The sequence below is a fragment of the Bufo gargarizans genome, chromosome 1 (genome assembly GCF_014858855.1).
Source record: "Bufo gargarizans isolate SCDJY-AF-19 chromosome 1, ASM1485885v1, whole genome shotgun sequence".
Lineage (NCBI taxonomy): Eukaryota > Metazoa > Chordata > Amphibia > Anura > Bufonidae > Bufo > Bufo gargarizans.
Window position 1 is genome coordinate 657,373,991 of NC_058080.1, and position 72,089 is coordinate 657,446,079.

Genomic DNA, 72,089 nt, shown 5'->3' on the forward strand with positions numbered 1-72,089 from the left:
TGTGGAACGCATACGGACACCATCCGTGTTTTGCGTACCGCAAAACACACAATGGTCGTGTGCATGAGGCCTTAGACAGAAGTAGGTTGATGGTTGAACAAACACTCATCTGGTGATCTTTTTGCAGATACGCCCATGCACATTTTAGTCCATATTGATTGTTATAGTTGTCCAACCTGTCCATAAGTGGTCAGTAGAACAAGGCGATGGACAGAAGATCTTTCAGAGAACGTTTTTTCAAATTATCACCTTTCATTCACGAACAATCTTTCTTTGAACAAAAGATCTTGCTTCCGACTAGCGGACGAAAATACTACATAAAAAAAAAAAAAGATAACTGTCATCGATTCATCGGTCAGTTAAAACGATTGTTCATAATTAAAGGGCACCCGCGGCAGAACCTATTTAAGCTGCTACCTTGTCCAAGATGCCAATAGGTCCCAATAAATGCTAAAGTACAGGATTCATCTACACATACTAACATGAGAGAGAGAGAATCACTGAATTCAAGAAGAGTTTGTTTTCTCTAGCTGCAATTTCTTTTGAGCCATTTTGTTTCTTGCAGGTGATTGATGAGCTGGAGGACAGAATGAGTGAAGGAGGCGTCATTGTAGACTATCACGGCTGCGACTTTTTTCCAGAGAGATGGTTCCACATAGTATTCGTTCTGAGAACAGACAATTCCTTATTATATGAAAGACTGGAGAGCAGGTAAATGCTACGGTGATAGAGATAAGAAAGGGGTATTCTCATCTTAAACTTTTATGGAATAATATAGGACTCTCACCTTTTAGCAGAATGTGGCGGTCTAGTTCCCTGATTCTCGGCAGCTGCAGTCCCTTTTCTTCTGCAAAGTGATGAGGATCTCACAAAATCCCAAACTTCCATTCTCTCCCCAAATACACGTCGGGGAAACGAGGATCAAACAAGAACGGGTGTTATGGCTTGCCCTAACAGAAGGCTCCATTTACACGCCCGCAACGTGTTTTGTGGATCCGCAAAACACGGACAGTGGCAATGTGCGTTCCGCATTTTGCAGACCGCACATTGCCGGCACTATAGAATATGCCTATTCTTGTCCGCAATTGCGGACAAGAATAGGACATGTTCTATTTTTTCCGGAAACTGAATTGCGGATCGTGCTGCCCCATAGGAATGAATAGGTCTGCAATTCTATTCCGCAAAATGCGGACGTGTGAATGGACCCTTAGTGGCACTGGAGCAGCCATTGATTCCCATGGGAGAGTCTGACCATAGCTGGTGAAACTATCACAGGCGAATATCTAGTTTATGGTTAAAAAAAAAAAGTGGAGATAGTTGCTCAAACAGTCTGATAAGTACCGATGTGGTGCTCACCCCTCGACACACCCCAAGTTGCAGAAGAAATATACAAGTAAAAAATAGGGAGGCACTCTACTACCTGTAACTAGTTGGACAAAAACACTTGTGCAAGTGTTTGTATAAATATATAACATTTATTATTTACAAATATATAGTATAAATTGTAACCCCCTAATTCCACGCACAACCGGCTCCGGCCTAACACGAAAACAACCACTAGTTTACAATTGGATTTACATGTTTCCGTTCTTTGAAGATCTGACTTGTCAGCTCGTTATTATGTAAGGTGATTTTTGGATGGGGTGGAACCATTCCTTTACACCATGGATATAGGGAGAGGCCATTGATACCTATACTAACAACAAAGGCTCCAGTTTACACAAGGAGGTCACATCTTTTGGCATCAAATTCATTTTAATTGTTTTTATTTAGGGGATACAAGCAGAAAAAGCTACAAGACAACGTCCAATGTGAGATTTTCCAGACTATATATGAAGAGGCTGTGGAGTCTTATCGAAAGGAAATCGTCCACCAGCTGCCCAGTAACACACCAGACGACCTGGAGCAAAACATGGAACAGATTTCCCAGTGGATTCAGCAATGGATGAAGGATAACAACTGAATAGTGACAGTGGACTGCCTTTCACGTTATTAGGTGTGATTGCTGTGCTGATGCGGGTTTCTACATTCACTGCTATTGCAAACACATGATTCAATGTACATACTGTAAATGGTTAGAATTTATGCCAAATATCCAAAGATTTGGGTTTGGAGGAATAGACTGAACCCCCTACTGTAGACGTGTATAATATTCCCCTTTCTTATTCCGTTCCCCTTTTCTACACCATTTGATGTAAGTAGCGCCCCCTGTTGTCTGTCTTTTGTGACACAAAGAAATATTTAACCTATAATATTTTTTGCAAAGAGAAACATAAAACTTTTCTTTATGTGGACAAATGGTGGCAAAAGTGCATCGGTCATGAGTCTGGCACTTTACAGGACATTTGTACCCAGACGTAAAAATGAGCATACCCTCAAGACTTCATGATTTCAGGTCAAAAGTCACATGGGAAACCGGGCGGAAAATCTGCCATGTAATACAGTCCCAGCTAGGTAGATAAGATTTCCAAAATCTCATGTACAAGATGCGGAAACTGACCCAAGGTGCGGATTTTGCAATCTGCAGTGTGTACATTGTTTAGGTGGATTTTCAGTGCAGAGTTCACCTTTCGCAATGCATAGGGTGGGATCTGAAGCAAATCCGCCTGCAACACATGGAGGTTTCGGTACGAAAACCGCATGGAAAATTCACATAAACTACACTGCCATGTGCATGTACCCACAAACAGTTAATGCGTTTTCTGTGCTGTGTAATGGAAGACCCATTAATATGAGCTCTGGTATAGTTGTACAGCTGGTGCCATGTAAAAGAAGCCCTGGCTTTAGCGATTCATGGTTATTTGTTAGAGCCATTTGGTACCTTGTAGTGCCCTCAAAATGAAGCCTCTTGTAGAGACCCTGTTTGGTAATTGGCCATCTTGGGATACAGGTGTGCTTTACATACTGCACACACTACCGCTGTAGCACTTGGAATCTGTGCGTCCAAGACTCTTATCACGTAATGATGGGTCTGGAAAATGGTGCTGCGGTGTATGCAACGAGAACCTGCAGGTAATATGCCTGACAACTCGACGGAAATCCACTCTATCAGATCTTGTAATATTGATGGTTAGAGGCCTATACAGTGCCAGGAATACTGTGCGAGTCGATGGTGGAATAAATCGGTGATATTCTCATTACTGCATTTGATTTTTGGTTCGATAAACCCCAGATTACACACACAATGAAACTACATTGAAAGTTGACAAACTTTTTTTTTAATACACTGCATTACCTACATGGTTTTGATTTTGAATTAGGCCTTGTTTAGATGGACTTAATGTAGGAACTAGTGATGCGTGAAGCGAGCTTTGGGTGCTTCATCAAAGTTGCTTTGTTTAAAACTTCGGATTAATACTGTACAGAGATCCGTCTCCGTACAGTATTAGAATGTATGGGCTCCGATGAGCCGAAGTTAGTGATTTACAAAGACCCACGATTTTTACAGTGGAAAACCACTTTAAAACTTGGAACCGAACTCTGCTGTTTTAATCCGAACTAAGTTTTGAACAAAGCGACTTCGGATGTGGCATTCAAAGCTCACTTCGCTCCTCACTAGTGGGCATATATTAGCATCCATATTATAGACCCAATTCCTGGTCTCACTGTGGGTCTGATGATCCAAACTAAAATAGGGGTCTATTAATGCTGTAATTACTAGGGATCGACAGATTATCGGCCGATATTCAGGATTTTGAACACTATCGGTATCAGCATTTATTTGGCCGATATTCCGATAGCGTATTGGGAACACAGATCGCGCTGCTGACAGCGCTCTCCGTGTTCCCTCAGCAGCACAGGGGAGAAGGAAGCAGTGTCTCCTCCCCCTGTGCTGCTGCCGCCGCCAATGAGAGGGCAGGGGACAAGAGGAGGGAGGAGCTATGGCCACTGCGCCACCAATGAAGCTTAATCTCTCATTTATTCATATACAGGAGGCGGGAGCTGGCTGCGCAGTATCACATAGCCGGCTCCCGTCCTCTATGAGCAGTAGCTGCGATCTGCGGTAGTTAACTCCTCAGGTGCCGCGGATCGCAGCTACTGGTCATAGAGGTCGGGAGCCGGCTATGTGATCCTGCAGCTCCCGCCTCCTGTATATGAATAAGTTAGAGATTAAGCTTCATTGGTGGCGCAGTGCGCCCCCCCCCTCCCCCCCAGTATTAGACATTGGCGGCGCAGTGCGCCCCCTCCCTCCCCCCCCCCAGTATTAAGCATTGGTGGCGCAGTGCGCCTCCCCCCCAAGCATTAAGCATTGGTGGTGCAGTGCGCCCCCCCTCCCCCCCAGTATTAACCAGTGGTGGCGCATAGGGCCCCCCCACCCCAGTCGCAGTGCGCCCCCCCACAGGATCCCCTCTCCCCTGCTCCTCCGATCGGAGCCCCAGCAGTGTAATCCTGGGGCTCCGATCGGTTACCATGGCAGCCAGGAGGCTATTGAAGCCCTGGCTGCCATGATAAGCTCCATGCTGCTGTGTGCACAAAGCACAGAGCAGCAGGGACAGTGTGAGCTCCTATTCACCCTGATAGAGCTCTATCAGGGTGAATAGGACAAGGGTTCTAGTCCCTAAGGGGGGCTAAAAGTTAGTTAGAAAAAAAAAAAGTTAGAAAAAAAAAAAACACCAAAATATTAAATATAAATGAAAAAGAAAGATTTACAAAAAAAAAAAATGCACATTAACCACTTAAGGACCACAGGTTTATACCCCCCTAGTGACCAGGCCCTTTTTTACAAATCGGCACTCCACAACTTTAGCGGTTTATTGCTCGGTCATGCAACTTACCACCCAAATGAATTTTACCTCCTTTTCTTCTCACTAATAGAGCTTTCATTTGGTGGTATTTCATTGCTGCTGACATTTTTACTTTTTTTGTTATTAATCAAAATTTAACGATTTTTTTGCAAAAAAATGACATTTTTCACTTTCAGTTGTAAAATTTTGCAAAAAAAACGACATCATATATAAATTTTTCGCTAAATTTATTGTTCTACATGTCTTTGATTAAAAAAAAATGTTTGGGTAAAAAAAAAAGTTATAGCGTTTACAAACTATGGTACAAAAATGTGAATTTCCGCTTTTTGAAGCAGCTCTGACTTTCTGAGCACCCGTCATGTTTCCTGAGGTTCTACAATGCCCAAACAGTAGAAAAAACCCACAAATGACCCCATTTCGGAAAGTAGACACCCTGAGGTATTAGCTGATGGGCATAGTGAGTTCATAGAACTTTTTATTTTTTGTCACAAGTTAGCGGAAAATGATTTATTATTATTATTTTATTTTTTTCTTACAAAGTCTCATATTCCACTAACTTGTGACAAAAAATAAAAACTTCCATGAACTCACTATGCCCATCACGAAATACCTTGGGGTGTCTTCTTTCCAAAATGGGATCACTTGTGGCGTAGTTATACTGCCCTGGCAATTTAGGGGCCCAAATGTGTGGTTAGTAGTTTGAAATCAAAATGTGTAAAAAATGGCCTGTGAAATCCGAAAGGTGCTCTTTGGAATATGTACCCCTTTGCCCACCTAGGCGGCAAAAAAGTGACACACATCTGGTATCGCCGTACTCAGGAGAAGTTGGGGAATGTGTTTTGGGGTGTCATTTTACATATACCCATGCTCGGTGAGAGAAATATCTTGGCAAAAGACAACTTTTCCCATTTTTTTTATACACAGTTGGCATTTGACCAAGATATTTATATCACCCAGCATGGGTATATGTAAAATGACACCCCAAAACACATTGCCCAACTTCTCATGAGTACGGCGATACCAGATGTGTGACACTTTTTTGATGCCAAGGTGGGCAAAGGGGCACATATTCCAAAGAGCACCTTTAGGATTTCACCGGCCATTTTTTACAGATTTTGATTTCAAACTACTTCGCACACATTAGGGCCCCTAAATTGCCAGGGCAGTACAACTACCCCACAAGTGACCCCATTTTGGAAAGAAGACACCCCAAGGTATTCCGTGAGGGGCATGGCGAGTTCCTGGAATTTTTTATTTTTTGTCACAAGTTAGTGGAATATGAGACTTTGTAAGGAAGAAAATAAATAAAATAAAAAATCATCATTTTCCGCTAACTTGTGACAAAAAATAAAAAATTCTAGGAACTCGCCATGCCCCTCACGGAATACCTTGGGGTGTCTTCTTTCCAAAATGGGGTCACTTGTGGGGTAGTTATACTGCCCTGGCATTCTAGGGGCCCTAATGTGTGGTAAGTAGTTTGAAATCAAAATGTGTAAAAAAGGACCTGTGAAATCTGAAAGGTGCTCTTTGGAATGTGTGCCCCTTTGCCCACCTAGGCGGCAAAAAAGTGACACATCTGGTATCGCCGTACTCAGGAGAAGTTGGGGAATGTGTTTTGGGGTGTCATTTTACATATACCCATGCTGGGTGAGAGAAATATCTCTGCAAAAGACAACTTTTCCCATTTTTTTATACAAAGTTGGCATTTGACCAAGATATTTATCTCACCCAGCATGGGTATATGTAAAATGACACCCCAAAACACATTCCCCAACTTCTCCTGAGTACGGCGATACCACATGTGTGACACTTTTTTGCAGCCTAGATGCGCAAAGCGGCCCAAATTCCCTTTAGGAGGGCATTTTTAGACATTTGGATCCCAGACTTCTTCTCACGCTTTCGGGCCCCTAACATGCCAGGGCAGTATAAATACCCCACATGTAACCCCATTTTGGAAAGAAGACACCCTAAGGTATTCCGTGAGGGGCATGGCGAGTTCCTAGAATTTTTTTTTTTTTGGCACAAGTTAGCGGAAATTGATTTTTTTTTTTGTATTTTCTCACAAAGTCTCCCTTTCTGCTAACTTGGGACAAAAGTTTCAATCTTTCATGGACTCAATATGCCCCTCATGGAATACCTTGGGGTGTCTTCGTTCCGGAATGGGGTCACATGTGGGGTACTTATACTGCCCTGGCATTTTAGGGGCCCTACAGCGTCAGAAGAAGTCTGGAATATAAATGTCTAAAAAAATTTACGCATTTGGATTCCGTGAGGGGTATGGTGAGTTCATGTGAGATTTTATTTTTTGACACAAGTTAGTGGAATATGAGACTTTGTAAGAAAAAACAAAAACAAACAAAAAATTTCCGCTAACTTGTGCCCAAAAAAATGTCTAAATGGAGCCTTACAGGGGGTGATCAATGACAGGGGGGTGATCAGGGAATCTATATGGGGTGATCACCCCCCTGTCATTGATCACACCCCTGTCATTGATCACCCCCCTGTAAGGCTCCATTCAGACGTCCGTATGATTTTTTACGGATCCACGGATACATGGATCGGATCCGCAAAACACATGCGGACGTCTGAATGGAGCCTTACAGGGGGGTGATCAATGACAGAGGGGTGATCACCCATATAGACTCCCTGATCACCTTCGTCATTGATCACCCCCCCCCCGTAAGGCTCCATTCAGACGTCCGTATGATTTTTTACGGATCCACGGATACATGGATCGGATCCGCAAAACACATGCGGACGTCTGAATGGAGCCTTACAGGGGGGTGATCAATGACTGGAGGTGATCAGGGAGTCTATATGGGTGATCACCCCTCTGTCATTGATCACCCCCCTGTAAGGCTCCATTCAGACGTCCGCATGTGTTTTGCGGATCCGATCCATGTATCCGTGGATCTGTAAAAAATCATACGGACGTCTGAATGGAGCCTTACAGGGGGGTGATCAATGACAGGGGGTGATCAGGGAGTGTATATGGGGTGATCACCCCCCTGTAAGGCTCCATTCAGACGTCCGTATGTGTTTTGCGGATCCGATCCATGTATCCGTAAAAATCATACGGACGTCTGAATGGAGCCTTACAGGGGGTGATCAATGACGGAGGTGATCAGGGAGTCTATATGGGTGATCACTCCTCTGTCATTAATCACCCCCCTGTAAGGCTCCATTCAGACGTCCGCATGTGTTTTGCGGATCCGATCCATGTATCCGTGGATCCGTAAAAATCATACGGACCTCTGAATGGAGCCTTACAGGGGGGTGATCAATGACAGGGAAGTGATCAGGAAGTCTATATGCGTGATCACCCCTTTGTCATTGATCACCCCCCTGTAAGGCTCCATTCAGACGTCCGTATGCGTTTTGCAGATCCGATCCATGTATCCGTGGATCCGTAAAAATCATACGGACCTCTGAATGGAGCCTTACAGGGGGGTGATCAATGACAGGGGGGTGATCAGGGAGTCTATATGGGCTGATCAGTGGTTTATAAAGGGTTAATAAGTGACCGGGGGGGGGTGTAGTGTAGTGTAGTGTAGTGTAGTGTAGTGTAGTGTAGTGTTGTGTTGCTACTACTACTACTACTACTTTAGTGAGCTGCCTGTGTCCTCTGGTGGTCGATCCTAACAAAAGGGACCACCAGAGGAGCAGGTATATTAGATGCTGTTATCAAAACAGCGTCTAATATACCTGTTAGGGGTTAAAAAAAAAAATCACATCTCCAGCCTGCCAGCGAGCGATCGCCGCTGGCAGGCTGGAGATCCACTTGCTTACCTTCCGTTCCTGTGAAAGGAAATCTCGGCTCACGCGAGATGACACCTATTGGCGTTAGCGTAGCCTGGGAGAGCCGCCGCAATGACGCCTTTCAGCGTTAGCGTGGCGGCAAGCGGTTAACAATAAACATTAATTTTCAGCAGATTTGTGGGAATTTTTTTTTTTTTTTTCAAAAATGAAAATTCCCAGAATATCGGTATAAATTATCGGCTATCGGCCAGAAAGTTCACAAATTATCGGTATCTGCCCTAAAAAAAATCAATATCGGTCGATCCCTAGTAATTACAACTCATTAGACCAGTGGTAGGGCCGGGCTATGCAGTTGAAATACTAAAACAGCTGCCTCTGCAGTTCAGCAGGCTCCGGAGCTGAAATCTACCAGTGTTCCTTGGTACAATATATATGCAAAACTTGTTTGGAGGATTTGAATTCTGGAAATTTATGGAATGTGTCATCAGAAAATTTAAATCACATTTTTATGTTAAACATATTTTTTGACTTTATGGTGATTTTTGTTTTAATTTTTCCTGTCACTATATAAAAAAAAAAAAAAAATTGTGCAGTTTTTGCACTGGCCACGAAGCCTAATAATTTGTCAAGACTTCCTGTTATGTACAGGTAACTTTTTAGCAGCCGTTTCATTATCACAGGCAGAATTAAAATTGCAGCTATTACCCATAGATAACACAGGATCCATTATTCACACAATAGGTGATATCACAGCTTATCTACTCCCCCTGACCTCTGCACAGGTCACAGAGCATGCCTAGAAAACTCTCCCATAGAAGTCAATGAGGTCCTCTCCTGACAATTGAGTCTATGGCCCATGTAGCTGTTCTCTAAGCGTTTTTTTCGGACTATAAGACACCCTTTTTTCTGCCAAAAGTGGGGAGGAGGAAATGTCTGTGCATCTTATCGTGCAAATATACCACATGATCTTGTGTACATCACATGCCGCGCTGCACGGCATACGGACAGCAGCCTGCGATGTACAGGACTGTGTACTAACCTAGGTATCCTCTAGTCCCCAGCGCACCTGAGCTATGATAGTTTCCTGCGCAGGAAAAGCTTGTGGGCAGTTGTACTGCTACTGGAGAGAGAGGTGGGCAGGCTTTCCTTCCACATAACATGCTTTCCCCCCATAAGTGTGTCAGCATCAGATCCATCCCCATAACAGTCCGTCAGCAGCAGATTCCCCCATCATAATAGTGCATCATCCACCGATTTTTCTTAGCTACAGTGTCCCTATAACTATGAAGGACATTTTGTGGCAGAAAAATACTGTAGTCTCTTGCTGCATACATTGTTGAAATATTATTAAGTATTTTATTATAGTATTTTAGTACACCTTATTTTCCACCTCTAAAACATAGGTGCGTCTTATAGTATGAAAAAATACTGTATTTTTTAGGCCTAGTGGCCAGTGTGAAAACTGCATAAATTTAACATAAATTATTTTTATTTTTTTTAAAAGGTTATTTTCTGATGACGCATTCCCTTTAAAGGGGTTTTCACATAAAAATGACTGCAGCATGGTCACTGAAACAGAAGATCCATACTTACCTGCTCTTTGCTGCCTCTGCTTTCTCCATCTTCTGGTCTCGGTGCTGTTCACATCTGGCTGGCTATGGTCATGTGCACTGCTCCAGCCAATGACTTGCTTCAATGGTGATGTGGCCACAAACAGCACAACCCCAAATGCCCATAGCAGCTGAATGTAAACAATGTGGGTATCGGTAACTGGAATATCCCTTTTAAGTTTTAGTTTTCTGGATGGAGCCAATAAAAAAAAATATGGAAAATGTAGGCATCCATGAATTGTCCCTTTAACATTATCTATAAAGGTATGGCACAGTTACTCATAAAAAAAATATATATATATATATATATATATATATATATATACACAGTATAGCAAGACATAACATATTTGTTAAGGTTGGAAAAAAACAAAAGTCAATCAAGTCCAACCTGTAAGCCTGCTATATTGATCCAGGGAAATACACACAAAAAAAAAACTTTGAGGGAAAAAAAAAAAATCCTTCCAGACTCCAGAACAAATCCTTGGATCAACGTCCATCTTCCTTTTAAGGAGGGGTTGAGCCAAAGGGAAAGGGTGTGTACAAAAAGGTTTCTATACATTGTCATAAGCCTCAATGTTATTTTGAATTAAAAAGTCATCTAAACCTTTTATGAAGCCATCTACTGTATTTGCTGTGACCAGCTCGTGCGGCTGTTCCAGAGATTCACAGCCTTTACTGTAAAGAATGCTTGTCGCCTCTTATGGCTAAATCTTTTTTTTCTTCAGACATAGGGAGTGGCTCCTTGTTTTTAGTTTAACACAGTATAGATTCTCTGGATATTTCTAGTATAGTCCGTTTATATATTTGTAGAGTTTAATCAAGTCCCTCTTAGATGTCTTTTTTCAAGGCTACTGGAAAAGGATGAGATCTGCCCACCCTTGTCGGTGGGTGCTCGTAGAGGACGTACGCCAATCTATCCTTTTCAGAAAATGCTTTTAATACATAACGTTTCGTTTTACATCATTTTGTTCTATCCAGAGAAAGTGTCAATGTAACAGGCCATAAAAGTCTCACCCATGGGATCTAGATCACTAAGGACCGTAGTCCAGACTTTCGAACCTGAAATAAAGAGAATGATGTGTCAGATTTATCCTAGAAACAAAATAACAATAATTATTGTTACAGGAGAAATGTTGTTACAGGAGAAATCACATTATTCATTAAGTCCATTAAATATTACAGAAGAAATCGCATTCCCTGTTGGTAATAATGTGTCTAGACAATGTTTTCAGAAGGACTCACGTTGTCTTAATAACAATGTCCGATTACCGCCCCTCCGTGGGGTAGGAACTTGTTCCAAGACTTGGAATCGTAAAGAAGAAATCTGACGGTTACGTTCTTTAAAGTGGGCGGGAATTGGTAGCAGTAATTGATTTGTTCTAATGGTGGATTTGTGTTTGGAAATCCTATCTCTTATACGTTGGGTGGTTTTGCCAATGTAAATAAGTCCGCAGGGGCATTTAATGAGATAGACAACATGGGTAGTGTCACATGTGAAATATCTCTTGATGGAATAATTAGTACCTGAGTGTGGATGTGCAATTGTATTGCCCTTGATTACGCTGGAAAATTGGGCAAAATGGAGGCAGGGAAAAGTGCCAAATTAAGAAAGTTTAGAAACCTTAGGCTAAAAAAATTCAGTTCTTTTAATCTTTGCTCATAGGTAACATCTTCCAGTTCCTTTATGAGTTTAGTTGCTCTCTGTAGTTTTTTTTTTTACTCCAGGGCATCCTTTTTATGAACTGGTGCCCAGAACTGAACCAGGTATTCCAGTTGAGGCCGCACCAATGCTTTGTATAGTGGCAAAATTACATCCCTGTCCCGTGAGTCCATGACTCTTTTTTTTGTTTTTAAACTCTTAACAGAATAGAAAAGTACATAAACATATACATTCCAGTATATATATCGTAGTACAATAAGAATTAAAAATACATACACTTGTCAAAGAACTTCAGATATGTCACTAATTCCATACATTCAGTCACCCATTGCACCGTTGCCATCGCCTCTTCCGTTGGGTATTCTCACATCCTAAGGCCTCTTTCACACGGGTGCCACGTTTTGGCTCCGGAGGTGTCCCGGGTGCAATGCGGCAAACCCGCGTGAGTAGGTACCCAATTGCAGTCAGTTTTGACTGCGATTGCGTTCCGTTTTTATTGCGCGGGTGCAATGTGTTTTGCACGCGCTTGATAAAAAACTGAATGTGGTACCCAGACCCGAACTTCTTCATTGAAGTTCAGGTTTGGGTTAAAGGTTGTGTAGATTGTATTATTTTCCCTTATAACGTGGTTATAAGGGAAAATAATAGCATTCTTAATACAGAATGCATAGTACAATAGGGCTGGAAGGGTTAAAAAAAAGATTAAATCACCTTAATCCACTTGTTCGCGCAGCCCGGCTTCTCTTCTGTCTTCTTCTTTGAGGAATAGGACCTTTGATGACATCACTGTGCTCATCACATGGTCCATCACATGATCTTTTAGCATGGTGATGGATCATGTGATGAGCATAGTGACGTCATCACAGGTCCTTTTCCTGTGCACAGCAAAGACAGAAGAGAAGCCGAGCTGCGCAAACAAGTGGATTAAGGTGAGTTAAAAAAAAAAAAAATGTAACCCCTCCAGCCCTATTTTACTATGCATTCTGTATTAGGAATGCTATTATTTTCCCTTATAACCATGTTATAAGGGAAAATAATAATGATCGGGTCTCCATCCCGATCGTCTCCTAGCAACCGTGTGTGAAAATCGCACCGCATTAGCACTTGCTTGCGGATGCTTGCGATTTTCACGCAGCCCCATTCACTTCTATGGGGCCTGAGTTGCATATAAATCGCACAAAGAGGAGCATGCTGCGATTTTCACGCAACACACAAGTGATGCGTAAAAATCACTGTTCGTTTGCACAGCCCCATAGAAATTAATGGGTCCGGATTCAGCGCGGGTGCAATGCATTCACCTCACGCATTGTACCCGCGCGGAAGTCTCGTCCGTGTGAAAGGGGCCTAAGTGTCTTTCAATATTACCATTAGGCCTCATGCACACGACTGTTGTTTCATTCAGTGTCCGTTGTTCAGTTTTTCGTGATTTTCTGCGGCCCCGTTAACTTTCAATGGGTCCGTTGAAAACTCGGCTAATGCACCGTTTGTCATCCGCGTCCGTGATACGTGGTTCCAGTCCGTCAAAAAAATATAACCTGTCCTATTTTTTTTCACGGAAAACGGTTCGCGGACCCATTCAAGTCAATAGGTCCGTGAAAAAACGCGGAGGCACACAAGATTGTCATACGTGTCCATGTCCGTTTTTTTTCCTATCATTTGCATGGCAAACTTGACTTAGGCTTTTTTTTTTACTTTCCTTCATGTCTGGTGATCCTCCAAAAATAAAGAAAGACACACGGAAACAGAAATGGATCACGGAACCCCATTTTGCGGAACGGAACACAACAACGGTCGTGTGCATGAGGCCTTAAACCGATTGAACCATGGATCCTTGAGCTGTTGATCTAGCTTGTCGCAGTCTCGAGGACGAGTACTGTGTATGTGGGTATTCACACCACCGACCCTATACCTTATCAAATTTTTGTGGTTTATTGCGGTGTTTAAACACTAGTACTATATACGGTAGAATCTTATTTATTTGTTGTTCCACATGGATACATTCGGTGTATTGGGATTGTACCATCTCAGAGCAATACATATACGGGCCATGAATAGAGACTCCTTTAACCACTTACCGCTAAGCTAACGCCGAAAGGCGTCATCTCCGCGGCGCTCCCAGGCTACGCTAACGCCGATTGGCGTCATCTCGCGTGAGCCGAGATTTCCTGTGAACGCGCGCACACAGGCGCGCGCGCTCACAGGAACGGAAGGTAAGCGAGTGGATCTCCAGCCTGCCAGCGGCGATCGCTCGCTGGCAGGCTGGAGATCCGAATTTTTTAACCCCTAACAGGTATATTAGACGCTGTTTTCATAACAGCGTCTAATATACCTCCTACCTGGTCCTCTGGTGGTCCCTTTTGTTAGGATCGACCACCAGAGGACTCAGGTAGGTCAGTACAGTCGCACCAAACACCACACTACACTACACTACACCCCCCGTCACTTATTAACCCCTGATCACCCATGATCACCCCATATAAACTCCCTGATCACCCCCCTGTCATTGATCACCGCCCTGTCATTGATCACCCCCCTGTCAGGCTCCGTTCAGACGTCCGTATGATTTTTACGGATCCACGGATACATGGATCGGATCCGCAAAAAGCATACGGACGTCTGAATGGAGCCTTACAGGGGGGTGATCAATGACAGGCGGGTGATCACCCATATACACTCCCTGATCACCCCCCTGTCATTGATAACCCCCCCTGTAAGGCTCCATTCAGACGTCAGCATGCGTTTTGTGGATCCGATCCATGTATCCATGGATCCGTAAAAAATCATGCGGATGTCTGAATGGAGCCTTACAGGGGGGGTGATCAGTGACAGGGGGGTGATCACCCTGATTACCCTGATCACCCCTGTCATTGATAACCCCCCTGTAAGGCTCCATTCAGACGTCCGCATGCGTTTTGTGGATCCGATCCATGTATCCATGGATCCGTAAAAAATCATGCGGATGTCTGAATGGAGCCTTACAGGGGGGGTGATCAGTGACAGGGGGGTGATCACCCTGATTACCCTGATCACCCCTGTCATTGATAACCCCCCTGTAAGGCTCCATTCAGACGTCCGCATGCGTTTTGTGGATCCGATCCATGTATCCATGGATCCGTAAAAAATCATACGGACGTCTGAATGGAGCCTTACAGGGGGGTGATCAATGACAGGCGGGTGATCACCCATATACACTCCCTGATCACCCCCTGTCATTGATCACTCCCCTGTAAGGCTCCATTCAGACGTCCGCATGATTTTTACGGATCCATGGATACATGGATCGGATCCGCAAAATACATGCGGACGTCTGAATGGAGCCTTACAGGGGGTGATCAATGACAGGCGGGTGATCACCCATATACACTCCCTGATCACCCCCCTGTCATTGATAACCCCCCTGTAAGGCTCCATTCAGACGTCAGCATGCGTTTTGTGGATCCGATCCATGGATCCGTAAAAAATCATGCGGATGTCTGAATGGAGCCTTACAGGGGGGTGATTACCCTGATCACCCCCTGTCATTGATAACCCCCCCTGTAAGGCTCCATTCAGACGTCCGCATGCGTTTTGTGGATCCGATCCATGTATCCATGGATCCGTAAAAAATCATGCGGATGTCTGAATGGAGCCTTACAGGGGGGGTGATCAGTGACAGGGGGGTGATTACCCTGATCACCCCTGTCATTGATAACCCCCCTGTAAGGCTCCATTCAGACGTCCGCATGCGTTTTGTGGATCCGATCCATGTATCCATGGATCCGTAAAAAATCATGCGGATGTCTGAATGGAGCCTTACAGGGGGGGTGATCAGTGACAGGGGGGTGATCACCCTGATTACCCTGATCACCCCCTGTCATTGATAACCCCCCTGTAAGGCTCCATTCAGACGTCCGCATGCGTTTTGTGGATCCGATACATGTATCCATGGATCCGTAAAAAATCATGCGGATGTCTGAATGGAGCCTTACAGGGGGGGTGATCAGTGACAGGGGGGTGATTACCCTGATCACCCCCTGTCATTGATAACCCCCCTGTAAGGCTCCATTCAGACGTCCGCATGCGTTTTGTGGATCCGATACATGTATCCATGGATCCGTAAAAAATCATGCGGATGTCTGAATGGAGCCTTACAGGGGGGGTGATCAGTGACAGGGGGGTGATCACCCTGATTACCCTGATCACCCCCTGTCATTGATAACCCCCCTGTAAGGCTCCATTCAGACGTCCGCATGCGTTCTGTGGATCCGATACATGTATCCATGGATCCGTAAAAAATCATGCGGATGTCTGAATGGAGCCTTACAGGGGGGGTGATCAGTGACAGGGGGGTGATCACCCTGATTACCCTGATCACCCCCTGTCATTGATAACCCCCCTGTAAGGCTCCATTCAGACGTCCGCATGCGTTCTGTGGATCCGATACATGTATCCATGGATCCGTAAAAAATCATGCGGATGTCTGAATGGAGCCTTACAGGGGGGGTGATCAGTGACAGGGGGGTGATCACCCTGATTACCCTGATCACCCCCTGTCATTGATAACCCCTCTGTAAGGCTCCATTCAGACGTCCGCATGCGTTCTGTGGATCCGATACATGTATCCATGGATCCGTAAAAAATCATGCGGATGTCTGAATGGAGCCTTACAGGGGGGGTGATCAATGACAGGGGGGTGATCAGGGAGTCTATATGGGTGATCACCCCCCTGTCATTGATCACCCCCCTGTCATTGATCACCCCCCCCCCCCCCCCCCCCGGGAAAGAAGACACCCCAAGGTATTCCGTGAGGGGCACGGCGAGTTCCTAGAATGTTTTATTTTTTGTCACAAGTTAGCGGAAAATGATGATTTTTCTTTTTTTTTTCTTTTTTCCTTACAAAGTCTCATATTCCACTAACTTGCGACAAAAAATAAAAAATTCTAGGAACTCGCCATGCCCCTCACAGGAATACCTTGGGGTGTCTTCTTTCCAAAATGGGGTCACTTGTGGGGTAGTTATACTGCCCTGGCAATTTAGGGGCCCAAATGTGTGAGAAGAACTTTGCAATCAAAATGTGTAAAAAATGCCCTGCAAAATCCGAAAGGTGCACTTTGGAATATGTGCCCCTTTGCCCACCTTGGCAGCAAAAAAGTGTGACACATCTGGTATCGCCGTACTCAGGAGAAGTTGGGGAATGTGTTTTGGGGTGTCATTTTACATATACCCATGCTGGGTGAGAAAAATATCTTGGTCAAATGCCAACTTTGTATAAAAAAATGGGAAAAGTTGTCTTTTGCCAAGATATTTCTCTCACCCAGCATGGGTATATGTAAAATGACACCCCAAAACACATTCCCCAACTTCTCCTGAGTACGGCGATACCAGATGTGTGACACTTTTTTGATGCCAAGGTGGGCAAAGGGGCACATATTCCAAAGTGCACCTTTCGGATTTCACCGGTCATTTTTTTACAGATTTTGATTGCAAAGTTCTTCTCACACATTTGGGCCCCTAAATTGCCAGGGCAGTATAACTACCCCACAAGTGACCCCATTTTGGAAAGAAGACACCCCAAGGTATTCCGTGAGGGGCATGGCAAGTTTTTAGAATTTTTTATTTTTTGTCGCAAGTTAGTGGAATATGAGACTTTGTAAGAAAAAATAAAAAAAATAAAATCATCATCATTTTCCGCTAACTTGTGACAAAAAATAAAAAGTTCTATGAACTCACTATGCCCATCAGCGAATACCTTAGGGTGTCTACTTTCCGAAATGGGGTCATTTGTGGGGGTTTTCTACTGTTTGGGCATTGTAGAACCTCAGGAATCATGACAGGTGCTCAGAAAGTCAGAGCTGTTTCAAAAAGCGGAAATTCACATTTTTGTACCATAGTTTGTAAATGCTATAACTTTTACCCAAACCATTTTTTTTTTTGCCCAAACATTTTTTTTTTATCAAAGACATGTAGAACAATAAGTTTGGCGAAAAATGTATATATGGATGTCGTTTTTTTTGCAAAATTTTACAGCTGAAAGTGAAAAATGTCATTTTTTTGCAAAAAAATCGTTAAATTTCGATTAATAACAAAAAAAGTAAAAATGTCAGCGGCAATGAAATACCACCAAATGAAAGCTCTATTAGTGAGAAGAAAAGGAGGTAAAATTCATTTGGGTGGTAAGTTGCATGACCGAGCAATAAACCGCTAAAGTTGTGGAGTGCCGATTTGTAAAAAAGGGCCTGGTCACTAGGGGGGTATAAACCTGTGGTCCTTAAGTGGTTAAGAATGTTGTCATATAGTGATCCCAATTGTCTTTATTTAATATTCCCAATAGGCAAATTTCAGGGTTACAGGCTACCGAAACCAGCAACAAATGTGATAAAAAGGCTGTCACTTCTTCCCAGAATGTGCCTCCAATTCCCCGCACCATGGGCATGCAGTAGATGATGCTCTACCCATTGTGTACAGCCTAGTTGGTGTTAGATATGCCTGATGTACAATGTATAATTGTATTATTTTATTATTGACTGCTTGCGAAACCTGTAAATGCGATTCTAATAAATCTGCTGTAGAATCCGGGTATCTGTCTTTTCCATTTGTCTAATATCGTAAGGGGTTTGGCGCTGACCTTTGCTTGTACTAGATGTGAATAAATTGCTGTTACCAATCCTCTGGGTCCCTGAGTTTTAACGACTCCTATTAGTGGGTATTTGGAGATTGTGGTACTTACTGTTGGGAATACACTTTGTATGGCTGATTGTAGCTGTAAGTTCTGGGGATTTGATGTTTCTGGGATAGCGCTTCAAATGTCATTAACACTCCCTGGTCATATACATCTCCTAGGGTTTTAACACCCGCCATTTGCCATCTGTCCACCCCAATTACCGCCCGCATTTGTGGTAATGATTGGTTAGCCCACAAGGGTATGTTGGAAACTACCTCTGTAAAATGGGTTAGTGATTTGACTTCCCTCCAGGTTGTTTGTGCCAACTTGTGTATTGGTATCAGTGGTTTCTGGAATCTGGGGGGCATTTCCAGAACTGACCATAGTGTTTTACAGTTTAGGTACAGTTTTAAGAAGTATTCCGACGTGGGTAGTTCTTCGGAAGAATACCAAGTGCTGATGAGCTTCAATTGGCCGTCCAAATAGTATACAGTCATGTGAAAAAATTAGGACACCCTTTGAAAGCATGTGGTTTTTTGTAACATTTTTAATAAAAGGTTATTTCATCTCCGTTTCAACAATACAGAGAGATTAAAGTAATCCAACTAAACAAAGAAAACTGAAGAAAAGTCTTTTCAAGATCTTCTGTAAATGTCATTCTACAAAAATGCCTATTCTAACTGAGGAAAAAGATAGGACACCCTTGCCCCTAATAGCGAGTGTTACCTCCTTTGGCTGAAATAACTGCAGTGAGACGGTTCTTGTAGCCATCTACCAGTCTTCGACATCGGTCTGAGGAAATTTTACCCCACTCCTCAATGCAGAACTTTTTCAGCTGTGAGATGTTTGAGGGGTTTCTTGCACGTACAGCCCTTTTCAAGTCACCCCACAGCATCTCAATGGGATTCAAATCTGGACTTTGACTTGGCCATTCCAGGACTCTCCATTTCTTCTTTTTCAGCCAATCTTTGGTTGATTTACTAGTATGTTTTGGGTCATTGTCATGTTGCATGGTCCAGTTCCGCTTCAGCTTTAATTTTCTAACTGATGGTCTCACATGTTCTTCAAGCACCTTCTGATACACAGTAGAATTCATCGTGGATTCTATGATGGTGAGCTGACCAGGTCCTGCTGCAGCAAAGCAGCCCCAAACCATGACACTTCCACCTCCATGCTTCACAGTTGGTATGAGGTTCTTTTCTTAGAATGCTGTGTTTGGTTTACGCCAAACATGTCCTCTGCTGTTGTGTCCAAATAATTCAATTTTGGACTCATCTGTCCAAAGAACATTATTCCAGAAGTCCTGGTCTTTGTCAACTTTATCTCTGGCAAATGTCAGTCTGGCCTCGATGTTTCTCTTGGAAAGCAAAGGTTTCCTCCTTGCACACCTCCCATGCAAGTTAAACTTGTACAGTCTCTTTCTGATTGTAGAGGCATGTACTTCTACATCAACAGTAGCCAGAGCCTGCTGTAGTTCTCGAGATTACACTTTAGGGTTTTTGGAGACCTCTTTTAGCATCTTGCGGTCTGCTCTTGGGGTGAACTTGCTGGGGCGACCAGTCCTGGGCATGTTGGCAGTTGTTTTGAAAGCCCTCCACTTGTAGACTATCTTCCGGACAGTGGAATGGCTGATTTCAAAATCTTTTGAGATCTTTTTAAATCCCTTCCCAGACTCATAGGCTGCTACAATCTTTTTTCTGAAGTCCTCTGACAGCTCTTTTGCTCTCACCATGGTGCTCACTCTCACTTCAACAGTCAGGAGCACACCAAACTAAATGTCTGAGGTTTAAATAGGGCAAGCCTCATTCAACATGCAGAGTAACGATCTACTAATTATGTGCACCTGGTGTGATATACCTGTGTGAGATCTGAGCCAATTTAAGAGGGAATACATGTGAGGGTGTCCTATCTTTTTCCTCAGTTAGAATAGGCATTTTTGTAGAATGACATTTACAGAAGATCTTGAAAAGACTTTTCTTCAGTTTTCTTTGTTTAGTTGGATTACTTTAATCTCTCTGTATTGTTGAAACGGAGATGAAATAACCTTTTATTAAAAATGTTACAAAAAACCACATGCTTTCAAAGGGTGTCCTAATTTTTTCACATGACTGTATGTAGTGATCTGGTAGTGCCATGTCTCCTTCTGTTTTAGGGTGTTAGTGTATCCATACTTAATTTGGCTCTAGATAAAAACCCTAGTCAAATAGTCTATTTCCCTAAATATCAATTTGGGTATATGTACCTCCGAATGTTGAAATGCATAAAGAGCTTTGGGTAGAATGATCATTTTGATTAGATTGATGCCGCCTGCCACCGAAATAGGTAGAGTCATCCAGTTTTGAAGTTTATTTCGTATATAACCAATTAAGGCTACTTTCACACCTGCGTTCGATCGGATCCGTTCTGAACGGATCCGCTCATATTAATGCAGACGGTGGCTCCGTTCAGAACGGATCCGTCTGCATTATAACTTAGAAAAATGTTCTAAGTGTGAAAGTAGCCTGAGCGGATCCATTCAGACTTTACATTGAAAGTCAATGGGGGACGGATCCAATTGAAGATTGAGCCATATGGTGTCATCTTCAAGCGGATCCGTCCCCATTGACTTACATTGTAAGTCGGAACGGATCCGCTCGCCTCCGCACGGCCAGGTGGACACCCGAACGCAGGTGTGAAAGGAGCCTAAGGTCCATGACTCTTTTAATACAAGACAAAATTCTGTTGGCCTTAGAGGCAGTTGACTGGCATTGCATGCTGTTATTTAGTCTATGATCTACTGCAGGGATGCTCAACCTGCATCCCTCCAGCTGTTGTAAAACTACAACTCCCACCATGCCCTGCTGTAGGCTGTCTGAGAATGATGGGAATTGTAGTTTTTTGCAACAGCTGGAGGGCCGCAGGTTGAGCATGCCTGATCTAACATATACTCAGATCCTTCTCAACCAGTGACTCTCCAGTTTTACTCCCCCTAGAACATATTCTGCATGCAGATTATTAGCCCCAAGTACATCGATCTATATTGAACTTCATTTGCCTAGTTTCTCCAAGTCAGCTTGTAAGCTGAGACTGGACCTTCTTACAATCATTAACCCCTTCACGCATTTGGACGTTACTGTACGTCCAAATTGCAAGTGACTTACCGCATTTGGATGTACAGTGACGTCCAAACTGCTTACCAGGGCTGTGACACTATAAAGCTGGCAAGGGACCAATCCGATTTCTGTGCCCCCTGGAGTAACCTCCCAGTGCCCCAAGATGCCGCCATTTTTCACCTTCCCCCTGCTCTTCTGTACCGGCTGTGATGGCAGCGGCTCAGGAACGGAGCAGCTGCCATCAGCAGAGAGTGTTAGCTGTAAGTTACAGCTAACACACTGCTGCAACGGCAGAAATGTCCTATCTTTTTGCGGAACGGCCAGATCGCGGACCCATTAAAGTGAATAAGTCCGCGTGGATCGTGTGCAAGAGGCCTTTGTGAGAGTAATTGTGCAATGTTGCTTAAGATATAGGTTAATCCATATTAAATGTATGTATATTCTAACAGAAGGATGATTTCAGTCTAATGTAACCTTTATCAAATATTCCACTGAACTCATTTACTAAGACTAAGGTCATCCAAATATAAGTGGAGACAGCAGTCTGTGAGGAGAAGGGGGAGTATGGCCTGTCAGGCTACCCAGAGGAAGAAGGGAGTATTAGGGAGATTTTGTAAAGCTATTGTGCAGCACTTTGTGTTGGACAATCATCAAATGGGTCTTTTGATGATATCCTTGAAATTCCAGGAACCGTGGATATTGATGAGCCAGCATCAAGATGCATCCAAACCAGTTATGGGAACATGACCTTTTAAACTGTCGGATCTTGTCATATTGAAATATTGCCTTGTTATGTAACATTTTTCATTGCCAATATGTATCACGTGTAATTATATAACTTCTATTATCCAATCATGATACCAACATCTGTTGTAACTCCTATAATCAGAAGTGTATAAAATAAAGCACTTGTGGGCGGTCTAACCAGATCTCCTCAGACAAAGCAATCTGCATCTGTCTGTGTATGTCTCGGCCGAAATAATTACTCAATCTCTACCTTGATAGAATCACTCTGACACCTTAGTGTAAGTATAGCACTGACTATTGCAATGCACTGTATAGTGATCAGGCCCACTGGATCTTCAAGATCCAGATGGGTCTTGATAAATAAATAAAAAAGTGAAAAAAAGTAAAAGAATAAAAAAATATTTAAATAAAATAAAAATTGTCTTTTCTCATATCCGTTAATTTATGTCATTTAAAAAAATGAAATAAATAAAAAAAAACTACACATAATTCGTATCGCCGCCCCTGTAACGATCTGATCAATCAAAGTATCATATTACTGCCGTAAAAAATATTTTTTTTAAATGGAATTGCTGTTTTTGTCACCTCATGTCCACAAAAAAATATAACAAGTGATCATAAACACATCTGTACCCCAAAAGAATACCAATAGAAACTACAGCTCGTACCGCAAAAAACAAGCCCCCATACAGCTACATTGGTGAAAAAATTCAAATGTTTTGGACTTTAGTATATGGCAATGCAAAATATCATCTATTTTTAACACAAAAGGGATTTTATGCTGAAAAAGTAGTAAAACATAAAATAAACTATATAAATTTAGTATCGCCATAAATGTATCAACCCACAGAATAAAAAATCATACAATATTTACCACAAGAATTAACCCTATAAAAAAGAAAAATAAGAAACACTGACAGAATTATTATTTTTGCCCACTTCACGTCCACAAAAAATGGTATAAAAAGTGATCAAAAAGATATATGTAAACAAAAAGGATACCAATAATAACTACAGCCCATCTCGCAAAAAAACAAGCCCTCACACAGCTACATTGGTAAGAAAATAAAAATGTTATGGGCCCTAAACTAATTTCAGCAAATTACATGTTAGAAAATCCAGATGACGCTCCTTCCCTTCTGAGTGCTGCCGTGTCCCCAAACAGCGGTTTATGACCACATATAGGATGTTTCCGTATTCTGGAAAAATGCATAACAAATTGTGGGGTGCATTTTCTCCTGTTACCCCCTGTGAAAATGAAAAATGTGGGGCTAAAGCAACTGTATATTGGAAATAAAAGGTAATTTTTCATTTTTACAGCCATGTGTTTCTAAATTTTATGAAGCGCTTGTTGGGTCAAAGCATTCACTTCACCACTAGATTTATTCCTTAAGGAGTGTAGTTTCCAAAATGTGGTCACTTTTTAGGATTTTCTTTCTAGGAGTACCTCAGGGTCTCTTCAAATGTGTCATGGCACCTGAAAACAATACCAGCAAAATCTGCCCTCCGTTAACCATACGGTGCTCCTCTGCACCCTGCCATGCGCCATACTGCAGGTTACAACCACATATGGGGTGTTTCTGTAAACTGCAGAATCAGATTAATAAATATTGAACTTTCTTTAACTGTTTTGAAATTTCCCCTCCAATTTCCTTTAATTCTTGTGGAACACCTAAAGGGTTAATAAGGTTTGTAAAATCCGTTTTGAATACATTGAGGAGTGTGGTTTCTAAAATTGGGCCATTTATAGGTGGTTTCTACTATGTAAGTCCCACAAAGTGACTCCATAACAGAATTTGTCTTTAAAAAAGTGGGTTTTGGAAATTTTCTTAAGTGTTAAAATTTGCTTCGAAACTTCTAAGCCTTCTAACTTCCTGAAAAAATAAAATGATATTTAAAAAATGATGCCAACATAAAGTAGACATATGGGGAATGTAAAGTAATAAATATTTTATGAAGTATCACTATCCGTCTTAAAAGCAGAGAAATTCGAATTTAGAAAATAGCAAATCTTTCAAAATTTTTGGCAAATTTTGGATTTTTTTATGCATAAAGGTAAAATGTATCAACTAAAATTCACCACTAACAAAGTATCATGTGTCATGAGAAAACAATCTCAGAATAGCTTGGATAAGTAAAAGCATTCCAAAGTTACTACCACATAAACTGACACATGTCAGATTTGAAAACTGGGGCTCCGGCATTTGTGTCACGATGGGGAGTGGGAGAAACTCCCCACCGTACGATATCTGAAATTATAGGGTAGCAGCTAGGCCTGGAAACAGTGAAAAGGGAGCAGGTCACCTCCTAAAGCGTCCCTAATCCACGCCCTAACTCCTAACCGTATGAGCGGACCTGGATGGTAGGACAGCTCATACCCAGAAAACCTAGGACCCTAAATCGCCCTGATAATCCCTCACATAGGAGCAGGGGAGAGACGACCTGTTCACCCCAGACGCCGATGAACAGGAGTCTCAACTGGCCTAGTTGCAGAGAAAAGCCAAGTGAAACGGCATGTAAGTATCCAGTGGAGGGAATACCCACTGAATCAAGAACCCCGGAATGCATGGTAACTTACCTGCTGCAGCTGCTGGATGGCACAAAAAAAAAAACATTCCAAAATGAAGTAGAACCCATGCAAATGTACTGCAATCCAAACACCATACCGGACTCAGTACATACTGACACACATAGGAACCAGCACTCTGGGGAACCATAAGACCCCCTTCCAGTGGACACAACAGATAAGGGAAATGCCAAGCAACAAATAGGGTACGACTTGCATACATGCCGGACATATAACACCAACTGACCAGACATGTAACAACAACAACAAGACAAGACACCACACCCTGAACGTAAACCCTCACCATACAACAACAAAGGGAAGGTAGGGGAAAAAGGAGGAGAAATAAGGAAGACATTGCTAGAGACATCAATGTCCCACTAGGTGGCTCAAAAGGACTGGGCAGATGGAACACCCTGGACTGCAGCAGAGCTCCGGCACAAACAACAGCTGAAGTACAACTGACCCCAGCCAGGGAGCCACAGGAGATAAAACCCTAGTGGCCACATCCAGCCAGGAAGTTACCCCCTCAAGCACCAGACAGGGGAGGAACCAGGAGAAGGATAGAGAAGCACATACAAGCCAACATCAATGCGTTGCCCCTGGCAACTGGCATGCACGGCAACGTGTCACACGCACAACACCGAGGCCGTGACAATTTGGTCCAAACTGGCTGTCGCTTGAAGGGGTTAATGAAAAAGTTAAATAATTGCGGACCCAGCACAGAACCTTGGGGTACACCACTTATAACCGGGGAGCATTCAGAGTAGAAATCATTGACTACAACTCTTTGGATATGATCTTGAAGGCAATTTTCAAACCAATTACAAATTATATTTTCTAAACCAATAGATCTCAATTTATCCATTAGTCGTCCGTGTGGGTCAGTATCAAACGCCTTTGCAAAGTCCAAAAACACAATATCCACAGCACTCCGTCTGTCCAGGCTTCTACTCACCTCCTCATAAAAAACAAATCAGGTTAGTTAGACAGCTTCTGTTCCTAGTAGAGCCATGTTGGCTATCACTTATAATATTTACAGTTACATAATCCTGTATGTAGTCCCGTATAAGCCCCTCAATCAGTTTTCCCATGTTAAGCTTACTGGTCTATAATTTCCCGGTGAGGATCTAGTGCCCTTTTAGAAAATGGGCACCACATTCGCCTTGCGCCAGTCCCTTGGTACAATGCTTATCATTAAAGAATCTATAAATATGAACAGAGGCAAAGCAAGTGTCATTACAAACACTCATTGGAAGGTGATTCACTCCACTGGGACATTATGCCAAACCAGTTTACTGTGTACAGGCTGGCAATGTGTGATGAGCTGCTGACATGCATTATGTGTGAGTCTTCAGGCGACACGTGCTGCTTACCGCCGGTCACTGCAGTCCAGCCTTTGCCTAATGTATTTTTATATCTTCAGCTGCCTACCTGCACATGTTTGATATATTAACCTTGAAAATTCGAAACACAGTACAATGGGATGGGAATTTTAAAATCCTAATCTGTGGATAGATGAAAAAGATTATTGTTCGGAAACTCCCTTTAAAGGGGTTATCCCGTGATTAATGTAAAAAATGAAAATTAGACATCATATAGTACATGACAATTAGAGATGAGCGAATTTCATATTTTGAAATTCTTTCACGCTTCGTTTGGTGGTAAAAGCAGAGTTGCGCTATGGATTCCGTTACCACAGACCATAACGCAATTCTATGACGGAATGGCTTTAGAGGCATTCCGTTATTCATTCTGTCATAATAGAAGTCTATGGGCTGCAAAACGGATCCGTCCCGTTTCTGTTATGCAGGAGAGGACTCACCTGCATAATGGAAACGGGACAGATCCGTTTTGCAGCCCATAGACTTCTATTATGACGGAATGAATAACGGTATGCCAATGAAGGCATTTCGTCATAGAATTGTGTTATGGTCCGTGGTAACGGAATCCATAACGCAATTCTGCTTTTACCACCAAACGAAGCGTGAAAGAATTTTAAAATATGAAATTCGCTCATCTCTAGTTTCCACCGACAGAGAGGGTGAGGGCTGACAATCTACATGGTAGGGGAGAAGGACACGGTAGGTGCGGGTGAAGCTGGTCAAGGCGGTATAGAGGCAGCAGGGTCACTGGTTGTAGGCTTGTCTGATAAGGTGGGTTTTGCATATATTGCCATGTAGATATTGCATTCTTAACTCTCTGTCATAGTACAGTACTAAGGTTAATGACCAGTTTTCTTCATCTCACTTTAGTCATAAATATTTCACATAGCAAAACCAGGAGGTCCTGTAGTGTAAACTGTGCCCTGCCAACAAGACCTGCTGCTGAAACCTGCCATGAGCTGTCATAAAGTACACTTACAGACAGAGGGCGCTCGGGAGCAGCCAGCGCCTTACCCAGTATAGAAGGTGAGTCAGGCTCCTGCCGCACTACCTGCAGAGGGGGCGGTGCCGTGCATGACGTCACCCTGGGAGAGGAAGAGAGTCATGTGACCGAGAGAGGAAGCCAGTCCCGGGAGAGAGTGGATGCGCAGGTGGGAGCGCTGCCGGTGGCTTCCTGTGTGTGGATCCCCCATCTCTTCCCGGGAGCTGGGATCACGCCGAGAGACCAGTGTAACTGCTGTAGAGACTGAGGAGGAAGAGACAGTCTCCAGTGAGACATGAGAATAGACTGCAGCTATTGACCAGCGATCACATCACACTAGGTGAGTCTCTCCTGTAGACTGCTCTCTGTCATTCAGTTATTTCTGTCCTGTTTGGTCCGATCTCAACTTTTACATTGATTGCAAAGTTCTATAAAGTAGCAATTAGTTTATAAGGAAATCAAAGTTCAAATAGTACAAAGCTCTGCAGCCTGTGGTCCACCTGAAACTACAGCCCAAAGAGTTGGGGGACACTGGCTGTACACCCCTCTTATTGTATAGACAAGGAAACTACGACCCCCAGCATGCTCTGACAAGGCACTGGCTGCAGACCCCTCCTAATGTACATAAAAGGAAACTACAACACCCAGCATGCACTGACAGCTTCAAGCCACCTGTTGTAGGATGACAAGAGTTGTGGACACTGGCTGCACGCCTGCACCCCCCCTATACTACATACAATGAAACTACAACTCCCAGCATGCTCTCACAGCCACAAGCTGCAGACACCTTTTCATGTGCAAACAGTGAAAAACCAGAACCCCCAGCATGCACGGACAGTCACATGCCATCTGCTGTAGGATGACAAGAGCTGGGGACACTGCACACCCCTCTTCATGTACATATTACAACCTCCAGCATGCTCTGACAAGGCACTGGCTGCACACCCCTCTTAATGTACATACAGTGAAACTACAACCCCCTGCATGCTCTGACATCTGCAGTCCATCTGTTGTGGGATGACAAGAGCTGGGGACACTGGCTGCACAACCCTCTTATAGTACATATAATGAAACTACAACTCCCAGCATGTTCTCACAGCCACAGGCCATCTGTTGTAGGATGACAAGAGCTGGGGACACTGGTTCCACACCCCTCCTATTGTATAGATAATGAAACTACAACCCCCAGCATGCTCCGACAAGGCACTGTCTACAGACCCCTCTTAATGTGCATACAGTGAAACTACAACCCCCAGCATTCTCAGACAGCCCTAAGCCATGATATAGGATGATGAGCTGCTTGTACATCCCCTGATCAGTGTTTGTATAGTACAATGTATGACAAGTGCTGCATACAGTAATAGTCATGTGTTACACTAACCAAGAAATGTTAACTCTTTATACAATTCTATACTGTTCAGTGGCCGTGGACATCCTAATAACTGAAGTGATGTGGCCCATTATGAGCGTGTGTGTATGACGTCTGTATCACTGCTTTAGATTATTAAAATAATTTATACTCTGACAGCCACAAGGGCTGGCACCAGACCCCCGCCCCCCCCCCCCCCATTGTACCTACAATAAAACTACAATTCCCAGCATGTGCTCTTAGCCACAGGTCATCAGTTGACCCCTCCTATAGTACACACGATGAAGCTACAACCTCCAGCATGCTCTGACAGCTAAAATGCAATGGGCACTGGCATCCCTCCTATTGTGTATATATAATGAAACTACAACTCCCAGCATGCTCAGACAGCCACAAACCATCAGTTGTACAATGACAAGAGCTGGGCACACTGGCTGCACACCCCTCCTATAGTACATACAATGAAACTATAACCCCCAGCATGCTGTAACACAAGGTATGGATTAGGGCTGCAGCTAACGATTATTTGAATAATCGATTAGTTGGCGATTAATTTCTACGATTAATCGATTAATCGGGAAAAACGACAAAATTACAAAACAGAGGTTTATATGATCTTACTTGAAAAATTATGTTCAAAGGCCATATTAAAACAAATTGTGGACGACACTTATGGGGGATCTGTGGACGACACTTATGGGGGATCTGTGGACGACACTTATGGGGGATCTGTGGACGACACTTATGGGGGATCTGTGGACGACACTTATGGGGGATCTGTGGACGACACTTATGGGGGATCTGTGGACGACACTTATGGGGGATCTGTGGACGACACTTATGGGGGATCTGTGGACGACACTTATGGGGGATCTGTGGACGACACTTATGGGGGATCTGTGGACGACACTATTATGGGGGATCTGTGGACGACACTATTATGGGGGATCTGTGGACGACACTTATGGGGGATCTGTGGACGACACTTATGGGGGATCTGTGGACGACATTTATGGGGGGATCTGTGGACGACATTTATGGGGGGATCTGTGGACGACACTTATGGGGGGATCTGTGGACGACACTTATGGGGGGATCTGTGGACGACACTTATGGGGGGGGATCTGTGGACGACACTTATGGGGGGATCTGTGGACGACACTTATGGGGGGGATCTGTGGACGACACTTATGGGGGGGATCTGTGGACGACACTTATGGGGGATCTGTGGACGACACTTATGGGGGATCTGTGGACGACACTTATGGGGGATCTGTGGACGACACTTATGGGGGATCTGTGGACGACACTTATGGGGGGATCTGTGGACGACACTTATGGGGGGATCTGTGGACGACACTTATGGGGGGATCTGTGGACGGCGTTTATGGGGGATCTGTGGACGACACTATTATGGGGGATCTGTGGACGGCGTTTATGGGGGATCTGTGGACGGCGTTTATGGGGGATCTGTGGACGGCGTTTATGGGGGATCTGTGGACGGCGTTTATGGGGGATCTGTGGACGGCGTTTATGGGGGATCTGTGGACGACACTTATGGGGGATCTGTGGACGACACTATTATGGGGGATCTGTGGACGACACTATTATGGGGGATCTGTGGACGGCGTAGTTATGGAGAGGGGGATATGTGCACTGTTATGGGCATAACAGTGCACAGATCCCTTTCCTCATAACAGTGCACAGACCCCCCTTCCCATAGCAGTGCCATACACAGACCCCCCCTCCTCCCCATAGCAGTGCCATACACAGATCCTCCCCCCTCCCCATAGCAGTGCTATACACAGACCCCCCTTCCCCCTAACAGCCCCGGCGCTTGCATCTTTATTTTACCTTTTTACAATGACGCTCCCGCTCCTGTAACAGCCAGGCAGAGCGGACGGCGGCGTAACGTCACTCAATCACGTGACGCGCCTGCTCCGCCCACTTCATGAATGAAGGAGGCGGAGCAGGCGCGTCACGTGATTGAGTGACGTTACGCCGCCGTCCGCTCTGCCTGGCTGTTACAGGAGCGGGAGCGTCATTGTAAAAAGGTAAAATAAAGATGCAGCGCCCGCCCGCCCGCCCGCCCGCCCGAATAGCAACGAATCGGCGATTATTCGATAACTGGATTCGTCGACAACGAATCCAGTTATCGAATATAATCGATTACATCGATTAATCGTTGCAGCCCTAGTATGGATGCAGACCCCTCTTAAATAGGACCTTTCATGGGTCCAGACATTATGAAATAAGTAGCAGGTTATATAGAGCAGGGATCTAAGAGTGCTTACTAGGGTGTCTGTCCGGCGCTCTGTTCCCCCGCTGTGCCCCCTGTTGAATTCTCCTGCCTGATATGCTAATGAATATCATCGGTACAGGGAGGCGGAGACTGCCCTGTTTCTCAATGGGAGTCTCCTTCTCCCTGGCTGTAGAGCGGTCCAATCACAGCAGAGAGCGTCACGGGCAAGCAGGAGAGAAAAAAAAAAAAACACCTTCTCCCTGGCAATGCTCTGCGCTTTGACTGGACCGCGCTACAGCCAGGGAGAAGGAGATGCCCATTGGGAAACAGGGCAGTCTCCTCCTCCCTGTACCGATGCTATTCATTAGCATATGTGGCGGGAGAATTCAACAGGGGGCACAGCGGGGGAACAGAACGTCGGACAGACACACTAGTGCTCTTAGGCCCCTTTCACACGGGCGAGTATTCCGCGCAGATGTGATGCGTGAGTTGAACGCATTGCACCCGCACTGAATCCTGACCCATTCATTTCTATGGGGCTGTGCATCTCTTGTGCGTATTTTGTGCGTTTTTCACGTAACACATGCCCCATAGAAATGACTAGGGTTGCGTGAAGATCGCAAGCAAGTGCGGATGCGGTGCGATTTTCACGCACGGTCTCTAGGATACGATCGGGATGGAGACCCGATCATTATTATTTTCCCTTATAACATGGTTATAAGGGAAAATAATAGCATTCTGAATACAGAATGCATAGTAAAATAGCGCTGGAGGGGTTAAAAAATAAAATAAAAAAAATAATTTAACTCACCTTAGTCCACTTGATCGCGCAGCCCGGCTCCTCTTCTGTCTCCTTCTTTGCTGATTGCAGGAACAGGACCTGTGGTGACGTCACTCCGGTCATCACATGGTCCATCACATGATCTTATAGCCATGTTATAAGGGAAAACAATACAATCTACAGAACACCGATCCCAAGCCCGAACTTCTGTGAACATGCGCGATTTTTCTCACGCGCGTGCAAAACGCAGTACAATGTTTTGCACTTGCGCAGAAAAATCGCGCGTGTTCCCGCAACGCCCACGTGAAAGAAGCCTTAGATCCCTGCTCCTTATTTCATAATGTCTAGACCCATGAAAGGTCCTCTGTAACGTACATACAGTAAAACTACAACACCCAGCGTGCTCTGACAGCCACAAGCCATCAGTTGTAGGATGATGAGCCGTAGACCCCTCGATCAGGGTTTGTATAGTACAGTGTATGACAAGTGCTGCATATAGCAATAGCCATGTGTTACACCAACCAAGAAAAGTTAACTCTTTACAGTACGTTAGGCAGTTTAGTGGCCGTGGGTGACGTCTGTATCACTGGGTAATATTCACAGATTATTGAAATATAAAAACCTGATCTATAGAATATGCATTAGCTGATTCCGTTTTTAGGTTTCTTCTAGCTGACTGTACTCGTGAGCACGGCCCGGTGACTGAGCTGTGTGGTGGCCACGCACTTTAGGTAGCTACTGGCCAAAAGCTCCTTAGGCGACAGCTGTCCCTCCCGAGCGGCCGTGTTCTGGAAGGGAATAGGGGAGTTCAGCTGCCCTTACATATAAGATAAACATTGACCGAAATGTGCAATTTTGGCCAATGGTTGTTAGAACTATTCATGATGATGATGAAGACCGATAGGATTCTTTGGGCCACTGTCAGCTGAAAGCTCGTGTACATCGCACCATCTGCTGAATGCGGCTGATCATTTGCCCCTCTGTCAGACACCTCTGGTTTTGGATCGGCATGTTGAAATCCAGCAGCCTGATCCTTATTTCCTCCAAGGTCTGCCATCGGGAGGAAGTCAGCAGCACCCCCTACAAACGTTAGATGGTTGGCGGGAGCGGCCGGCGATTATCTAGTGTGCATGACCACTTTGCAGTACAGAAGAACGCCAGCTATTCTTGGAAAATATGTTCCCCTTTTCAGACTATTTTACAGAATAAGGCTACATGCAAATTGCGGATCCGCAGGACACAGATGCTGCCTGTGTGCGTTACACAATTTGTGGAACAGAATGGGCCACCTATAATAGAAATGCCTATTGTCTGCAAAACGGACAAGAATAGGACATGCTCCATTTCTTATGTCGGGCCGCGGAACAGAACTACAAATGCGGACAGCACACGGTGTGCTGTCCGCATCTTTTGCAGCCCCATTGAAATTGCGGAACGGATGCGGGCTCATTCATACGGTCGTGTGAATGTAGCCTTAACAAGAGTCTATGTAGTCACTGACAGGAAATAGAGATCTTGAAAATAGTAGAGTGATACGCCAAGTAGATTAGAAAGTTACATAAGGTCTCATTATACAGCAAATGGCCCCCTTCTGGACTTTTCACACACTTATAACTCATGGTGATTGGTGGGGACGCAGGAACCCTGCCAATGCAATTAAGCCTGGCTATGACTTATGGCCGGAGATAGCTCCAGTCTCAGATGATAAACCCATTAGATGGTGTGGTCAGTGTTGACTGCAGCATCTAAGGGGCTTATAGGGCTCCCACCATTTGTATTGCCCACATTGGGATTACGGGGTGTTGATTGTTGCTATGGCCTGCCAGTAGTCTCCACGCAAGCCAATTAGATCCTGCAAGAGGCAACCCTTAAAGGGGTTGTGAAAGATTGGAAAGGGGGACTTCACTGGACCTCTAAAGGAAAGATGACATTCCTCAATGTCAACGCCTAGTCTGACATCGCCGCAGCCAATCAATGGCCGCCAAGGATACTACACCCCCTTCTGTCATATGACTATTTGTCATGACGAAGGGGGAGCCGGTCACCAGTGCGGCAGTGTCAAATCAGATGTTGACATCAAGGGAGCCCAGCCGAGCATTGCCGGCCTGGAGGAGAAGGAGCAGGTAAGTGTCACATGAATGATATGGAATACGTCTGGGTTTGTTCAGGGAAAAACTAAAGAAAAGCTCTCAACATCTCCTAGCAAACATCTGTGAAAAACGCTTGCATCCAGATGCCCATTCATTTTTATGGAGCGTGAAAAACACACAGTATAGAACTTGCTGCAATTTTTCCTGAACGCAAAGATGAGAAGGTGCTGACAACCACAGTGCTCCTAATGTGTGCCCCATTAAAGGAACAGTCAAAAATACCTGTCCGTGGTCCTGCCATGCCTGTGCCACTGCCCCATTTCTGCCCATAAGTGGCTTGGTCATCACTGCTGTTTCAGCTCCTCACCATTTTGAAGATATTTATTTGCTGTCAGTGAATGAAAACACTTCTTTACATCCAGAGGCTGCGAAGCAGCAGAGTTCTGCTCTCTGCAGAGGATACAATTACATCCAAGCTAGAATGCAGAATGAAACATTGTTGCAAACTAGAAGAGATCTGTGGCGAACTTGAATACAGGCGGTCTGGCGTTGTGCTGTACAGATGTGTAAGGCTACTTTCACACTGGCGTTTCTGGGTCCGCTTGTGAGATCCGTTTCAGGGCTCTCACAAGCGGCCCAAAACGGATCAGTTCAGCCCCAATGCATTCTGAATGGATAAGGATCCGTTCAGAATGCATCAGTTTGGTCTACGTTCCACTTTTGAGGCGGACACCAAAACGCAGCTTGCAGCGTTTTGGTGTCCGCCTGACGATGCAGAGCCATACGAATTCGTCCTGACTTACAATGTAAGTCAATGGGGACGGATCCGTTTTCACTGATGCAATATGGTGCAATTGAAAACGGATCCATCCCCCATTGACTTTCAATGTAAGTCTGGACGGATCAGTTTTTTTTTTAAGAATAATGCAAACGGATCCGTTCTGAACGGACACAAGCGTTTGCATTATCGGTGCGGATCTGTCTGTGCAGATACAAGACGGATCCACACCACACGCGAGTGTGAAAGTAGCGTTACCCTGTTTGCTTCCTCTGTATGGAAGGGTGGACAGCACGCCTAGTAAACCAGCGGTCGGTGCACGTCTCCTGGGAAAGTGGTAAGCTTCGCCGTACTTGATAGCGTAACCCACATACAAAAGGGGTGGTGACAGCACGTCCTTTTGTTGCAATTTATTCCAGATGCAACATTTCAGCTAAGGAGCCTTTGTCGAGCATGACTTTTGTTTTTTTGGTCAGTGCACTGGAGAGATGGTCACATGTGCACTGCTGCTCCTTTCAACTCTATGGGACTGCTGTAGATTACTTAATATGGTTCTATGCTAACTCTAAAAAGTTCCATAGAGTTGAATATAGTGGCAGCGCACATGCGTGACCACTGCGTCATTCAAATGGGCATCATAGGGCCCAATGTTTGCACCCCCTCGGATCAGACACTGATCTGTGTCCTGTGGATAGAGGGTAAGTGTTTGTCATAAGACAGCCCATTTAAAAGTTGATGTATTGCTAAACCGGCACTCTCCTGGTTGTTCTCAGGTTCAGTGGGGGTCCTAGGTCATGCCATCACTTTATAAGATGACAATACCAATTTAAAAAAAGTTTGGCCTAGAAATAAGGATGATTATCTGTATCACTCTGTCTTTTGTATTTTGTAGACTTGATTCATAATACTTTTTTCTGCTCTTTTAAGCAAACACAAATGTCTGGAGGAGGCTCATCTTCCGCATCACGATCCAAACACCGAGCTCCAAATGGCCGTGCCGTCCAGTATGACCAAGTGCCGGTTGAGTCGCATGAAACAAGAAGTAATCTGCAGGCATTACAGGTCTGTGAGTTGGCTTTGAGTGCAGACCCATTGCCACCTCCTCCCTTGCCACTCAATCCACCATTTGGGCCAGAGTTCTTTCCAAGTGACAGTGAGGAACCAGTCACTTCTCTTGAACTTAGACCTGTACGACGTTTTATTCCACATTCCTGGAAAAATATCTTTAAGAGTAAAAAAGAGACTGGATGGGAAGAGCCCATATCTGAAATCAACTACATTTCTGGCGGAGAGCGTTGTTCACCTCCTTGTTCTCCATCACTTCCTTCTTCTGGAACTCATGAGAAAAGCTCAGTCATGAACGCAAAGGTGGCTGGAAGCTCAAACAGAGACCCATATGCAGAATCTGATGGGAGCTACAACTCGAGGAAAGAAGTTGATGCTGATGACCCATACACCTCTCTCGGTCGCCAGACACAAACTGTTAAAACATATAGTGAGATGGTAGAAGAGTACAACTTACGATACTCTTATATGAAGTCCTGGCCAGGATTGCTGAGAATACTAGGGGTGGTGGAACTCTTACTTGGAGCTGGTGTCTTCGCCTGCGTTACAGCTTATATCCACAAAGACAATGAATGGTACAATATGTTTGGTTATTCTCAGCCATATTCCTACACTTCTAGTCTACAAGGGGGGTACTACTATAGTGGACCCAAGACTCCCTTTGTGCTTGTGGTGGCAGGCTTGGCATGGCTGGTTACTATAATCCTCCTGGTGCTTGGCATGTCCATGTACTACAGGACAATTCTGCTGGATTCTAACTGGTGGCCTTTAACGGAGTTTGGAATTAATATCTGCTTGTTTGTTCTGTATATGGCGGGAGCGATAGTGTATGTGAACGACACCAACAGAGGAGGACTTTGCTACTATTCTCTCTTCAACAACCCCCTACACGCCACATTCTGTCGTGTGGAAGGAGGGCAGACGGCAGCCATGATCTTCTTGTTTGTCACCATGTTAGTCTATCTCATTAGTGCCCTGATTTCTTTGAAACTCTGGCGACATGAGAGTGCTCGGAAGAGAAGGCAATATATTGAGCGTGAGGTACGTGTTTTGTGCTTTTATTGGACTATTTAAGTATGTGTATTACGCTGGTTTCCTTGAGTCCTTGGGATTTTTTGTGTTTATTTTCTTGGGGGACATTTTCTATCTGTTAGAACTGGCAGAAGGCTGCACTAATCCTCATTCTAGCTTTCATCTCTCAAGAGCCAGTGTCACCAGCTCTACTGGTATCAGTGGTCACCACACAGATGATCCTAAATCACTAATGATGGATTGTCCTAATGGATGTATTTTCATCCCCTTTGACAGAATGGCCCACATTTACTAATGTGAGTGTGCCGACATGGTGGAAAGGGACTTGACCTAGTATGCACAATTTTTGGCACAGACTATGTAGGCTTATACCATCTCTAGGATTAGTAAATCTGTCTCAATGCATTTTGTATGTGTGCATTGGTTCTCCTGTCATTTTTTTTTCTAATCAGCACTTAGTAATAACCTGTGAATATCTTTTAAATAGCATTTACCCATCCCTTGCTCCACTGATGCTGCTGTCTGCCCTGCGCTTGCACAGGTTGCGGGCTAGTAGAGCCCGCAACCTGTGCAAGTGCAGCATTGATGGCGGTATTGGCGGCGCAAAGGACTGGTAAGTACTACTAAGTATTACCAAGCACTGATTGGACAAATTGACCAGAGAACTCCTTAAATCTAGCATATACCATCACTTTATTGTCCACAATGGGTGTAAGGTTAGCTTTTGGTCCATACCAATACCTCTTAGGCCAGACACGGATGAGCGAGTTCAGTGCAAGAAACTTTCCTGTTCTGACCTCTGCTCCTCTGAAAGGATCACACAGCAATGTAATGGTTTACGATGCTGTGTGTCCTTGCCAGACCCTGTATCTACTGAATTACACTGACAGCATTATGTCAGTGTAATTCAATAGATTCCAGATGAACTTATGTCTTTCTTTAACCGTATTAACTATGAATGGCGGATGTGTGCTGTCCATGTTCTCCATGGACTGTACACAGATCCATTGATTTTAATGTGTTTGTTCACTTTAGTGGAAAAAGTCTATGGGGGGAATTTATCATGAGGGGAATATTTGAAGTCCGTTTTGCTTGAGTCTGTGTTGGAGCACCTTGTGCCACATTTATCAAATGTCACAGGTTGTTTGATACATTTGGCTTGTCCTTAAACCTAACACTTGTGTCTAGAAAAGCGACTGCAGTTTTCCTACGCCACCCTCCTCCTGGAGGGAGATTGCGACTTTTTTACGACTGACAATGATTAATGTGAAGTGAAACTCGTTAACGTAGCTAACCACACCCACTTTTCCACCCATATTACCAAACTGGAGTGAATGATGCAAAAAGTCGCAAAATTTTGCGTAAGAGATTGCAATTTTGCGACACTTTGACTCCAGAATTCTGGAGTGAAGGTATGATAAGTCAGGGCCTATGAGTCCATGAAAAACCACTGGCAGTCGACAGCATCTGTGTTCTGTCAGTGGTTTTTCACTGACCACTGGTGGGGGATGCTTTGGAAACCAGTTTTCAGCCTAGCAGTGTATGTGGAATATGGATGACTGACACACAAAGAAATCACCAAAAAATGGACACATGGACCCTCCATGGGCTTCTTCACAGATGGAACACTGACTGTCTTGTCACGGATGTCATCACGGACATGGAAATGTGAATAAGGCCTTAGGGTGAAAAACAATTTTACGACTGCTCGTTCCTAATTATTGACCCGTGTAAATGTGCTACTGATCACACGAAGAATGAGCAAACACATCGGGTGAAGGCAGCTGTCATGCGACACAGTAAATCAGCAGATGATTCTGTGTAAACAGGCAATCAATGAGGGGACAGACACGCGATGGCCCCCATACAGAGGAGATGATGGCGGCATATAAATGCAGCTTCGCTTCTACTCACGATTAAGGCAATTATCAGTAACATTTGGTTCATTGCTGATCATTGCTGATAATTGTCTGTGCATTGGCCCCCAGTAACAACTGTGATTTCGTAGTAAAGAGATCACAGAGAGGCACGGAGCATTAACAGTCATGTTACTGCTCCGTGCCTCTGCAGTCTGCAGCGGGTCTTGGCACTCTTTCACGGAGCGGATGCCACGCACGGCATCCGCTCGTGTGAAGCGGCCCTTAAAGGGGTTAGGTTTTTCCCACAACACACTCTACAGCTTCATTATAAGGCCTCGTGCACACGACCGTGGTGTGTTTTGCTTTCCGCAATTTGCGGAACAGCACAGACAGCCTTCAATATAAATGCCTATTCTTGTCCGCAAAGCGCGGACAAGAATAGGACATGTTATATTTTTTTAGCGGGCCGCGGAACGGAGCAAAGGGTGCGGACAGCACACGGAGTGCTGTCGGCATCTTTTGCGGCCCTATTGAAGTGAATGGATCCGCATCCGAGCCGCCAAACAACGGCCGTGTGCATGAGGTCTAAATCAGGCTATGTTTATAGACAAGTCATTGCATAGCATTATTAACATGGAATAACCTTATTTTTATTTTTTTTTATTTTTTTTGGTCAGATGAAGTCCCAAGATTCGCATGATTTTCCACATAAAATTATGGTATGTATATTTCAGCAAAAACATGTCATCCCCAGGCAGAAAAGTTGTGCTGTGTGTGCATACCTTAGTTCATACTTGTTGACTGCATAATATTGTCCTGCATTGGATCTGATTGGTTAATTGATAACTTAAAATAAATGTCCACCTTTTAAGGGCTTGTTCACACGACCATATGTATTTTGCAGTCTGCAAAAAACGGATTTGCAAAAAATATGGATGACGTCTGTGTGCATTTCGTATTTTGCGGAACGGAACAGCTGGCCCCTAATAGAACAGTACTATCTTTGTCCATAATGCAGACAATAATAGGACGACTCAAAATGTTGGGGAACGGAAATACGGACATACGGAATGCTCACGGAGTACATTTCTTATTTTTTTTTTGCGGACCCATTGAAATGAATGGTTCCGCATATGGCCCGCAAAAAAAATGAAATGGAAAAAATATACGGTCGTGTGAATGAGCCCTAACACTGTATTGTCCAACATCCTGATTCAGTTTCTTTCCTTGAGTGTCCATTCGCACATCCGTAGTGTATTGCGGATCCACAATACACCGTGTCGGCACCCCTATAGAAATGTCTATTCTTGTCCGGACAAGAATAGGATATGTTCTATTTTTTTTTATTTTTTTTGGGAGCCACGGATCAGATATGCGGATGCGGACAGCACAATGCATCCTTTTCGTCCCCATTGAGAATAAATGGGTCCGCACCCGTTTTGCAGAATGGATGCGGACCCATTTTACGGACGTGTGAATGGACCCTAAAGCAGCTGGAGGTCTGTTGGGTTGATACAGATTTTCAGATCCCCTGCATAGACGTTTAATCAGATTATGCAATTCTGTCTGCAGCCGCCCGTAGGAGGAGCCTACTGCATACTGTTTTATTGATTTTATTTTTTTGTATCCATGTGTATACAGTAAGCTCCTAGGCTCCCTCTAGTGGTGAATGCAGCCAGAATAATATCTAAGTCTGTGCATCGGATTTAAAGCTGCAAAACAGGGCTCCAAATTTCTTATATTAAGAAATGAAAGGGGTTCTCCACTTTGGACAATCCTCCTTGATAGAAGGGTTCCTTGACAATAAGATGGGATCGCCAGCAATCAGGTGTAATCTGTGGGAAAACTAGTGATTAGTGCCCATTCAAACTGATAATTTTTTATTATGCAATGCAGAACAGGACAGATGTTCGAGAGCAAGTGACTCTGGTAATAACTGCTCTCCACTTTATGATGATCCAGAACAGAAGACACCCCTCTAGTAACTCAGGATTACCTAATGGGGTATATAAAATGGGATTTATGAACTGGACAACCCCTTTCATCAGAGGTAGACATTTAGATAAACTGCAGGGCACCATGTCACATCAATTTTAATAACTATTCTGTTCTTGCTTGATTCATTTTTCTATCACATTATACTCCTTGTTTCCAGGGTGTTACGACCACCCTGCAATTGAGCAGTGGTGGTCGTGCTTCCACACTATAGGAAAAGGCACCGGCCTCTCTGGTGTCTGGGACTGTGGAAGCACGCATAGGCACACATGTGCAGCCCCTCCCATCCTGGCCACCCTGTGTCTGCACTGCGGCGGTGGCCATAACCCCTGGAAACGAGCAGTGTATAATGTGATGGAAAAATGAATCCAGCCAGCAAAGAGGCAATATGGACAATCACAATACATTAGTAAGTGCCTAGTAGTAACATCGTCTACATGGTATATGACATTTTCTGAAGTAACAGAACTGCTTTTTAGAGTAGCAGCAAAGTGGATGAGATTTAAATGATTCTAATATACACAATGCACAAGAAATCCAAAGTGGAAATTGACCTATGCTGCGAATTTTAATCTGAAGCTGTCTATCTCTGCCCAACCTCAACTGTAATGAATTGTACGGACAGCATTATGTCAGTACAAATCATTACACACTGCATTATAAATCATTATAATGCCACACAGTCCGGTCAAAGGAGCAGAGTTCACCATGGGAATTCACGCTTCCACACACGCTCTTCTGAAACTGACCTGTGTCAATTTACGCTGCAGATTTCATCCTTCTCACATTTTTTGGCTGATTTCATCCCATCATTGAAAAGTCTAGCAGCTATCGTTTAATCCAACGAATAATTGAGTAATCTAATAAGAAAAAAACAAATTAAAAGAGTGTTTTCCTTTATAAAAACTCATCAGCACCCCCGCACCATCAGTCCTCAGCACCATCAGGTTCCCCCATGCCATCAACTGCCCCCCCCACCCCCAGGGCCATCAGTCCGCTGTGCCATCAACTCCCATCCCAGGGCCATCAGTCCGCTGTGCCATCAACTCCCATCCCAGGGCCATCAGTCTGCTGGGCCATCAACTCCCATCCCAGGGCCATCAGTCTGCTGGGCCATCAACTCCCATCCCAGGGCCATCAGTCTGCTGGGCCATCAACTCCCATCCCAGGGCCATCAGTCTGCTGGGCCATCAACTCCCATCCCAGGGCCATCAGTCTGCTGGGCCATCAACTCCCATCCCAGGGCCATCAGTCTGCTGGGCCATCAACTCCCATCCCAGGGCCATCAGTCTGCTGGGCCATCAACTCCCATCCCAGGGCCATCAGTCTGCTGGGCCATCAACTCCCATCCCAGGGCCATCAGTCTGCTGGGCCATCAACTCCCATCCCAGGGCCATCAGTCTGCTGGGCCATCAACTCCCATCCCAGGGCCATCAGTCTGCTGGGCCATCAACTCCCATCCCAGGGCCATCAGTCTGCTGGGCCATCAACTCCCATCCCAGGGCCATCAGTCTGCTGGGCCATCAACTCCCATCCCAGGGCCATCAGTCTGCTGGGCCATCAACTCCCATCCCAGGGCCATCAGTCTGCTGGGCCATCAACTCCCATCCCAGGGCCATCAGTCTGCTGGGCCATCGACTCCCATCCCAGGGCCATCAGTCTGCTGGGCCATCGACTCCCATCCCTGGGCCATCGACTCCCATCCCTGGGCCATCGACTCCCATCCCTGGGCCATCGACTCCCATCCCTGGGCCATCGACTCCCATCCCTGGGCCATCGACTCCCATCCCTGGGCCATCGACTCCCATCCCTGGGCCATCGACTCCCATCCCTGGGCCAGCGACTCCCATCCCTGGGCCAGCGACTCCCATCCCTGGGCCAGCGACTCCCATCCCTGGGCCAGCGACTCCCATCCCAGGGCCAGCGACTCCCATCCCAGGGCCAGCGACTCCCATCCCAGGGCCAGCGACTCCCATCAACCTGACGTCACACAGCATCAGGTCATAGTGCACGCTTACGTGCACTACATCCTGACGATGTGTGTATGTCAGGATCCAGTGTAGCGCGGTGCAGGCCGGCTGGAGACCACGGAGCGTGAGTAATGGCAAGCGCTTCACTCACGCTCTGTGGTCACCTGGCACAAACAAATCCTAGAAGCAAAAAATGTAAAGCGATTTTTCTGTGTCAATTTACTTGATTTAATCGAGTAATCGTTGCAGCCTAGTTATGTTTCAAACATTTGTGTCCACCATATTTCTATGTTGGTGAATTCTGTGTAGCCATTTGTACACAGGACTACCAATACTGGAACATGTAGTCATGTAGGAATGTGCACCACAACGGTGCTGGAGGAGATGTGCCTCTATGGAATGTACTAAACCAGCTGCTGCTTGTTTATTGCACACTCTGCATTCTCCACAACCTTGTGATTTCAACCAAAACCTAAACCGGAAATTCAAGCATATGTCATGTTCTTCTGTGTACTAGAAACAATTACACAGAATTTGAAAATATCTGTTTGAGTACAATTAAACCTTCTAGCATGCTTATTTCATGTTAAGGGATCCAGGAAACTAAGATACATGGTGGTATTTGGTGTAGTCCAGTGTCGACCCACTGGAAATCTCCAAATAGAGGTAGTCTTGTGCAAGACCATTTTGACCCATTATTGTGCCAGAGTGGACTTTTATTTTTATTTACTAAAAAAAGCAGACACCCGACTGGAAACCATTGTAGTTAATGGAGTTGGTTAGAATCCGGCACGTTCATTATTTTCATAACTACCAGTGATATGGACGTGGCCTTAGCTGTCCCTATCTGAAATGGACATGGAATAAAAAATGTTGTAATTCTTTGCCCTCTAAATTGTTGCTGAGGTTGCTGCTAAATTGTCTTGCTGGGTCAAAAAAAGAAAAGACAATTTGACCCTGCCAATTTTTCATTAGGTATAGCATTGGTGAAAAGTCTGTTTTCATGCCGCTAATGTGAAAGTAGCCTAAGGTAGCTCTCTGCTGTGGCAAATAGTACCATGGATCTCAGCTTCCTGAATCCCTGTGAGTATGGTAACGGCCTCATGCACACATCCTCATTTTATATCCCTGGGCTATAGGCATCTTTTCTTTTTGTTTTAAAATTGTTTTTATTGTTTTCCAACAAGAAATACGTACGGTAACAAAGAGGTCAGCATTGTTACAACCCTTTGGAGGTATACACATAGCCTGCTCACACATTATAAACATATGATTGTAATTGCAAATGATTACCATATTCAGTCTCATCTAGATGAGATTTTCAAATACAACTCATCTGCTCATCTCAATAAACAGACACATGAGTATCCATTAGAGATCTAGTCGGATTACCTCTAAACACAACAATGTATAAAGGAACAAAAGCAGGGGGGGGGGGAGTAAAAGCAAAAGGGGGAAAGAAGAGAAGTGGGGAGGTGGGGGGTATAGATTAGCATTGCAAATCACAGAATTCCATCGAGGCAGGCGCAGAGTGTAATGTCTTGTACGGACTCCGACTAGGAGCAACCATAAAAGAGTGCTCACAACCAAAGAAAATCCATTCAAAGGGAGGGGTCTCACTTTCGCAGATAGCTCCACCCACTGTAAGGACTCATGTCCCGGAAAAATTTCTAAACGTTTTCCATGGATTCCAAACATGTTCGAACTGCATAGGGGTGCGAGCATCCCAATGTGCAATTTGTTTGAGGCGATAAAGTTGATCACATTTGAGGATCCAATTTTGAATAGTTGGCGGGTTTGGTTGTTTCCATGTTATTGCCAACATAAGTCTAGCTGCCGCTAGCAAAGTGTTACATAGCGAACGTATATGTTTGGGGCACCTGAATTCCTCTAAGACTCCTAAAAGGCAAATCTTCGGGGAAATAGATAATTTCAAGTTACAAATGTCAGATATATGTTTACAAATCTCATGCCAGTAATAAGTTATCTTGGTACATTTCCACCAGATATGTGTGTGCGTACCTATTTCTAGGTTGCAGGCTATAGGCATCTTTTGACCCATTTACACTAATTGACAAAAAAATAAAAAGACCCATAGAGAAATGTTGGATTTCTACAAAACTTGCCAAGTTTTGTCTCAGTATGTAACTGATGACAGGTGTCGTCTGACTTGCCAGAAGAAGTCATAAAAGTGCTTCCCCCCCCCCCCCCCACTGTCGGACAGCCCAGACACCAGTAGACGGGGTTGTTTGATCCACTGACGAGCACAAACAGCTCCCCTTGTTTTGTTGTCCATCATCCAGACACAGGTGTGTAATGAATGTGCCACCTCTGTCTCTTCCTGGACCATTTCCGTGCACTTAACACATGGAAGTTTGGTGTCATTGCACCAGCTACATGTCCTGGCATTGACAGCCAGCTGTTGCCTTTGTTTGCACCTTCGCGTGGTGCCATAAACAAGAAACCACGTTGTTTTTAGTGAGGAATCTGGGTTCTGTTAGGGATCCGACGACAGTCAGGTACGAGTATGAAGGCCTCGGGGTGAGAGCTTCAATCCTGCGTTTGTGGTGGAGCGACACACTGCCCCTACGGCTGGTGTGATGATCTGGGGAGCCATCACATACGACAACACATTTAAATATGAATCTGCATACACATCTTTTAGCTCCAACTATCCACAGTTCAGCCGCTCTTAGAGCTCCTTCGGTGAACAGACGACCTTGGTGCTTTGTCTGTTCATGGTGATGTTGCACGAGCAGAGTGGCTATATGATGCTGTCCAGGAACTATCACAGGATGTTTCTCTGTTAGGCCTACATTGGCTTCCATAAGGCGTCCCCCTACTCTTAAGAGCCCATCTTTGTCAATCACTGGGTCAAGTTTCCTTAAAACACTACCTTTGGGCACGGGACTGACTACACAGTCGATTTCCGTTGCATAGGTTTCACGCTGTACAGCTTGGATGATTACATTTTGTGACCGCTCTAGATCGAGAGCTGTGTAGACATGTTTACAATGATGCCAGCCTCTACAGATATTTTTATCTGCCGATGAGGTTGCTTTGTACGACCGAACAATGTGAGTTAGGCAAGTGATGGCACGGACAAGAGATCTCCAAGTAGAGAACCTACTGAATCTGTGGGATTTCAGGTGGTGGTCCAGAGTCTCCGTATGTAACACAGATACCTGAGGACGTATCTCAACATCAGTATGTGGGTCTACTAGTTCAAACATGGCAGTTTCTGTTGTGTTAGGCGTCAGCTTATACAAAAAGGTGGGGCCTGTAAACCAAATTGTATCCTTGAGACGGTCAGCAGCGACGGATCTAGTTGCTTGGTCCGCAGGGTTGAGATGTGTAGGTACATATTTCCATTGTTCGATAGATTTTCTGATCCTTAGAACTCTGTTGACATAGACATAGAAGCGTCTAGCTTCATTACAGATATATCCCAGTACTATCTTGCTATCTGTATAGAACTCTGAGTCTTTAATCTCTAGGTCCATTTCTACAGCGATTGAGTTCGGCCAACTCCACCTCTAACACAGCGGCACATAGTTCCAGGCGTGGTATTGTGTGTTCCTGGAGTGGCGTTAGTTTTGCTTTACTCATGACGAACCCTACATGGCAATGTCTGCTGATATCTAATGTCTTCAAGTAAGCTATAGCCGCAATTGCTTTGATTTGAAGCATCGCAGAAAACATAAAGTTTTTGAGTCTCAACCTTGGTAGTTGGTACAGATGCATATGGACGAGCTATGTGAAGATCCGATAAGGCTGTAAGGGAATTCTTCCAGGCCATCCACGTGGTTCTTTCCTTCATGGGAAGATCCCAGTTCGATCCTTCTCTGGTGAAGTCTCTTAACATAGCTTTACCTTCGATGAGTATAGGAGCTGCAAATCCTAGTGGGTCATATAAACTGCTTATGGCTGACAGTACTCCTCTGCGAGTAAAGGGTTTTTCTTCTCTGTTAACCTGGTAAGTATCAGCTTTTATGTCTCAGAGTAGGCCAAGGCTCTGTTGCATCGGAGGCGAGTCAAAGCCTAGATCTAGGTTCTTCAAGTCTTCAGAATGGTCCTGAGAAGGAAAGGCTTCCATCAATTTCTGGCTGTTAGAAGCGATCTTGTGTAGCCTCAGGTTAGACGGAGAGAACATCTCCTGGGTTCTTTTAAGGACACTGATTGCAGTCTCATCTGAGGGCATTGATTTCAGACGGTCATCCACATAGAAGTCCTTCTCTACAAAGAGTCTGACATCCGCTCCATACTTTTCTTCTACTTTCTGAGCTGCGCATCTTAATCCATAGATGGCGACTGCAGGAGAATGACTATTGCCGAAGATGTGAACTTTCATACGATACTCTGTAACATCTTTGGAGGGATCGTTGTCCTTGAACCATAGGAATCTCAAGAAATTTCTATGTTCTTTCTTAACTAGGAAGCAATGGAACATCTGTTGGATATCAGCCGTGAATGCAATGGAGTCTCTGCGAAAACGGAGAAGCACTCCTATGAGCTTATTTAGATCCGAGCCTGACAGCAAAACATTGTTCAATGATACGCCTTCATACTTGGCGCTTGAGTCAAACACCACTCTGATCTGACCTGGCTTCTTCGGGTGATACACCCCAAACATGGGCAGGTACCAGCGTTCTTCCGATTCTTGAAGTACAGGTGCTAGCTCTGCATGACCCTTCCGGAATGTTTTTTCCATGAAGGTAAAGAAGTGATCTCTCATCTCAGGTTTGCTTCGTAGGTTGTGCCTAAGAGAGACAAATCGTTTGAAAACTTGCTCTCTATTGTTGGGTAAAGCGTTGTCTTTGAGGCTTAAAGGGTAGAGGTGCAACCCAGCTTCTTGTTTCGTCCTGCACCATTCCCTGCTCCATTATATCTAGGAACAGTCTATCTTCGAATGACATCGCCATACGATTGTCCTCTTTAGTCTAGCGGAAGACTGTGGATCCCAGGTGGTCTTGATTGCCATCCCAGATGAAGTCATCGTAGGCAGGACCTGCAAGGGCACCTGATGATGAAGTGCTTTGAGGCAGTTCCTTAATGAAGAAGTGATTTTTGCATGGTTGGAGAAGAGATGGGCGTCCATTCTCAAGTGTACTGGTAAGCATGCTGTTGACAGTTGTTGGTTTGTATACACCTCCTAAACAGACTTCTCCTACAATGACCCATCGTAGGTCAAGTCTCTGGGCGCATGGAGCGTTGTGAGGTCCATTGATCTGCTGTCTAACTTTGTGGACCTGTAGGATATCCCTCCCGAGGAGTAAGACTATCTGAGCTTCAGGATCAAGGTTCGGAATCAGGTGTCTTATACGCTTCAGGTGAGGCTGATGCGCTGCTACTTCTGGCGTGGGTATTTCGGACCCGTTGTCAGGAATCTGGTTACATTCTAGTATAGTTGGTAAAGGCAGACACACTTGACCATTGCTGGATTCAATTATGTAGCCGCTTGCCCTCCTTCCGGCTGTTTCCACAGTACCAGCACAACTTCTTAGAGAGTAGGGGGCCCCGGGTCCTCTGATGTCGAAGCTATCAAAGAAGGCAGACTTCACTAACGACTTGTTACTTTGATTGTCTAGAATTGCGTACACTTGATTGGCTTTGTCTCGGTCGTCTGCTGGGTAAACCCTCACTAGGGAGATTTTAGAGCAGGATCTGCCTCCTCTGAGGTCTCTGCAAACCTCTGTACATTTAGAAGTAACTGCCAAAGTGTCAGTATTTCTGTCTTTTCGCTTCCCGCTATGCTGTTGGGTTTTGGGTGAAGCCCACGATGATGGCCCAGGGTGTAGAGCTGTGTTATGATCTGTGCTGTCACATTCTGCACACTTTGCACTAACCTCACAGTCCCTGGCGAAGTGTGACGTTGAAGAGCAGCATTTAAAGCAGATGTTGTTCTCCTTGAGGAAGGTCTTGCGGTCTTCCAATGACTTTTCTCTGAAGGTTCTGCACTTAAGTAGGGAATGAGGCTTCCTGTGTAAGGGACACTGTCTGTTCGGGTCCTTGGGTTTGTCTCCTCTTTGATAGGAGCTGAACTCTTTATGGACTGCACCTGTGGAAGAAACGTTAATTTTGTGGACCTCCACCATTGCCCTACGCGGTTTACTGACTGAGGCGGTGGCACATGACATCATGAAATCAAAGCTAGGATCATTTCAGATTTTTGCTTGTTCAGAGACAAAATCTACAAACAAATTAAATGGAGCAAATGGTACATTGTAAGTCTGTTTATACCGAGAACCATGCATGACCCACTTCTCTTGCAGGTTGTATGGGAGCTTCTGAACTTTGGGATTCACACCTCTAGCAGTGTCAAGGAATGTCAATTCCACCAGATCCCCTTCTGCCTTTGCTACACTTAGCTCCATTAATAAGTCACTTAACTCTCTAAGCTTTGAATAGCCTTTGTTCGCTATTTTAGGAAAGTCCTCAATTCTCTTAAATAAGGTGCTTTCTATGACCTCTGCTGCGCCATAAACCTCATCAAGTTTATCCCAGACCCTTTTTAGACCAACGTCTGGATAATTTACATTGATGTCTCTAATCCTTTTAGCGTGTTCGGCGGACTCGCTTCCCAGCCATTTCACCAGGAGATCCAGTTCCTCACTACATGACAGACCTAAGTCTCTGGTGGCATTTTGGAAGGAAGCTCGCCAAGCTTAAAAGTCCCTTGGTGACCAGCTCACGTCGAGCAAGGAACCTGGCAAAGTCCATTGTGGCTTGATTGGCGCTGGAACCAGCTGGTGTTGAGTTGTCAGAGTGAATGTGTGGTACACGGCCATATCTGTTGGAAGTCTCTGGTTTAATCCGGTCTGTGTAATACCGTTCTGAAGCGAAGGGCATATCTCTTAGCAGGGGCGGATTTCTGATTCTCTGTTCTGGAGAGACGTTGTTGTAGCCCGTTTCACTCTGATGTGTATTCTCTAGTCTGCTGCAAGGAGACTGATAGTCGACTTTCTGATGATCCGAATAAGCATGATGGCTTGGTTTATCAACAGACTGCTTTGTATTAAGCTGTGGATCTGGGTCGTCATCTGACTTGGAATGTTGATAAACGTATTGTAAGGTTCGCTATTGTGGATCTTGGAATTCAAGTCCTGGATGGACGATGCTGCGATGACAATTGGTTTCCTAAAGTTCCGTGGCTTCTAGAAATTCTGCTTCTGCTATGGCAGCTGCTGTCTCTTTATCTGCGGCAAGTTTTTCTAGAGTCGTTTCAAGTTGAGCTTTCTCCATATTCAGTGAAGCTTCAAGTTGCGCTTTCTCCATCTTTATCTGCATCTCTTGTTCTGTGAAGCTGGATTTTGCCTTTGCAGCTTCTGCTTTTGCGCGGGCAATGGCGACGGCTTCTCTGATTGATGTCCTGTTAGAGCCAATTATCGGAGACCTTGTCTTGACTAAAGATGCTCGACTATTAGACATGTTGTGACTGTTAGGAGACTGCTGCGATATCCGTAAATGGGCTCTGCGTGGATAATGGCGGGCTCCGTATAGTCTGATATTCGGTGCAACTGTTAGGAGGCTGCTGCGATATTCGTATGCAGGCTCTGCGTGGATAATGGCGGGCTCTGTCTAGTCTGATCTTCTGAGCTTGTTCTCAGCAGTCATTTCACTATTCTGTCATCATACACGTTACTATTGATAGTAGATTGACAGGAAAGCTGAAATGACTATGCTTGAAAACAGGCTAAATAACAGATGATGGGGCAGGAAAACCAGTGAGAATGTTTGGCTCCTGAGACATAAGATGGTGTCTGCTTGCTGTACCAGAACAAGACTAGCAAGAACCAGCAACTACCCACAATACCCTGGGACTCCCATAATGCATAGAGAAAAACAGGCTGAATGAAATACATAAACTCATCAGTATGGTGCTGTTACCACACAATGTAATGCACATGAATTACAACACAGGTAAAAATGCAATGTCAACACACAAACGACTTGATCTACATCCAGAGACAGAACAATTACTTTTATTATTTATTACTTTTAAAGGTATAATCCCTTTACATTTCCTTTTCTGTCATGTTGTTAACAGTCATATTCAGCATTGCGGCTTCCATCTGCCTAGTTATGTAGATTCAGGAGCTGGAGATATACAGCTGTGTCCATAGACATATTTGCCATTTAGGACTCCTGACGTGCAGATTCCTCCAGAGATGGGTAGATGGCAGTGTGGATCTCCATGTCAGTAAGCTGGCAGTGGATCAGTAACCGGAGCTGTATGCCAGTACCTCTATTCATTTTATTAAAGAAACACTCTGATCCAAACAGATACTGTGGGGGGGCAGTGCACGAAACAAGGGTTAAAAAAACTGCAAGGAAGAGGATTGCTGTGTTCTTGCCCACCGGTTATGCAATGTGGGCAGCACGGTGGCTCAGTGGTTAGCACTGGGGTCCTAGGTTTGAATCAGACCAAACACAACATCTGCATGGAGTTTGTATGTTCTCCCCGTGTTTGCGTGGGTTTACTCCGGGTACTCCATTTTCCTCCCACACCCCAAAGACCTACTGATAGGGAACTTAGATTGTGAGCCCCATTGGGGACAGCACGATGCTAATGTCTGTAAAGTGCTGCAAAATATAGCAGTGCTATATAAGTGAGTAAGAAAATTAAATATATCAGGTTTGCTTAGAGTGCCTCTTCTTTGATGGACCCGTCTATAAGCCAGAACATGCATTACATGGATAGCCGTTCATTTGTAGGGAAATTGTGAGGCTGCCCCAGCGATAAAAGCTGATCACCAGTAGTGTTCCCTCTAAACTGTGCACTCTGGAAAGGAGAGAGTTAAAACAACATACTAATGAGGATTAAGGAGCCCGGTAATAGCTTTACCTCTTACAGAGTTTGGAATTTTTAACTCTTAGAATTCCGGAGAACACAGTGATCGCCAGGAATTATAGAAACTGGATCTGAGGCTTTCAGTAAAAAAAAAAAAGTTGTCACCCTTTTGTATGGAGAGGGGGGGGGGGCTGATAAATTAGAGAGCACCCACTGCATGGCCTATAATCTGCCAATGTTGCTGTAGTACCTGTCATACATGACCCTGGTGCTCTGTCTCTTTCAGTGTGACACTTCTGCTGGTAATGACCATTTAGTGGCCGATGTTCCAGGAAGGCACAGAGCTAAACAGCTAGCTGAGATGAGACCTGAACTCATAAGCGGATACATTCCAGCAGGACATATTCCAAAGCCCATTGTCATGCCAGACTATGTTGGGTAAGTATTGGTCATAGTATGATATTTTAATTTTTTTATCTTTTTTTTTTTTTTTTACCTACATGCATGTTTAAAGTGACCAGTATGTAATTAAAGGGCTTCTACTATCAGATTTACTGTTATGTAGCTGACTGACATCAGCGATGCGCTAATGTCAGCACTACATAACAGTATGTTTTTTTTACATTTCTCCCTGCAGCCGTTCTGCTAAAATACACACACTTTTACAATATGCTAATGAGCCTCTAGGTGCTATGTGGGCGAAGATATAGCACCTAGAGGCTCCGTCTACTAACCATGTATCCCGCCCAGGTCCTCCCTTCTGCCCGCCCCAGTTCCATGCATCGTTGAGGAAGTCCCGCGCCTGCGCCGTTCACTTCTGTATTCGGCGCAGTGAGTGAAGGCCACGCTCCTGGTGCCGGCTTCCTGCCTGCGCCGACTACGTCACATAGCACCTAGAGGCTCATTAGCATATTATGAAAGTGTGTATTTTAGCAGAACGGCTGCAGGGAGAAATGTAAAAAACACACTTATGTAGTGCTGACATTAGCGCATCGCTAATGTCACTCAGCTACATAACACAAATTCTGATGGTAGAAGCCCTTTAAGGCTTTCTTCACAGATATTTTTTTTAAAGCAATTTTAAAGGGCATCTGTCAGCAGATTTGTACCTATGACACTGGCTGACTTGTTACATGTGCACTTGGCAGCTGAAGGCATCTGTGTTGGTCCCATGTTCATATGTGCCCGCATTGCTGAGAATAATTATGTTTTACTGCTGACAGATGCCCTTTAAAAAATAGCTTTTTGGCTCTGTGTGATAGATGTGCTCAGAGCACATGGTAGACGGACACAAAAAACCCAGACTTATATAAAACATGGCCTTGGTTGATATATGGTAATGTCCATGTGACTTTCCAGGGGTTTGTTTTCTGAATTATCAAGTGGTGGAATAAATTAAAGGGAACCTGTCATCTGGATTTTGTGTATAGAGCTGAGGACATGGGTGGCTAGATGGCCGCTAGCCCATCCGCAATACCCAGTCCCCATAGCTCTGTGTGCTTTTATTGTGTTAAGAAAACGATTTGATACATATGCAAATTAACCTGAAATGAGTCCTGTCCCCTGTCCCTATGTATCAAATCGTTTTTTTGACACAATAAAAGCACACAGAGCTATGGGGACTGGGTATTGCGGATGTGCTAGCGGCCATCTAGCAACCCATGTCCTCAGCTCTATACACAAAATCCCGGTGACAGGTTCCCTTTAACTTTACTGTAATTACATTGAATCGTGTTGTGTCCTATATACTACATACCGGTGTGTGTGTGTGTGTGTGTGTGTGTGTGTGTGTGTATATAAGTGTTTTATTTATTTTTCTTTTCTTTTTACTAGGAAATACCAAGCAATAAAATCGGATGATGAGCGAGATCGATATAAAGCTGTGTTTAATGACCAGTATTCTGAGTACAAAGAACTATCGGCTGAGGTGCAGGCAGTATTGAAAAAGTTCAGTGAACTGGATGCAGTGATGAGAAAGTTACCCAGAAACCCAGGCAATGAATATGTGAGTGTAATATACATACTGTTTCCGCTATATCTGTTTTTCACTTAGGGCCCATTTACATTGGTCGATATGCAGGAAATGAACGATCATTGCCTGCTCGTGTTCCACAACTCGACCACCTCCACCCTGAGAGATCCCTTAATTTATCAATGGAGCCTGTCGGGCAACTAATCTGGTGCAGTTTCGTGGCTTCAGATCTGGACGGAGCCTAAGAACTAGGTTTCTGTGGATTTTACTTAATCCACAATATGTTGGCGTAGATCAGGGATGGCCAACCTGCGGCTCTCCAGCTGTTGTAAAACTACAACTCCCACCATTCCCATCTGTAGGTTGATAGCTGTAGGCAGTCTGGGCATGCTGAGAGTTGTAGTTCTACAACAGCTGGAGAGCCACAGGTTGGCCATCCCTGGCGTAGATGAAGCCAGGAGCACGTTGGTTTTTAAAGTGTTAATTAAATAGTCCCCCCCCCCCCCTTCCAGGGGATGATGTTATCAGTGATGATGGAAACATTATTTGCAGAAACCTTTATTGATCCCAGCTAGTTCCCTGGCGTTCTGAGCCGCTCTGCTAAACCCAGGAAGACTGTTATGACCTATCCTAAATTTTGTGGAAGAATTAAAGGGATTCTCCAGGCTTGCACCTAAAATGCCTCTTTCAACTTACCTGTGGCGAGAAGACATTTTGAGCAGAACTTAGGCTACTTTCACACTGGTGTTTTGGCTTTCCGTTTGAGAGATCCGTTCAGGGTTCTCACAAGCGCTCCAAAACGGATCAGTTTTGCCCTAATGCATTCTGAATGAAACTGATTACGCTCAGAATGCATCAGTTTGGCTCTGTTCCGTCTCCATTCCGCTCTGGAGGCGGACACCAAAACGCTGCTTGCAGCGTTTTGGTGTCTGCCTGACGATGCAAAGGCAAACGGATCCGTCCTGATACACAATGTAAGTCAATGGGGATGGATCCGTTTTCACTGACACAATATGGCACAATATAAAACTGATCCGTCCCCCATTGACTTTCAATGGTGGTCAAGACGGATCCGTTTTGGCTATGTTACAGATAATACAAACGGATCCGTTCTGAACGGATGCATGCTGTTATATTATCTGAACGGAAGCGTTTGTGCAGATCCATGACGGATCAGCACCAAACGCGAGTGTGAAAGTAGCCTTACCCTTCCGTCGCTATCCTGATCACATGACCACCTACCTGACTTGGGTGGCCCCTTGGGCATTGGCTCATTAGGAAATGTCACTGTAGGAATTTCGCCCCTGCTGACAGGAGATGAAGTGGTACAGCTCTTTTCTAGCGTCTGCCACTTTGTTCTAGAGATCAACAGGGGTCACAGGAGTCGGACCCTCTCCGGTAGGACTTTAGTGGCACGTCCTAGCCATGCCTTCAATGACTATGCAATATATAAAAGTCCATTCTGTAGACGGGAGTCTACATACTGTAGTATGTAATGTTTCAGTTCCAAAACAGTAAGCAAGGCCGCCTATGAGTGATTCAGAGTGAGTGATCATTGGAGGGTTGAATATTTCTGGCATGATGATTAATGTAGTTCCCTGGAGCGTAATACTGTAATAATGAACACTGCATGCTAATAAATATGGCTCACCATGCAAAACAATAAATAAATCTAGGACCAGCCACAATGGTATGTGTCCACAGGTTTCTACATCCCCCTTCCAAGTGCTGGGTAGGCATAATTCACCGGCCAGGCTCCCTATCAGAAGGCCATCAGTACTAACCCAATACAGTGTGACATGTATTCTCTCAGTACAGTCATTTTCGAACAATAGTTTAATAACCTATACAACAAACACTAATTCTGTACTGCATTTAGGGTTTTCAAGATTCCAGATGTTTGTCATATGCGACAATAGGGAAGGTGTAATCGGTATACCTCAATGGGAGTATGATGGCAGAACATGTTCTTTACCTGGGCTGGATAACGCCTAATTGTCGTTTCTACTAATAACTTCTGTTCCCGAGCTCCACCTATTTCTCTGCAATCATTCTAATGCTGGCTGCTGCGACGGGATTTCATAGTTGAAGGAAAGTAATGTACAATTCACGTCTTTAACATATGAATCCAGAAAATACTAGCAGGATCAGACCCCTTGATACTGCGAGGATCCTTGGCCAAGATGCCCAAGGATTTATTGTCTGTATGAGTCCGTGGGTCATTTACAGACCAGATTTCCTGTTTTCAATCATGATTTATTTTACTTATATAGCGCTGACATATTCAGCAGCGCTTTACAGACATCATCATCACTCATTGTCCACGATGGAGCTCACAATCTATCCTCGCTTAATCCAGAAAATAACAGTCGGCACTCCGTCCATGTGATGGCGTGGTGGGCGTGCCGGCGTCCCATAGATCAGCATAGAAGAGAAGACCAGCACTCACTGTATAGATGCGCTTATATTTTTATTGTCACACAGATATGTATAGCTGTGACGCGTTTCGGCTTCAAACATGTTTGCAGAAGGCTCATGCTTGAGCCAAACGCATCACAGCTATACATATCTATGTGACAATAAAAATATAAGCGCATCTATACAGTGAGTGCCGGTCTTCTCTTCTATGCTGATCTATCCTCACTATCAGTAAGTGTGGGAGGAAACCGGAGTACCCGGAAGAAACCCACGCAAACACAGAGGGAAGGTATAAACATCACATAGATGTTCTTGTTTGGTTTCAAACCTAAGACCCCAGCGCTGCAAGGCACCAGTGCTGACTACTGAGCCACCGTGCTGCCACTATGTAATATATAACATATCAACCATCTTTCCTGTTATGTGGTATGAGAATCCGTACGATATTTCATTATCTGTGTGTATGAGGAGTGGTATACTAAAGTGAAATATTGTTTTTTTCTTAATTTTTCAGGAATATGAACGGATTTCAAAGGTTTTGCAGGAATATCAAAGGAAGAAGAATGTGAGTATACGGAGTGGACACTGAAGTGTCATTGCGTTGCGAGTTATTTGCTCACTCGTCTTCCAAACTGAATGTAAAGTGAACACTCATCTTTCAGCCACTTTAACCGATTGCTGATTTATGCAGTTTGCTAATAAATATTTTAGATTATTCCATTATTGTAGCTGGGTTGTTATTGTGGTGGTTTGTGCCCGCCACCACCACTCCTCCAGGTGGGACAGCTGCCATATTGCTCTCCTGCTCCGTGTGTCTGGTGGTATGGACCTGCCGCTGACCCTCCACCCCTGCCTGGCAGGACCAATTGCCAGAGTAGCGGCGAGTAGCTAAAAAGGGTTGTGCCACGAAAAATATTCTCCATTTTTGAAACCAGCACCTGGATCTGAATACTGTGATTTAAAAATGTTATGTAGTCATTGAGCTATTCAATAAAATGTATCTGTTGTGCGCCACCTGCTGTTTGTTCTTTTCCTTATTTCTTGTCCACCTCACTGAGGCAGTCACACATGCTCAGTTTAAATGAAACGGGGAAAGAACAGCAGCAGACAGGGCACGTCCCCTGAGCCAACATCCTGAAAAGACTGTAGTAGAGCAATAAATGGGGGACGTCTCTGCATCCATGCGAGACACAGGGCTGGTTCTAGCTTTGTTAGAAAGAGATTTTCATTAGATATAATATTTGATTTAGATTTTTTTTTTAACAAAATTTATGGCATAGTCCCTTTTAAGGCACCTTCCCCTAAATTTATCCAGGCCTGTACAGACATCTATTCTATGTGTGGTCAGATTAAATGTGGCATTCTCCATGATGTATACATTACAGGGGCCACCACACTCTGTATAGTATTTAAATAGTATTGTATGGAATATAATAGTTTTTTTTTTAAAAACATAGAAATGTAGGATGGGGTGAGATAATGTATACAGTGCATCTCTACAGTCCTTGGATATTTGTCTTTTTTGACAAAATCACGCTGTTATTATAACACTGTGTTGTCTTGTACCTCCACCTAAAATGAACTTTGTGCACTCGGCCTGTTCTATTGCTGGGCGTGTCTAATTGACCTTTATACATGCGAGTTATTGTGTCCCAACCTACCCGGGCTGAATGTCCTTTCCTAACCAATTATGTGAAATTCAAGCTCGTTAACTTTTTCTTCCCCTCTAATAGGATTCAAGCTCGTTAACTTTTTTTTTATTTTATTTTTTCTTCCTCTAATAGGATCCAACATTTTTGGAGAAGAAGGAACGCTGCGAGTACTTAAAGAACAAGCTTTCTCACATCAAGCAGAGAATTCAGGAGTATGACAAAGTCATGACCTGGAATGATGGACTTAATTAGCTTTTTGGAGGATTTAGTTCTGTAACTAGTGGTACTATTTCATAGGCGCTGTTCACATCTACCTTGTGGCTTCTGTTTATGATGAAAGCCATAATGTAGTGCTGATAACAAAGGTGCCCGACCGTCCCTGTTGATTTATAATGGGGGGGCCATCAGGTTCTGCATACACCACTATTTTTCTGTCTAATCTGAAGCAGTTTGCACTTGGGGCTATGGACAGCCTCAGATATGACCAGTGCCTTAAGGTGTCCATTGTCCTTAGATATCCATCAGCTGAACACTCAGACAACAGCATTTTCTCCCAACCCCCCCATCCCCATTCACATGCATGGACAGTTTAGCTGTGCATTCTTGTGTTGTCTTTGTGAATGAGGGTAATAAGATGCAGCTAGATTATTCTGGTGGTGACTTATCTTTCTTAAGATCAGGCATATTGAAACTCAACATGCCCATTTCTTCTCTCCCTCCTCCAAATGGCTGCCATCAGGGGAGAGTTTGGGCACCCCCATACACTTAGATGTTTGGCCGGTACTGCTGAACATGGCGGGATGGGCCAACATTCACCTGATTTGTATGGCCACCTTTACTCTCACAATCAGGGGGTTATCCAGGAACAGATAATGATGACCTATCCACATAGGACATCATTATCACATTGGCGGGGGTCTGAGTCCAGGCATCCCCACTGATCCGCTGTTTCAGGGAGCCATTGTGCTCACCGGAGCTCTGGTGAGAGCAGCCAGCTTTCGGCAGCTTTCCAAGCACATCGGGGGTCATTTACTAATCTGAAATATGCCTCAATTAGGCGTATTTTAGGGGTAGATGGCGGCGCAACACTTAGTCTCATTCATCATTTTCTTCTCCTGTCTTAGGAGTAGAAAATCGTCTAAATGTAACATTTAAAACTGGCACAGGATGCGCCAAAGTTACGGAGAGGCCGGCGTCTGTTTATCACTTCAACGGAACCACCAGCAGCTATGGGCCTTTATTAAGACCGGTGTCTAAAACGCCGGTCTTAATGAATGTGCCCCGAAGTCTTTACTGGGGCTGAATGGCAACTAGGCTATGTGACCAACGTATATGGATGTCACATAGTCTAGGAAGAGGCCGTGGCGCTCACTGAGTGCTGGCCGCTCCTAACAGCTGATTGGCGGCTGTCAGACCCCCACTGATCTGATGTTGATGACCTATCCAGAGGAAAGGTCATCAATATAAATTACCGGATAACCCCTTTAAACTTTGCATCATATTTTAATGACCTGTTTTATTGTAAATATTTTATTGTGAAGTTTGTTAGATAGATTAGCTTAGTTATGTGAAGAGCGGTACATGCACAGGGAGTCCTTGCAATGTGGGCTATGCAGAAAAAAAAATGTATATTTTTGTATTTTTCTTATTTCATAATGAAGAAACTATTTGTAACAAACCGTTTGCACGTCCCAAGCCGCAACACTTGCCATTTCAATGACATATTTCTGGAATATATACTGTAATAATGGAACATAATGGTTCTCTGCAGATTTACATTAAAGTAGAATTCTTCTGCTTAGAAATAAAATGTGTGATTATTTATATATATATATATATATATATATATATATTTTTTAGCGTTGCCCCCATGTATTGGTTTGACACTATGCAGTTCTTATCTCCACTGAAGCCATAAAGATGAAAGCCACCACTAGGGGGAGCCTACTGCATACTGAATACCATGAACTGTATATTAACACAGTACACTATGTTTCTAAGCTCCCCCTAGTGGTGACAGCAGGCAGTCAGAATGTTCCTTTTTTTTAAAAATCTGTGTGTATGGGAGGGATTTGCAGCTATGTATCAGAAAAAAAAACAGAGTTCTGGCTACTTAGAAAAAATGATGACCACATAAGTTTTGACCGAAAAATGTCATGATGGTAAGCAATTGCATATGTTCCATGTTTCTATTCTGATCTACGAACAAGGAGAAAAAAATGGAAGCACGGACACCATGGTGACGTACACCAGCGGCACCCAACTGACTCAATGACCGTAATGTGGTCCTTTGGGTGTCCATTATAGTACCAGTCATTCTGTCAGACAAAATGGCAAAATAGCTTGTTCGGCATTTTCGTAGAAATCTGTGACGGAAACTCCTAATGGAACCTGCCACAGATATGACCAAAGCCATTGGCATAACTAAATCTTTTGAACAGAACCTCCACATCCTCAGCAACCCCCTCATCCTCAGCAACCCCCTCCTCCCGTGCAACCCTCACTACTGAGGCTAGTCAAGACAGCTCTCTCAGACCAGGCCAGGCAGCTGCTTCATCCGTTTCCTACATATATATTGTGTATAATGTCATTGTATAATACTGTTGACCCTGACAATAAAATATTTCAGTCCTCTTCCCAGGTGGGCCTTCTCGGAGTTCGGGCCCCGTAGCAGCCTCTACCCCTGCTTCCACTATAGCTATGCCCCTGAAGTTTAATTGTAAACACTCTCACTACTGACATTTCATGCAATTTTCTCTCAATACTGCAATAAACAAGGGAAGATTTTTTTTTTTTTTAACCGTGTTTCCCCTCTTTCATCTGTATGTCACTTGTACAAAGAGATGCAAAGCATGTGTGAGCAGTTTGTATTACAAGGACATAAGGAAGTTTGTCAGAAATAATAGTGAAAGGATATACACTTCATTTTTCCAAATAAAATAATTGTGCCCCAGAAAACCAAATTCTGCGCACTCGGATCTTTTTACAGTGCGGGTTTCTTCTATCATTGCTGGACTTCTTTTAGCAGCTGCGTGTTTTGTACACTGAACAGCTGTTGTACATGTAGGCTATTTATCTAGGTCTTGTCACGAAAACCTGCCTTTTATGGGGATATGGATAGTTGATCACTGATCATCAGGCAGTTTTGTCAAAGTTAAAATTTAAAGGAAAAAAAAAAGGAGCAATGCTATCAAAATAGAAAAAAAAAAAAAGTATACTTGCTGTCTGCCCTGGTGGGCTTGATTTACCTGATTACAGCATTCACGTGCGGTATACAGGCATGTCATAGCTGCAGCCGTGGTGCTGGAACGGATGAGATTTTGGACAAGGAGTATGCACTTTTTTTTAAATTCTAATATCATCCATGACTTTAAAAACAAATTCTAGTTCAAGAAAAAAAATTCACATTAACCAAAAGAACACTTATCGGGTGACTTTCTTTAAATTTTTTCAGGGGCAGATCCACCAATGCTCAGGTTCCTGCTCCATCCTCCAAGATGGCCGGACTTCTTCTCAGACTACCTGATGCACATTGTCCTTTTGGCAGTCCAAGACACACTTCCTGCTTGGATTAGTCAGCACTGCTTACATGAGCAGTGCTGGCCAACTGAAGGGCAGCAGGTAGTCTGAGAAGGGGTGCAGCCATCTTAAAAAGCTGAAGAGGCGCCTGAAAACTGGCAGATTTGCAGCTGAAAATATAAAAAGGACGTCACTAGGTAAGTGTTTTGTTTGTTTCACAATTAATGTGATATTTTTTTTATTATTTTATGGAGAGCTACTTGAATAAAGACACATTAAAAAATTGTTGGCTAAACCCTCCAACAACCTAAGGTGTACTGGGAGCTCCCGACTCTCTCCCAGATATCAGGGGACAGAAGGAACAGTTAGATTGAATTTCAACACCCTATCATTTACTTCTCTCAGGAGATGAGCTGTCAGAGGTGTCTGAGAGCGTTTTTCCTCCTCTCTCTGCTCTTTGAAACACATACTCGCTCAATGTGGCTGACTGTTATTAAAGGTGAATGGGTATCTTAAGAGACCCTATGTTCATATACAATTCTGCAAAATATACAGTATTTTCCTGCGTATAAGACAACTTTTTAACACATGAAAATCTTCTCAAAAGTTGTGTGTCGTCTTATATGCCAGTATACGGCGTGCTGAAACGTACTTCCTAGCCGGACTGGAGGCTAGCTGAGCCACCGTGTGCTGCATCCCGGCCACCTGCTCCTGAAGCAGCCCCTCTTCCTGCTCTCAGTGGTTTCTCATGCCGGCAGTATCGCATTGTGCGGTAGCTCAGGTAGGGCAGGCAGGGAGAGCTGACCCACCCAATCCAAGCAGACTTGGTATGCAGTGTGCACAGAAAATACAGGTACATCGCTTTCTGTGATTGGCTGGTTGTTGTATACTGGGTTGGATTGGTGATTATAAGGGGAAGCAGGAGCATCTGCACTTCAGCCAATTCTAATGTTGGAACGGCGGATCGCTAATGAAGTTTGGTGTGCATCTTATCTGGGGTGAAAAAACAGTGTCTATCTGGGGAGCAGATACATGTGGTGGTGAATACAGTACAGCACAAGTATCTATACCGGTTCATACAGTACAGCACCAGTATCTATACCGGTTCATACAGTACAGCACCAGTACATACAGTACAGTATACAAATGTCTAAAAGTCAAGACCCCATCATGGCTCTACCAGCAAGAAGAAAGAAATATCAAGCCAGTTTCAAACTTAAAGTTGTAAACTTTGCCATGGAACATAATAACTGCACTGCTGCAAGACAATATGGAGTAACAGAAAAGATGGTTCGGGACTGGAAAGCAAATGAAAAAGCATTAAAGAGTATGCCAAGGGGTAAGTGTGCATTAAGAAGAAGCACCCCACATTGGCCAGAACTTGAAAAACATGTAGCAGACATGGTGAATGAGCATCAGCAAAACGGTTATGTAGTGACACGAAATAAAATACGTTTGTTTGCACTTCAGTGAGCCAAATCTAACCCAGATCACAGATATAAAGGGCTTCTGTCACCCCTCTAAGCTTTTTTTTTTTTTGGGGTACTTCTAATCCCTATCCTGCGATATAGCTATACATTATGTTATTAATCATTTTCGTTCTGTAGATATGTCAAAAAACGTACTTTTATAATATGCTAATTACCTTTCTACCAGCAAGTAGGGCAGCTACTTGCTGGTAGCAGCCGCAAAAAACCGCCCCTCCTCCTGTTGATTGACAGGGCCAGCCGCGATCTCCTCCTCCGGCTGGCCCTGTCAGCATTTCAAAAATCGCGCGCCTGTGTTGATTCGGCGGAGGCGCTCTGAGATAAGGAGGCTCGGCTCCTCAGCACTCCCTCAGTGCGCCGATGACGTCACCGAAAGAGAAGACGTCATCGGCGCAGGCGTGCTGAGGAGGTGAGCCTCCTTATCTCAGAGCCGAATCAACACAGGGGCACGATTTTTGAAATGCTGACAAGTGTGGCCCTCTTTAGGCATTTGTTTCTAGAACGGATTGGCGCCTGTGGTACGGCGCGAACTAGTCGCGCGGGCTTCCCCCAACGGCTCGTTACCACCCGTCTTGCAAGGGGGCAGAGGGCCGCACTGTGTAACGAAGAACTGCTCGCGGTGAAATGGAGAGACAAGCGTGACGTTTACATGCTCTCCTCCATTCACGCAGACACGACAATACAAATTGAGCGAGCAACCCGTGTCATTGAAAAGCCCCTCTCAGTCCACGACTATAACCTCCACATGGGAGGGGTGGACTTCAATGACCAGATGTTGGCTCCGTATTTAGTGTCCCGCAGAACCAGACGCTGGTATAAGAAGGTGTCCCCAAAACACATTCCCCAACTTCTCCTGAGTACGGCGATACCAGATGTGTGCCACTTTTTTGATGCCAAGGTGGGCAAAGGGGCACATATTCCAAAGTGCACCTTTCGGATTTCGCAGGCCATTTTTTACACATTTTGATTGCAAGGTACTTCTCACACATTTGGGCCCCTAAATTGCCAGAGCAGTATAACTACGCCACAAGTGACCCCATTTTGGAAAGAAGACACCCCAAGGTATTCCGTGAGGGGCATGGCGAGTTCCTAGAATTTTTTATTTTTTGTCGCAAGTTAGTGGAATATGAGACTTTGTAAGGAAAAAAGAGAAAAAAAAAAAAATCATCATTTTCCGCTAACTTGTGACAAAAAAAATAAAATTCTAGGAACTCGCCATGCCCCTCACGGAATACCTTGGGGTGTCTTCTTTCCAAAATGGGGTCACTTGTGGCGTAGTTATACTGCCCTGGCAATTTAGGGGCCCAAATGTGTGAGAAGTACCTTGCAATCAAAATGTGTAAAAAATGACCGGCGAAACCCGAAAGGTGCACTTTGGAATATGTGCCCCTTTGCCCACCTTGGCTGCAAAAAAGTGTCACACATCTGGTATCGCCGTACTCAGGAGAAGTTGGGGAATGTGTTTTGGGGTGTCATTTTACATATACCCATGCTGGGTGAGAAAAATATCTTGGTCAAATGCCAACTTTGTATAAAAAAATGGGAAAGGTTGTCTTTTGCCAAGATATTTCTCTCACCCAGCATGGGTATATGTAAAATGACACCCCAAAACACATTCCCCAACTTCTCCTGAGTACGGCGATACCAGATGTGTGACACTTTTTTGATGCCAAGGTGGGCAAAGGGGCACATATTCCAAAGTGCACCTTTCGGATTTCACTGGTCATTTTTTACACATTTTGATTGCAAAGTTCTTCTCACACATTTGGGCCCCTAAATTGCCAGGGCAGTATAACTACGCCACAAGTGACCCCATTTTGGAAAGAAGACACCCCAAGGTATTCTGTGAGGGGCATGGTGAGTTCCTAGAATTTTTTATTTTTTGTCGCAAGTTAGTGGAATATGAGACTTTGTAAGAAAAAAAAATAATAAAAAATCATCATCATTTTCCGCTAACTTGTGACAAAAAAAAAAAAGTTCTATGAAATCCCTATGCCCATCAGCGAATACCTTAGGGTGTCTACTTTCCGAAATGGGGTCATTTGTGGGGTTTTTCTACTGTATAGGCATTGTAGAACCTCAGGAATCATGACAGGTGCTCAGAAAGTCAGAGCTGTTTCAAAAAGCGGAAATTCACATTTTTGTACCATAGTTTGTAAACGCTATAACTTTTACCCAAACCATTTTTTTTTGCCCAAACATTATTTTTTTTATCAAAGACATGTAGAACAATAAATTTGGCGAAAAATTTATATATGGATGTCGTTTTTTTGCAAAATTTTACAGCTGAAAGTGAAAAATGTCATTTTTTTGCAAAAAAATCGTTACATTTTGATTAATAACAAAAAAAGTAAAAATGTCAGCAGCAATAAAATACCACCAAATGAAAGCTCCATTAGTGAGAAGAAAAGGAGGTAAAATTCATTTGGGTGGTAAGTTGCATGACCGATCGATAAATGGTGAAAGTAGTGTAGTGCCGAAGTGTAAAAAGTGCTCTGGTCATGAAGGGGGTTTCAGCTAGCGGGGCTGAAGTGGTTAAGGCCACTGTATACTGGTGTACTAGATTCTTGGAAAGGCATAATATGGTACTGAGGCAAAAAATGAAAATTGCACAACAATTACCTGCAGATTTTAATGCCAAAGTAGGTTGCATTGGAGGGGTAGTCTTATACGGCGAGTATAGCCCAAACCCTATATTTTACCTGGAAAAATTTGGGGTCGTCTTATACGCTGGAAAATACGGTATATATATATATAATGTAAATTAGACACACTTTGGGCTGAGGAACCTTATGTGGTGCTCAGCCCCAGCCATCACTTCAATTGAATCACTGATTATGTGATCCATTTACCAGTCAAGGCCACCAGACCAGCTTTCTATTCTAAGGCCTGTATTAGACCAGCAGATGTAAAAAATTAAAATCAGACATCACATAGTACATGACAATCTCTTTGTAACAAAGCTAGAACCAGCCCTGTACCTCACATGGATCCAGAGATCTCCCCACTCACTGCCCTGCTAGACATATCAAGCTTAGGGGGAGTGTCCTTTCTGCTGCAGCTAAGGGGGCGTGTCCATGCTCTCCCTATCACAGCTCAGGAGGCAGTTGAAGGATGAAATAAGAAAAAAATAAGCAGGTGGCGCTATACAGATACATTTTAAAAACAAAAAAAATACATAGCTCGTCCATTTGCTCGCCAAGAGGCCGTCGCGGCCATCTTGTTTGACGAAATCGTGAGATTTCTGATATTTTCTTCAATCAAGATGGCCGCAACGGCCTCTTCACAAACAAATGAATGAGGTGAGTATGAATTTTATTTTCTTGTTTTTTTTATCACCATTTCAAGAAACATTAATTTGTTACCACAAAGCGTGGGGAGATTTACCAGTAGCTTTGTGACTATTCAAATTGTTTTACTTCGATTCGATCAACACTATCACCTGCTCATCAGTGGAGGAGACCGCTGCTATCGCATGCAGTGATCTCCTCACAGGACAGAGCTAATGCCATCACTTAATGGTCCCCATACAAAATCATTATTTGCTGGCAGCAGACACTGATTGGACAGCACGATTTGCCGCCTGCAAAGGATGATTTTTTTTTTTACCTGCTTAAAAATTGTGATTGCCTGATGCTCGTTCATTAGGTAATCCGCAGCACTTTTCCACTGGCAGATCATCACTAATGAGTCTTAATCAACTGGTGCTTCTAGCATTAATTAATGCTGAGAGCATCAGATCGTTATGTACCTGGCCAGCAGCCATGAGGAGGGCTCAGAGACCCCCCTGGGCATCGGCCCACCGGGAAATTTTCCTGTACGGTCTATGACCAGTCCACCCCTGGTAAAGTCTATGTCTTTTCTCCATCTCAGCTGCCAGCTTCTGTCACCTGCAAATCTTTTAATTTCTTTTGGAGATAGTTGGTAGCAAGTGGCAAGCAAAATGGACCACAAGGCGAGCCTGAAATCCAGGCCTAAATGGAGGTGTTGACAGAGAGGCTAGTGGATCCTCCTAACTTGTCCTGAATAATTTTTCCAGCTTGATGGGGTGACTGGATGGACCATTGAGCCAAGGCAATGATGGCCATGTTGGATGGGCCCTTGGGAGATTATATGTGACCCTTTTCAGAGGAGGGGTACAGGCAGATAGTTTACCTGCAGCAGAAACATTAGTGTCATAGAGAATAAATATTCCAGAGAACATCTATTTGTGAGGGAATTAATCTGACCTGCCTGAATATTTGCATAAATTAAAATAAGGGGAGCTGGCATAGTACACCAAGTTTACAGACCCCCAAAAAACTGGGCATTTGTAGACTGTCCCAAGAGGTAGTAAAGCCAGCATAGACAGCAAGGGCTTCCCCAGATGGGTGGTCAAGGAGCCAAGATAAAGCCAAGGAGAAGGAGGTCCAGGAGAGACTTAAACCTAAAGTCCAACTACCACAGGCTGAGCTGGGCTGGTGGAGGACCCCAAAGAACACCAGGGTGAGCCAGGAGTGAGATGAGTGCAGATTAGGTGCCAAAAGGTTCCACAGTCCTTGCAGAAAAGGAGGGGAATCACTACAGGGTATGGGGACTGCTTCCTGATGAAATACCACTTGCCATCACTGCTTCACCTATAGCTCAGGCACTGTCTGACTCCTCCGAGAAGTCTCAGTTAAGACTGAAAGCCCCCCCTTCAGAAGGTTCTTGAGTGACTTTTTATTAATTTGTTCTTCATAAGTTAAAAATGTTAATGGGGTTTTTGTTGTGTTGATTTCCAGGTTGGATGCCGATTCTGGACAGAAGCCATTCACTTTTGGTTTTACGCCTACCACTGTTAATTTTATTGTGTAGTAATTATTGTTGGTGGAAGTGGTGGACTATTACAAAGGCTGGTCAGTCAGCTGCTTTTAATACGGAGAGATTCTGTAAACCATAAAGTCAAATGAGACACCTAATGTGACCCTCTGGAGAAGAAATTGCCTGTACTGACCCCACTCCATCCAGTTTATTAACTGAAACATTCAAGAAATGTACCTTATCTTTCTACTATAGAAGAACTTTTGCATCATCCGCTGGTTCCTGACTAAAGTACCTTTGTTTGCAGCCCTTATGTTTTCTATCTCTATAGCTACTGCTAGATTCTGTGAACCTGCAAATCGTGTCATTCTACACCTTATTATCCATCTCGAAGGAAAAGTCAGAGGCTATTTGAGATCACTAAATCAATTGTTACAATTTTAAACCACACCTCACTTATTAATACTGAACCAGTGTAACTATTAGACTGGGACTGGTTACTAACAAGTCTTCACATAACTTCCCATTAGTGCACCAGCAATAATTGTGTCAAAGGACTACAAGGATTGATGGGGTGATAGTAAGTTAACATACAATATATATACAGAAATATTGGAACACACCATTTAAAGGGGTATTTCACTTATTTAAAGTTATCCACATGATAGGAGATAACTGTTACATTAATGGAGGCCCTACTGCTGGGACCCCCCATGATCATGAGAATGGAGGCCCCATACTCCTGTCTGACTGCATTGTGCCAACTGTAAAGTTTGGTGAAGAGGAATAATGCCTGTGCCATATGACCAACCTTCTCTGAGGGTGTTGTCTAAGTGAACCCCACATTCTTCACAGAACCACTCATGGTGAAGAGAGACTTTGTGAGGGGAACACCAAGTCGCTACCTCTTGAGGATGACTGGCACATAAGACAACTGGTCCAGACTGGGTATACCAGTGGTGCAAGGTTCAGTACCAGAGATACAGTGCAGGACCAAAGGATGAGGCAGAGGCAAAGTCAAACAAGCAATAGGTCAGGGCAGGTGGCATAGGTACAGGTCAGGCAATCCGAGTCAGCAACTGGAGAGTCAAGACAGAGCAGGTGAGGATCAAACAGGTAGCAGAGTCCAGAAACATCAGCACAGATGACAACAATCTTTGCAAGGCACAAGGACCATTGACACTCAGGCACCTGGGAAGGGGGCTGGACCACTTCTACAGGTGCAAGATTGGTCAGCACGGTCATATGAAGTGACGAGTGCCGGCCCTAAGGCTACTCAGCGACATGTGTTGTGTGACTCTTTTTATAATGATAGTCTATGGTGTCGCACTGCGACCTTCTGCGACTACGAGGCGACAGTCGCACAAAATTTCATCTTGGATAGATTTTTTTTTACTGTCGCAGTGCGACACTATAGACCATCATTATAAAAATTGTCACGCGACACGTGTCGCCGTGTAGCCCTAGCCTAAGGAAGTGCTACAGGGAACAGGCGGAAAGCATGCTGTGCCCAGGGCTGGGACAAAACCGTGGAGCGGAAGGACGATGCCCACAAGGGCAGAGCCCAGGAGTGCTGCGATGAATTGGGAAACACTGGCAGCTGATCACTGCCGAACACGGAGACATCGTCGGTGAGTAGCCGCTGTTACGGCCTCTTAGTTCCAGTGAAGAAAACAGTACTGGTGTTGTGCCTATTCTCTATGGGACTGCCAGAGATATCTGAGTATAGGGCTTGGCTATTTCCAGTGCTCCCATACAGAATTAATGGAGTGGCAGAGTGCATGCTTGACCTGTCGCTCCATCAGATTGGGGACCATCCATTCTCGGATGGCGTTCCAGCGGTCTTACCCCAGTGATCAGTTAGTTATCTCCTATCTTGTGGCTAGGGGATAATTTGCAAACTTGTCACAACCCTCTTCAGCATACCAAGATTCAACATTTCTCACTCATATCATTGGGGGACACAGGACCGTGGGTATAGCTTGCTGCTGCCACTAGGAGGCGACACTAGGCTGAAAACAAAATTGTTAGCTCCTCCCCTGCAGGCTATACCCCCTCCAGGATAGAGAGCATTTACGTTTTTAGCTTAGTGTCGTAAGAGGCAGACCTCCCTGCTTAGCAGGGTGGCTCTTTTGGAAATTTTATTTTTTATTTTATTAGGTTCATGGGGCACAGGTTCGCATGGCGTCTCTGTCTCCCTGGGAGGCTAGCCGGTGTCGGCTGTCCCACCGCCTTGCCCCCCTCCAAGAAGACAAGTGGACCAGGGCAGCCTCGTTCCCCTGCTTCCCACCAGCAATAGGACTACCTACTCACCAGCCCTATCCTGCCGGACCCCTGATGCCTTCTGCCAGCGGTCGTTGGGTGGCCCTGCTGCGACGACATCTAAGGGCAAAGTCCACAGAAGACAGGTGAGTATCACTCCCCCTCTCTCCCTCCCTTAGCTCCTCACCCGTCTGCTGGGTAGCGATCTCCCTCCTGCGTCCTCAGATCCTCAGCGGCGGCGGTACGGCACTGCGGGGGTTAATGTCGACAGCATCGTGGCTGCAGTGGCTCTGCAACTACAAGGAGAGCGGTCCGATCTCTCCCTCTTCAGCGCTCTTCCTCCCCACTCCACTTCTTAAGTCTCCAGGCATCTCCTGAGGCAACATCTCCGGCGCTATATTAACCCCTTCCCGTCACATGGCAGCTCCTACCATGCGAGCGGGGGGGCGTGGCTTCTTCCTGGCCGTTTCCTCACACGACCCGTGCGGGGAGGAGCCTATTTTCCCACCGCGGCACTCCGGAAGACCTCTCCAGCGCACCTTTGCCACAAGGACACAGGACCTGGGACTTCTAATGGTAGGAGATCGCTACCCCCTCAAGCATAGAGAAGCCACACAATGTCAGACCCAGCCAAGACCCCTCCCCAGGCACCCTGCAGGACCACTTATTATGCCTGCACTTCATGTTCTGTTAAATTCCCTCGTGGCCAGTCACTCTCACTATGCTCTGCATGTCAGACGGCCCCACAGAGCCACCAAACAACGAGAATGAACTGAGATTAAACGGGTATATCATCAAAAATAAATCCTTTATTGAATAAATAACATATAGACGAGAACGTGAGACAACAGATAAAAAATGGCTACATCTGAGGAGGCATAGCAGCACAAGTAAGACATAAAGGGGAGGGATGGAGTACAAGAACGTAGGCAGAAAAAGAGAGTACAATACCTCACTAAATTCTGCATGTACTTCTGTAACCACAATTACTCAGTATATGGGGGCAAAAAAAACCTTGAAAATACTAAAATGCAAGTGCAAATGATAAAACACCACATCAGTAAATGGTTACAGACTACACCGCAACATATGGATGTGTAATAGTTCCAATAGATGTATAGGAACATACAACACCCAAGAGAAAATTAAAGTGCAAGTGCATAAGGAGTCACCGCATCAATGGTCCAATATCACGATGGAAACTGTGGTGACAACTTAAAACTCCAGTGGAGTTAAACTTGGAGTTTTAAGTTGTCACCACAGTTTCCATTGTGATATTGGACCATTGATGCGGTGACTCCCTATGCACTTGCACTTTAATTTTCTCTTGGGTGTTGTATGTTCCCATACATCTATTGGAACTATTACACATCAATATTCTTGAAGTTTTTTTTTGCCCCCATATACTGAGTAATTGTGGTTACAGAAGTACATGCAGAATTTAGTGAGGCATTGTACTCTCTTTTTCTGCCTCTGTTCTTGTACTCCATCCCTCCCCTTTATGTCTCACTTGTGCTGATATGCCTCCTCAGATGTAGCCACTTTTTATCTGTTGTCTCACGTTCTCGTCTATATGTTATTTATTCAATAAAGGATTAATTTTTGATGATATACCCGTTTAATCTCAGTTCATTCTCGTTGTTTGGTGTATTTATGTACACTGAGTGGGTTTTTACTTACTTTTTCCGGGTTTATTTAACATAGTATATTTAATTACCGTTTATGGGTATGTCTATGTTTTGTGTAACCTACTTGCAATAACCACAGAGCCATCCATCAATAATGTCACAACCCACAGAAGTTCAAGACCCCTCTGGCTGGGTCGTTTGGTAGAGAAATCACCCACAGTGCAGCCCTTACCTTCGCAAGGCGCACAAACTAGGAGCAGGCTTACTAGCAAGCTTCCCAGATCAGGTCGTCATTCCTCTTCTGACGCCTCTGCATCCCCTACCCCTCCCGGTTCCCGATCTCAGACGTCCTCCATTTTAGGTGTCGCACTATCAGTTGGTGAGATTGCGGATTCAGATACGGATATGGACCTGGAGCAGTCTTCCCACATTGCATCTATGGTAGATAGTCTGATTTCAGCTATCCGGGACACTTTCCAAGTTCAGGAGGAACTCCCCTCCACCAGCCACCACGTACAAAGCAGATCCCTAAGTCCTTCCCTGTAAACGACAACTTTTCCGTTGTTGTCACAAAGGCTTGGGACCAGCCAGGTTTGCGCTTCATTGTCCCAAAGCGTTTAGACTTGCTCTACCCTTTTCCAACTGATTGTGTGGAAAAATGGGCCCATCGGTCGCTCGCCTCGCAAAGAACACGACTATTCCGGTGGCGGATGGCTCCTCTCTCCAGGACTCAGTAGATCGGCGCATTGACTCGCTATCGAAGTCGGTCTTTTCAGCCAGTGGTTCAGCCTTACGCCCGATCTTCTCATCGGCATGGGTAGCCGAGGCGGTTTCGGAGTGGGCCCTCCGTTTGAACAAAGACCTTTGCGACCAATCTTCCTCCGGCAGAACTCCAGTCCTTGGCGGTACAAATTTCCCAGGCAGGAAAGTACCTCTGCGAAGCGGCTCTGGACGTGGGGACGATGGTCGCCCGTTCCTCGGCTCTCGCGGTATCTATCCGCCGAGAACTGTGGCTTAAAGTCTGGTCGGCGGATTCATCCTCCATAGTTCTCTTTCAAGACTTCCCTTTGCCGGGTCTCGACTCTTTGGTACCCGGCTAGATGATATTATTTCGGAAGCAACAGGGGGAAAAAGCACCCATTTACCACAACCCAAGGCAAAAGGTTCCTTTCGTCCTAGGGTCACATCTTCCCGTTATCAGTCCTTTC

General features: G+C 44.5%; 2 protein-coding genes across 2 annotated transcripts in view; both read left to right on the plus strand.

The window, feature by feature from the left end:
- Nucleotides 1–3,137, plus strand: part of AK6 (adenylate kinase 6) — an 8,591-nt gene extending 5,454 nt beyond the window's left edge. Inside the window, exons 4-5 of the mRNA XM_044291703.1 lie at nucleotides 566–711; nucleotides 1,774–3,137. Coding sequence (XP_044147638.1) covers nucleotides 566–711; nucleotides 1,774–1,963 — 336 coding nt within the window. The 3' untranslated portion in view covers nucleotides 1,964–3,137. The remainder of the gene's footprint in view (nucleotides 1–565; nucleotides 712–1,773) is intronic.
- A 24,119-nt stretch (nucleotides 3,138–27,256) lies between these two features.
- Nucleotides 27,257–59,008, plus strand: MARVELD2 (MARVEL domain containing 2). The gene is made up of 7 exons (XM_044291716.1): nucleotides 27,257–27,529; nucleotides 35,377–36,555; nucleotides 39,083–39,124; nucleotides 51,448–51,599; nucleotides 52,995–53,166; nucleotides 56,066–56,116; nucleotides 57,336–59,008. The coding sequence occupies exons 2-7, from the start codon at nucleotides 35,386–35,388 to the stop codon at nucleotides 57,453–57,455; spliced, it is 1,707 nt and encodes a 568-aa protein (XP_044147651.1). The 5' UTR covers nucleotides 27,257–27,529; nucleotides 35,377–35,385; the 3' UTR covers nucleotides 57,456–59,008.
- The last annotated feature ends 13,081 nt before the right edge of the window (nucleotides 59,009–72,089 follow it).

Excerpts from the sequence above, each read along its gene's own strand:
- MARVELD2 (XM_044291716.1), top strand. The coding sequence starts at position 35,386 with ATGTCTGGAGGAGGCTCATCTTCCGCATCACGATCCAAACACCGAGCT. Across the intron at positions 51,600-52,994 it reads GTCATGCCAGACTATGTTGG|GAAATACCAAGCAATAAAAT; the intron begins GTAAGTATTGGT and ends TCTTTTTACTAG. Across the intron at positions 56,117-57,335 it reads AATATCAAAGGAAGAAGAAT|GATCCAACATTTTTGGAGAA; the intron begins GTGAGTATACGG and ends TTCCTCTAATAG.